General features: G+C 39.5%; 1 protein-coding gene across 1 annotated transcript; it reads left to right on the forward strand.

Moving 5' to 3' along the window:
- Positions 1 to 220: 220 nt before the first annotated feature.
- TSEN15 (tRNA splicing endonuclease subunit 15) lies at positions 221 to 34123 on the forward strand. Its single transcript, XM_004424933.3, has 5 exons — positions 221 to 362; positions 2791 to 2872; positions 3151 to 3286; positions 32053 to 32194; positions 32713 to 34123. The coding sequence occupies exons 1-5, from the start codon at positions 237 to 239 to the stop codon at positions 32731 to 32733; spliced, it is 507 nt and encodes a 168-aa protein (XP_004424990.1). The 5' UTR covers positions 221 to 236; the 3' UTR covers positions 32734 to 34123.
- The last annotated feature ends 37966 nt before the right edge of the window (positions 34124 to 72089 follow it).

Genomic DNA, 72089 nt, shown 5'->3' on the forward strand with positions numbered 1-72089 from the left:
CCTTCTTCACGCTAGTATCTGCGCAGATTTGAATAAACACAGAGGAAAACTAAAGTGCGTTGCAGCAGGTTCTTGCTACGTTTGTCAGAAGGAGGGGCGGATCCAACTTTCCTGCCACTACCTGAGCCCTCCCGCGCAGAGGCGGCGGGCGGTGGGGAAGCGGAACCAGACGTGCGCGCTCTGCTTCTGGCCGGGCGCGGGCCGCGGTGCACCATGGGCGCGCGGCTGAGTCCGGCATGGAGGACCGCGGCGACTCCGAGCCGACCCCGGGCTGCAGCGGTCTCGGCTCGGCCGGCGTGGGCGGCGGCGGAGGCGCCCACGCATGGGCCCCCGAGGACGCCTGGATGGGCACCCATCCTAAGGTTAGGAGGCTCGAGAGGAGGAGGGCGCCGGTCCAGGCCCTCACCCTGGGCGGGACCCCCGGGCCGCGCTCCCCGCTCGGCCCTGGCCTCCCTGCCCGGCCGGATCCCTGAGGATGCGCGCTGCCAGCTGCGGGCACTACTGTTGTTTGTTTAAATGAGTTGAACTATTGCTCTGATCTCACCCCCATCCGTACCCCCACTCCCCCCAAGCCAGTCCTAACCGGAGGGCAAGACGTTCAACCCAGCGCCTCCAAGCCGGGGGCCAGTAATAACCACTCCTAATACCTGATTTTTGCTGTCCGGGGCTCGTTCTGGAGTTGGTCTCGTTTAAAGCTCACAGTAACCACCAAAACACTTTGTGGATCATGGATAAGGTCTAAGTAGAAGTCTATAATGATAAAGGTTTAGGTACAGTCACGTTCACACTTAGCCTTGGGCCCAGAGCGTGCGTCGTGATTTTGCCCAAGTGCAGATTCCTAATTTTAAGAAATTTCTTGGAAAGTTTAAATAGGTTCTTCCCCAAAGCAGAACTACGCACATTGTGGGTGTATTTTTCGGTATTAGCAGCAAAGGAGATAAAGATAGTTCCTTGCTTGCTTCTACTTGGCAAATTGCTGCCATGTACCAGTAATGTCCCAAGCAATGAACGGACATGGGGGGTTTGTAGGAATTTCAGGGACTGGTTTAGTAACTTTAGTAGAATTGCAGTCTTCTGCTGGAGAGCAATATTTCATAGATAATTATCTAAAAACAGTCAAGGAAAATTTTGAAGATATAATTATGTCTGAAAAGATTTAACCTTTTTTCATCTCTTCTTGATCTGTCTCCTTATTCCCCTTCAAGGTGAGAAAAACAAACAATAACATGGTGATGTTTTTCAGTGCCATGAAAAGAAAAACCATAGCATGGAGAGGCAGCTTAGTGGTTAAGAGGGAACTCAAAGTCAAACTGCCTGAGTTTGAATCCTGGTTCTGTCACCAGATTTTGTGAATTTTTTTTTTTGCAAGTTGTTTAATTTCATTATTACTCGATAAAACAGGGATAATAATAATACTTTATAGGCTTGTTACACGATTAAAACAGTTAATATTTGTAAAGCTCTTGACATAGAGTAAGCACTGTATAAGTATTTAATAAGTGAAACACCACTAACAAGTTTTCAAAAGCTCATCGATTTGGTGGTTCTATTCAGTTTTCATACAGGCAGATTTTTTTCTCTTTCAAATTAGTGGCTGTGTAGACCCTGCCCATCAAGTGTTTTGATTTTTCTTCTTGAAGGATCTAATTGGTTAAAAAAAAGAAAAGATACTGAGTATTTGATTTTCCAGTTCTGCATTGTTATTATTCAGTTTGAAAATTACTTAGGTCCATCCAGTATCATGGTCTCAGATTTATCATCTTCAGACACCACTTTTCATTATGTTATTCTCAAACTTAGAAATCCTCAGTGTTTCCTTATGAGTAAAATTCATACTTTTAGCTTGGCCATCAAAACCTTGCAACCTGGTCACCAATTACCTTTTCAGTGTCATTTTCAAACACGTTTGAGATTTGAGGAGGACAACTAGTAACACCCCTGTTCTCCTTGTGATGAAGCTGATGGGAGAATGTCACTTTACATCTGCACCCATTCAGGTCTGCTGACACCTCCCCTCTGCATTAGCCCTGCTTACCCACCTTGTCACTGACTTAGCTGGAAAACCTCAGGCTTCTCCTGCAGGGGTAGGCCCCTGAAGATTGTTCCCCCACTGCTGACCAGCAAGTCTGAAAGAAGCCGCAGCTTGCTTGGTCCTTTCTTTAAAATCCAACGGTGAAATAACTCCCTACTCTTAAGTGAGAAGGGGTGGGGAGAGAGGCCAGGAGTGGTATTCTAACACTTCTTCACAGGCAAGTATGAGACCAGGGAAATAGAGGTTCCCACTAACATTCCCCAACAAAAATACTATTAAAAATGGCTCTACTTCTGGCAGATAGGTTTCTTTATAGGCTCTTGAATATGTGTGGCTTATTCCCACCTTTGTGTGATTACTCACACTGTTACTCTGCCTTCTCTGTTTGCTCAAATCATACATGTCCTTCAGGGCTCAACCTGTATCCCGCCTCTGCCATGAAATATTCCCCAACCAAGCCACCTGAGTCGAGCTCCTCTGACCTGTTGTGTCCTATTTTTTTATTCCACTTACTTGGTTTTTAATCTCTCACTGTAATGTATTGTTATTTTTGTAACAATTGCAAGTGTGCATGTTTTTACCCTAACAATTGCAAATTTTTTAGAGACAGGGATCAGGTCTTACTTGCCTTATAACTCCCACTATACCCAGAAGAGAGTCTTATACATTATATATATTTAATGAATAGTTGTTGATTGAGTGAAAAAAAATATTGAGATTCTTCCTTCTCTATTTGACAATTACATTTTGATTTTCAGTATTTAGAAATGATGGAGTTAGATATAGGAGATGCCACCCAAGTTTATATAGCATTCTTGGTTTACCTGGACCTCATGGAGAGTAAGTTATTTGTTTATATTGTTTTGTTATTGGGGCTCTGATGGGGGGGATGGGGAGTTGGATTGGTATATAGCACTTACGCATTTGCTGTTAATTTTGTCAATTTTGTAGTTTCTTCATTTACATTGGGAATTACTGGGTAACAGAAAATATTAGAAAAGTAACGAGAAGATAGCATTATGAATGATGTTTGCTCAGCTGAGTATTAGGTATAAATTTGGAATTTTTATCTTTCATTTTTGATAAACCTTATTGTCCATTCAATGATGCACTTGCAGGTAAAAGTTGGCATGAAGTAAACTGTGTGGGATTGCCGGATCTCCAGCTCATCTGCCTTGTCGGTACTGAGATAGAAGGAGAAGGGTTACAGACTGTGGTGCCCACACCCATCAGTGCTTCCCTCAGCCATAACAGGTGGGCAGGTGGTTTTGGTCTTTGTTTAACAGGTTGGTTCCTTTCCTGAATAAAGCACTAGGAATCATGACGTAGTAATATATTTTTAAAGGAATTTAAGGCACAGAGATCATAGTTTTACTCTTGATTATTTGAGGAATAAGTTAAATATAAGCGTTTAACAGGTATTTGTTTAGCACTTACTTTATGGTCAGTACTTCTGCAGAGAATGAATATTTAATAGAAATACCATCCTAAGGAAACAGGAAAATTTACGTTCTTGGTAAGGAGGCGGGACCATTCCACTTAAAACAACAGATGTTATAAGATGCATCTTATGCATACAGATGTTATAAGATGCACCATAATAAGTGATACAAATCATACTTGCTATAGGAATTGGTGAAGAGAGTGATTAACATGCAAGTTGAAATGCATCATGCACCTTTTTAAAAAATCTTAGGTGCACAACATTGGATTAAACATATCTTTGTCTTATAACACCTTTTCTGAATCAACATCTGAAAACAAAACTAGATTCGTGACAGTCACTTATATCTAACTCTATGGATTCCTTCCTTTCTCTCCTTCCACTGACCTGAAGTAACTGTTATTCTGAATCCCATGTTCATTGGGAATTGTTTTAACTTTATAAAAAGGCATGTAGGGAGTGACGTCAGCGTCATGGTGGAGTGAGCTTTCCCGTAGACTCTTCCCCTGATAAGATACAACAAAAGGAACAGTCATAGACCAACAATGGACTACGAAAAGTAAGATTGGAAAGATCCACACTGCCGCACATCTGAGAGTGGAACGTGCTGGGCCTCTGGAGGAAGTGGGGAGAGGTAAGGAGAACTCGTCTCCCTCCCCATCAGATCAGCGATTCCAGTCCACGTGGCTCCCAGTGAAGGGGGAGGGGCGGCCCTCTGCGGGGAAACCGTAGCTCTTCAGGCTCTCTCAGCCAGTGGGAAACTCCCACAAAGAGGACTCAGAACTGCTACAGGGGTACCATCAACATCTGAGCACCTCAGGAGAGCAGATAACGAGGGGCGAGCAAGAAGCCCCCCATGCCAGGGACCCAGCGGGGAAAAGAGAGAGCCCCCCACCTCCCCGCATGCCAGACACTGCAGCTCAGCTGACCAGACCAGACCAAGTGGCTGGCGGATTGCAGCGAACAGCCAGGGCAGAGCACTGGGGGCTCAGATTACACAGCCCCTAACGCCCACACGATGGTGGCGGTGGAAATTGCAACCAGATATTTCCAGGATGAGGAAAAATAAAGCTAATACAGGAACCACAATGCAAAAGTACATGAAATCACCAGACCAGAAGGAAAATGACAAACACCCAGAAACCAACCCAAGACACAGAAATCCATAACCTAAATGACAGAAATTTCAAAATAGCTATCATAAAAAAACTCAGTGAAATACGAGATAACACAGACAAACAATTCAGTGAGATTAGGAGTTTCTTCACAAGAGAGATTGAAATCATAAAGAGAAACCAATCAGTACTGATGGAGGTGAAGAACATGATGGAGGAGATAAAGGAGAATCTGGAATCTTTAAAGAACAGAGCTGACAATATGGAGGAAAGAATTAGCATTATAGAGGATAGGAATACAGATATGCTCCAGATGGAAGAGGAGAGAGAACTAAGACTAAAAAGAAATGAAGAAAGTCTCCCAGAAATATCTGACCCTATTAGGAAATGTAACATAAGAATTATAGGTATTCCTCACAGAGAAGAGAGGGAAAGAGGAACAGAGAGCCTATTCAAGGAAGTAATAGCTGAGAACTTCCCAAATCTGGGGAAGGAGCAGGAAATACCAGTAAGTGAAGCCAATAGGTCACCTAAATATGTCAGTAGGCAAAGGCCCACACCATGACATGTAGTGGTAAGGCTGGCCAAAGTCAATGACAAACAATATTAAGGGCAGCTAGACAAAAACAAAAAATAACGTACAAAGGAACTCCCATCAGGCTCTCAGCCGATTTCTCAACAGAAACTTTACAGGCTGGGAGAGACTGGAATGATATATTCCAGACTGGAGTGAAAATACTGAAAGACAAAAACTTTCAGCCAAGAATACTCTATCCAGCAAAAATTTCCTTCAAATGTGGTGGAGAAATAGTAACTTTCCCCGATAAACAAAAGCTAAGGGAGTTCGTGGCCACGAGACCCCCACTACAAGAAATACTCAAGAAGGCCCTCAGCCCTGAAAAAAAGAAAAGAAAGGGAATACAAAGCTTGGAGCAAGGAAAAAAATAAGTAGGCAAAATTAGAAAAATAGTAGATCTTTACCGGAATAGGTTAGCAACCACTTAAATACCAAAATCAAAGATCAAAGGGAGGAAGTCACCAAAAATAAATATAACCTCATTACTGTAAACACACACCCACAACACAAGATAGAATAGGGTATAACAAGAATGACTTAGAAGGGGAAGAGGAAAGTGATTGAATTGACTTAGTATAAGGAAATAAGAGGCCATCAGATAATGGACTATCTCATACACAAGATTTTTTATACAAACCTCAAGGTAACCACTAAACAAATAATCAAAACAAAATCACATATGATAAACAAAGAGAAAACTAGAAGAATCATAAGACAGAACAACCAAACTGAATTGGCAGTCCGAAACAAATGGGACAAGAAACAAAGGAAATGCAAAAGAACTGGAAAATAAGTGACAAAACAGTAACATTAAACCCTCATATATTAATAATTACCCTAAATGTAAGTGGATTGAACTCTCCAATCAAAAGATACAGAGTGGCAGGGTGGATTAAAAAGCAAGACCCAACAATATGCTGCCTCCAGGAAACACATCTCAGCTCTAAAGACAAGCACAGGCTCAGAGTGAAAGGATGGAAGACAATACTCCAAGCTAATGGCAAACAAAAGAAAGCAGGTGTTGCCATACTCATATCAGACAAAGTAGACTTCAAGATAAAACAGGTTAACAAAGACAAAGAAGGGAAATATATAATGATAAAAGGGACACTCCACCAAGAAGACTTATCACTTATAAATATATATGCACCCAACATAGGAGCACCAAAGTACGTAAAGCAACTATTAACAAACCTAAAAGGAGACATTAACAACCACACAATAATAGTAGGGGATCTTAATACCCCACTTACATCAATGGATAGATCATCCAGACAAAAAGTCAATAAAGAAATAGTGGACTTAAATAAAAAACCAGACGAGATGGACCTAGTAGACATATACAGAGCACTCCATCCAAAAACATCGGACTACACATTCTTCTCAAGCGTGCATGGAACATTCTCAAGGATAGACCATATGTTGGGAAACAAAGCAAGCCTCAATAAATTTAAGAAGATTGAAATCATAACAAGCATCTTTTCAGACCATAATGCTATGAAACTGGAAATGAACCATGAAAAAAACTGGGAAAGTGACAAAAATGTGGAGATTAAACAACGTGCTACTGAACAACCAATGGATCATTGATGAAATTAAAGGAGAAATCAGAAACTATCTGGACACAGACGAAAATGAAAATATGCCATACCAAATCATATGGGATGCAGCAAAAGTGGTCCTGAGAGGGAAACTCATAGCAATACAAGCCCACCTTAACAAACAAGAAAAAGCCCAAATAAGCAACCTGAAATTACACCTAACAGAACTAGAAAAAGAAGAACAAACAGAACCCAAAGTCAGCAGAAGGAGAGAAATAGTAAAAATCAGAGCATAAATAAATGAAATTGAGACCAAAAAAACAGTAGAAAGGATTAATGAAACAAAGAGTTGGTTCTTTGAGAAGATAAACAAAATTGACAAACCCTTAGCCAGACTTACTAAGAAAAAAAGAGAAAAGACTCAAGTAAAATTAGAAAGAGGGAAAATTACAACAGATACCGTGGAAATACAAAGGATTATAAGAGAATACTATGAGAAATTATATGCCAACAAATTGGACAATCTAGAAGAAATGCATAAATTCTTAGACTCATACAACCTCCCAAAACTGAACCAAGAAGAAATGGAGAATCTGAATAGACCAATCACAAGTAAAGAGATTGAAATAGTAATCAAAAACCTCTCAAAAAATAATAGTCCAGGACCAGATGGCATCTCCGGTGAATTTTACCAAACATTCAAAGAAGATTTAATACCCATCCTTCTCAAATTATTCCAAAAAATAGAGGAAGATGGAACACTTCCTAACGCATTCTACAAGGCCAACATCACCCTGATACCAAAGCCAGACAAAGACAATACAAAGAAGGAAAATTACAGGCCAATATCGCTGATGAACATAGATGCAAAAATCCTCAACAAAATATTGGCAAACCGAATACAGCAATACATTAAGAAGATCATACACGATGATCAAGTGGGATTTATACCAGGGACGCAGGGATGGTTCAACATCCGCAAATCAATCAATGTGATACACCACATCAACAAAACAAAGAATAAAAACCACATGGTCATCTCCATAGGCACAGAGAATGCATTTGACAAGATACAACATCCATTTATGATAAAAACTCTCAACAAAATGGGTATAGAAGGAAAGTACCTTAACATAATAAAGGCTATTTATGACAAACCCACAGCCAACATCATACTCAACGGGGAAAGACTGAAAGCCATTCCTCTGAGAACAGGAATGAGGCAGGGCTGCCAACTCTCACCACTCCTATTCAACATAGTACTGGAGGTTTTGGCCAGAGCAATTAGGCAAGAAAAAGGAATAAAAGGAATCCAAATAGGCAACGAAGAAGTGAAACTCTCACTATTTGCAGATGACATGATTTTATATATAGAAAACCCTAAAGAATCTGTTGGAAAACTATTAGAAATAATCAACAACTACAGCAAAGTTGCAGGGTACAAAATCAATCTACAAAAATCAGTTGTATTTCTGTATGCTAATAACAAACTAACAGAAGGAGAGCTCAAAAAGACAATACCGTTTACAATTGCATCAAAAAGAATAAAATATCTAGGAATAAATCTTACCAAGGAGGTGAAAGACCTATACAATGAAAACTACAAGACATTATTGAAAGAAATCGATGATGACATAAAGAAATGGAAAGACATACCATGCACATGGATTGGAAGAATAAACATAGTTAAAATGTCTATAATACCTAAAGCAATCTACAGATTCAGTGCAATCCCAATCAGAATCACAATGACATTCTTCACGGAAATAGAAAAAAGAATACTGAAATTCATATGGGGCAACAAAAGACCCTGAATAGCGAAGGCAATCCTAAGAAAAAAGAACAAAGCTGGAGGCATCACAATCCCTGACTTCAAAACATACTACAAAGCAATAGTAATCAAAACAGCATGGTACTGGTACAAAAACAGGCACACAGATCAATGGAATAGAATTGAAAGCCCAGAAATAAAACCACACATATACGGACAGCTAATTTTCGACAAAGGAGCTAAGAACATACAATGGAGAAAGGAAAGTCTCTTCAGTAAATGGTCTTGGGAAAACTGGGCAGCCACATGCAAAAGAATGAAAGTGGACCATGTGCTATCACCATTCACAAAAATTAACTCAAAATGGATCAAAGACCTGAAGGTGAGACCTGAAACTATAAAACTCATAGAAGAAAATATAAGCAACACCCTATTTGACGTTGGTCATAAAGGAATCTTTTTGGATGACATGCCTACCAAGACTAGGGAAACTAAAGAAAAAATAAGCAAGTGGGACTTCATCAGATTAAAGAGCTTATACAAGACAAACGAAACCAGAATCAAGATGAACAGACAGCCCACCAGCTGGGAGAAAATATTTGCAAAACATGTATCTGACAAGGGGTTAATCTCCATAATATATAAAGAACTCACACAACTGAACAACAACAACAAAAACAACCCGATCAAAAAATGGGCAGAGGAAATGAACAGACACTTCTCCAAAGAAGATATACAGATGGCCAATAGGCACATGAAAAGATGTTCAACATCACTAATCATCAGGGAAATGCAAGTCAAAACAACACTAAGATATCACCTCACACCCGTTAGAATGGCTATAATCACCAAGACAAAAAACAACAAATGTTGGAAAGGATGTGGAGAAACGGGAACCCTTATACACAGCTGGTGGGAATGCAAACTGGTGCAGCCTCTAGGGAAAACGGTATGGAGATTCCTCAAAGAATTAAAAATAGAAATACCCTATGATCCAGCTGTCCCACTACTGGGAATCTATCCAACGAACCTGAAATCAACAATCCAAAGAGGCTTATGCACCCCTATGTTCATTGCAGCATTATTCACTATAGCCAAGAAGTGGAAACCACCTAAGTGTCTCTTGACTGATGACTGGATCAAGAAGATGTGGTATATATATACAATGGAATACTACTCAGCCATAAAAAAAAAATTGTCCCATTTGCAGCAACGTGGATGGGCCAGGAGGGTATTATGTTAAGTGAAATAAGCCAGAAAGAGAAAGACAAACACTGTATGATCTCACTCATATGTGGAATATAAACCAACATATGGACAGAGAAAACTGTGTTGTGGTTACCAGGGGCAGTGGGGGTAGGGAGTGGGCACAAGGGCTGAAGGGAGACATATATATGTTGATGGACAAACAAAAATGTACAACCCAAAATTTCACAATGTTATAAACTATTAAAACATCAATTAAAAAAAAAGGCCTGTAGTCTTTTGAGGCTCACTTTATACACTTAGTATTATATTGCTAAAATTTATCCATTGTTGTGTATTTTTTTGGCTGCCATATAATATTCCATTGTGTGATTGTACCACAGATTTCACATCTACTCTCTTGGTGATGGAGTCTTGTTAAAGTTCAACTTTAGGGGGTAATTTCAAACTGTTTTCCAAAGTGGTTGTCTTAGTTTACTTTCTATCTGCAATGTAAATATGATCTTTGGGAGCTGTATTGTCTCTGACATTTAGTATCATCAGACTTAGATTTTTGCCAGTTGAATGGGTTATCTCATTGTGGTCTTAATTTGCATTTCTCTGATCACTGATAATATTGAACATTTCTTTTATATTTATTATTTCCTCTCTTGATAAATGCCTATTCGTATCCTTTGCCTATTGGATTGTTTGTAGTTTTCTCCTTGACTTGTAGGAGTTCTTGGTATATTCTTGATAATAATCCTTTTGGTTGTGTTTCCCAGTTTTTAAATCTGTCTTTCAGGTATCTTTCGATGAGTAACAGTTCTTAATTTGAATATAATCACATTTACTCATCTTTTATAATCAAGATCTTTGTGTCTAGTTTAAGAAATATTTCCTATCTAAAGGTCTAAAAAAAGTTCACTTATATTTTTACAAAGAGTTTTAAAGTTTGGTTTTTTTAATAGTGAGAGGAAGATTAAGGACCTTGTTTTCATATGGATAACTAACCATTTTTTTCTTCCCCCATTTGCTGAATAGTCCCTCCTTTCCTCGTTATCTGATTATCATCTCATTTTTCCAATGCTCCATCTATGCACTGATTTGCTTCTGGGTTCTCTTTATATTCCGTTAGTCAATACGTCTATCCTTGTGTCTTACCACATTTTGTTAACTGCTTGCTGCGTAAGAAGCCCTAGTATCTGGTTAGCAAGTCTCCCTCTCTGCTTTTCTTCTTTAGAAGCTGTGGCAGGCAGCCTCTAAGATGGCTTCTTGAAATCCAGCCTTCTGGTAGTCACACCCTTAAGTAATTCCCTGCCCTTGAGTGTGGTCTGGACCTCGTGATTTGCTTTTAATAAATAAAATTTGGGGAAAATGATGGGGATGTTACTGCTAAGATTAGATTACAAAAGACTATGGCTTCTGTCTTGGGCACTCACTCTCATTTGCTCGTTCTGAGGGAAGCTGGCTGCCCTGTGGACTGCCCTACAGAAAGGCTGAGCATAGAGGAGTGAAGGTAATTATTGATGGAGCAAGATTCTTGAGAGATGGGGAAGGATGGATTCAAGAGAATAGTTGAAGATATTAACAGAGGAGGAATACCTCAGCCTCTGAGACTGTGGGACAGGAAGAAAGGACAGATGAGAACATAGCTGTATTTGGGTGGGTATATAAGTAGGGGAGAGGGGAGAGCACCTTAAATTCCAACATGAAGGGCTTTGATGAATACCTGTTTTTTTCTATTTCACTATGATTGAGTGATTTAGTAGGAAGAGCACTGGACTGAAGCCATAAGACCCGGATTCTGGTCGTGGCTGACACTTAACATTTTGTTTGATGATTGGTGACACACCTAATTTCTCTAGGTTTCAGTTTCTTTGACTTTTATTGAGGGATTTAGATTATTAGTAGATAATATGTAAGATCCCTTCCAGAAGCTACCATAATTGGTTATTTTCATTGTGTGTATTCCATAAACCTGTATTAAACTAATTTTTAGATTTCTATTAAATATTTTTTGTATGTGTGATTGGTTATGAGAATTAATTTTTGATATATCAGGCTATTCATACCCTTCTTTGAGAGGCTCCTTAATGTGAAATTTTTCTTTGTTTGAGAATCACAAATAATCATTAGAGTTGACATCAAATTTGATCACTGATACCTTACTTTTTAACAGCATGATTTCCAAGCTTTCCTATGTCTAAGAGACTTAGTAATTCATTCCTCAAAACTCTCCCTTTGTGTCTTTTAATTACTGTAACAAATGTCATCCTACCTAGCTAGTATTATTGTTATATTATTTGTTTGGACAAGGAACTACCATTTGGAATTAACCTGAATTTAATTCTAAAAAACAAAATCAATAATCTATTTGAATCAAAATCACTTCATAGGTCTAGAAGTACAAATTTGTGTTTAATTAATTTCTAGTTTTTCCAACTGATGATTATTGCGTTTCTAGCTTTATTACTTTAAGCTTTTCTTCTTTAAATAGAATTACTTGGAAAGATAACTTAGTAAGCCATTTTTACACTCTTGCATTTAATAACTCAGAAGGTTTGTCTTCATGTCTTGTTTTTAGATATATTCATAATTATTTTATGCAGTGGAATAATGATACAGAAAATAGCACAAATGAGGCCCAGTACACACAATTTATTATGCCTTTTATGGCATAAAATTTTCTCATCTCAAAGTATGCAAAAAACTTTAACAAATAAAGATTTGTGTGTGTGTTTTTAATCTCATTCCTTAGTATTTAACAGTGATATTTTTAGGTGGTAGGCATACTTTTTATCTATTTTTACTTCTGTATGTACTTTATATATAAAATATTGTATATCTAACAGTAATGCTGCAATTTCAGGCTTTTGTAGTTAATGTGGGAATTTTCCTTCATTAGTAACACAAAGAAGAAAATTATCGACTTTGAATCTTTGGCAGCTTTGTATAGGGAAGAAATTCATTGAGACATATCCTAAAAGTGTTTGGGTAGGAATTTATGAAAGTAGCTCACCGTTAAAAAAAAAAATTTTTTTTTTTTAATTTAAAAGAGCAAACAGCTCTTACTTTATTCAATAATAAATCAGCTACAAAAATAAATCACTCTGTCCACTTTTAAATATCATTATTTGTCAGATAATATTGCTTGATCTTTACTTAAATATTCATTGAGTGACTGTTGTGTCAGGCAGTGATCTAAGTGCTGGGGATACCATGTTGATCAAGACAACCTCTTTTTTTGTTGTTGAGGTATAATTGACATACAACATTATATTAGTTTCAGGGGTACAACATAACGATTCAATTTTTGTGTATATTGCGAAATGATCACCACAATGAGTCTAGTTAACATCTGTTACCGTACACAGTTACAGAATTTTACTTTTGCTTGTGATGAGAACTTTTAAGATCTACTCTCTTAGCCACTTTCAGATATGCAGTATAGTATTATTAACTATAGTCACCATGCTGTACATTACATACCCATGGCTTATTTTATTTTATAACTGGAGATTTGTACCGTTTGACTCCCTTAACCCATTTCACCCACTCCCCACCCCCCATCTCTGGCTACCACCAATGTGTTCTTTGTATCTATGAGTTTGGCTTTTTTTTTTTTTTTTTTTTTTAAGATTCCACACATAAGTGAGATCATGTGGTATGTGAGACATCCTCTTGAAAGTAATGTTCTAGCACAAAATGTTGGCTTGGAAAATAAATTTTATTTCATTTTTGGTAATTGTTGGATGAGATCTAGTAAAAACAGAATCGTCCTTTGTGCAGAGATTTAACTAACTGTGTAATTTGGGACCGCCTCCTCTTATTTTATTGTTACGTGATTGAATAACAAGGATAATGGGGTGCTGATAAGTACTTTATACAAGGTTGTGTCAAGACCCAGAGGAAGGACAGGAAAAGCCTCCTGAAGGCGGTAAGAGACCATACTTTAGTGGGGCAACTGCCAGTAGTTAAGCATGACTGCTTGCCTAGCATGGTATCTAGTTCAGAGTAGGTGCTTAATAATGTTGGTTAAGGCAGCTATTGAATAAATGAATGAATAGAACTCATGAGAAAAGAAGGGAAGGATGGGAAATGAGATGGGAAAGGTTATTTTGATCATGAAGGCCATCACTGTTTTTACTTTTTTGCTATCACGAATTGTACTGTAATAAATAGCCTTGTAAGTATCTCCTTGTTCTCGTGTGTAGGAGTTTCTCTACGATAGAAGCCTAGAGGTGGAATGTCTGGAAGGTGTAGCATTTACACCTTCATCTTTACTGGTTATTACTAAATTGCTCTCCAAAAGGTTATCAGTTTATGGTCCCACTAACGATATGAAAGTTTCCATAGAGTAGGAGAAGAGATTTACTAACATATAACTGACAAAGATTAATTCAGAATATATAAATAACTTCTGTGACTCAAGGAAAAAACAACCTAATGAAAAACATGGGCAAAGAATATGAACAGGCAGTTCACAGAAGAGGAACTCAAATGCTCAAAGCTATTTATAATCAGGGAAATAAAAATATAAAATGTGCTTGTTCATGGTGTGTCTTAACTATGCTAAAGCTTTTGAGACAGTTTACATTGTTATTGTTTGGCGAAGATATTAATTTACAGGAAATCTTTGAACAGGGCTACAGCTAGCTCGTAGAGTACCTTTGAGCAAATTAGAAAACGGCATTCCCTCTGGACATAAAAAAAAAATGTCTCTTCACCAGGGTTCAAGGCTTGGCAAACAGCATAAGCCAGATTTCAGACCCATTTTTACCAGGCACCCTTATGCAAGGCACAGTCTGAAAATATACATGATCACCTGCCCCTGAAGCATGTCTGTTGAGTCCTGTTTCCACAAAGAACACTAAAAATTACTGCTACGTGGATGGTGTCATTGAAGGGCTTTAAGCCGGGGAGTGACACTGTAGATTATTCCTGTGGCTAAAAGAGTATTTTGCATTTGTAGAGAATGTTACAGTATTTTAAAGTGCATTCACAAGTATACTCTTATTTTATCAGCACTAAAATCCTGAGTGGTATATAGAGTACTTGTTTTATCCTAATTTCACATGTAAAAAGCTGAGATTAAAAATATATTTTTATTTATACTCTGCTGTTTCCAATAGATAATAAAGGATTAAGTGAGTTGCATCAAGCTCTCATAGTAGATAACAAAGTCTCATAGCTATGAGTTCTTCCTATTTTACTAGTGTTTTTTAAATCTTTTATTGTCAAGTAAAACCAGATGCAGAAAATCACACAATATAAATGTATCAATTGAGGTATAAAGGAAACATCTTGAACCCTTGTAACCACCACCAAATCAAGAAATAGAACTTTTCCAGCCATCCCAGAACCCCTTCCATGTGCCCTGTTCCAAGCATAACCCTCTCTTTCCCCACATAAGTAACCATTATTCTTACTTTTATAGTAATAATTTTCTTGTACTTCTCTATCGATTAGTTGTGCCTGTTAAAAAAAAAAGTCAGGCTTATTGAGTTAAAATTTATATGCAATAAAAAGCACTCATTTTAGAGGTACAGATCTATGAGTTTTTAATAAATGTATACAGTCATATAACCCATACTGCAGTTCCCCAGAAAGTTTCCTCAAGCTCCTCTGTCACCAGTTCCTGTCGTTTTGTCTTTTCCAGGATGTCATATAAATAGAATCATAGCCTTTTGTGTCATGCTTAGCATAATGCTTTGGAGATCCTTCCATGTTGTTGCATGTATCAATAGTGTGTCCCTTTTTATTGCTAAGTAGTATTCCATTGTATGGATGTGCCACAGTTTGTTTATCCAGTCACCAATTGTTGGATATTTGGGCTGTTTCTAGTTTTTTGGTGTTTATGAATGAAACTGCTATAAACATTCTCATACAGGTATTTGTGTTGATATATGCTTTTAATTCTCTTGGGTAAATATCTGGGCATTGAATTACTAGTTCATGTGGTAAATATATTTTCAACTTTATAAGAAACTGCCAAACTATTTTCCAAAGTGGCTGGCTGTGCTATTTTCTATTCCCACAGCAATGTTTGAGAGTTCCAGTTGCTCTACATCCTCAACAACATTTTGGATTATCAGTTTATTTAATTTTAGTCCTTCAATTAGGTATGTAGCGGTATCTCATTGTAGTTTTAAATTTACATTTCCTTATTGACTAATGATGGTGAGCATCTTTTCATGTACTTATTTGCACCCATACCTCTTCTTTGGTCAAGTATCAGTTCAAATCTATTGCCTATATTTTAAAGATTGTGTTGTTTGTGTTCTTAATAAATTATGAGTTTTCTTTATGTTTCCTGTATACAATTCCTTTATCAAATATCTTTTTTGAAAATATTTTCTCCCAGTCTGTGGCTTGCCTTTTCATTTTCTTAATTTCCTTAAAAGAACAGAAGTTTTTTTTTTTTGATTGATATCTAGTTTATCAATTTTTTTCTTTTACAGTTTGTAGTTTTTGCGTTCTATGTAAGAAATGTTTACTTAACCCATAGTCCTAAAATTTTCTCCTATGTTTTCTTCTAGAAGTTTTATAGTTTTAGTTTTTACTTTTAGGTCTATGATTACTTTTGAGTTGAATTTTATACATGATGTGAGCAAAGGGTCAAGGTTCTTTTTTCTTTTTGCAAATGAATCTCCAATTGTTCCAGCACCATTTATTGAAAAGACTCCCCATTTAATTACCATGACATTTCTCTTGAAAATCAATTGACCATATGTGTGGGTGTATTTCTGGACTCTCTAGTCTCTGCTTTTGATCTGTATGTGTGTACTTATGTCAGGGCCACACTATGTTGATTGCTATAGCTTTATAGAAAGACTTGAAATCAGGTCGTGTAAGTCCTCTAACTTTCTTCTTTTTCAAAGCTTTTTTTTTTGGCTATACTAAGTCCTTTTATTTTCCATATAAATTTTAAAATCATCTTAATTTTTTTTCTGAGGAAGATTCGCCCTGAGCTAACATCTGTTGCCAATCTGCCTCTTTTTTTTTTTTTTTTCCGCTTGAGGAAGATTGTCCCTGAGCTAACATCTGTGCCAATCCTCCTCTATTTTGTATGTGGGTTGCCACCATAGCATGGCTGATGAATGGTGTAGGTCCACACCTGGGATCCAAACCTGTGAACTTGGGCTGCCAAAGTGGAGTGCGCCGAACTTAACCACAGCGCCAGCCCCCAAAATCATCTTAATTTTTATAAATAAAACACTGCTTTATTTGTCTTACAAATTTTGCTGATTAAAAAATTTTTTTTGTTATATCTTGTAAATCTCTGTTAGTCTGCAGTAGACATCAGCAAACTTTTCCCATAAAGCTCTAGATAGTAAATATTTTTGGTTTTGCAGACCATTTGGTCTCTGTCGCGACTCCTCAGCGGTGCCATGTTAGCGTGAAAGCAGCCCTAGACAGTATATACACAAAGGGGTGTGGCTGTATCCTTATAAAACTTTACTTGTAAAAACAGAGGGCAGTCTAGATTTGGCCCACAGACCAGTAGTTTAGTAACCCCTGATCTGTGGGTTCTGCTTCTCTCTCTTTTCCTTACAGGTTTTCAGTTGAAGAACCTGGGCTATTTGACCTGCATACTTTCCCATAGTCTGGGTTTGCTGATTGCTCACTCATGGTGCATTTCAATGTGTTTCCCTGTCCTCTGTATTTTCTGCAAATTAGCAGCTGGAACCAGGAGCTTGATAAGATTCTGTTTGATCCCTTTAGTAAGACTATAGCTGGTGGTCTATTCTTTCATCAGGGGGCATATGATGTCTGGTTACCTCTCTTTATGTGATCTTAGTAGCAATTGATACTTGTGCCTAGCTTTTACTGGTTGTTTTAACCTTTGTTGTTATTGTTGTTGTTCTGACTCATGATTCTGGGCTGCTTTCCTTGGACTGCAGCATAACAACAATAGGGTTTGGCTCATGTATTCCTGCCAGGACCTCTTACTGCTTACTGCTGCCCTTTGACTCTCACTCAAGAAAGCATGGTGGAATGTGGATAAGAATGATGATATATTACAGGCAATATTAATTTTATATTAAAACATAACCTGCCAGCTTTCATACTTTATTGTTAGAAACAAATTACTTGCCACTCTGCACAACCAAACTGAGCACACCAGTTGTAAATCACTCTCCCAGACTAGGCTGCTTAGCTGCTTGATTGTAGTGGTTTTTCTTTTGTAAAGCTCTGTATTCCTCAAAAACTTGAGATAACATTTTTATCACTAGGGAATCTGGGTAGTATGTAAAGCCTGAGAGCCAGAGGAGTTGGCAATTTGTTGGAGGTTCAATTTCATGTTATTTGTGAAGGGCCTATAGTGTATAAGGCATGATAGCTGTCTCCTTTATTGAACTGCCAAGTTGTGGAGTCTGTTGTTTGTAAAACTGGACCAAACTCTAACATTTACATAGGTAACTACAACTTAGTTATAAAATATTTCCCCAGTGATGACAATAAATCCCACTGTATCCCTTAAAACCACTTCAGTAGCTATCTTGCTGCTTGACTACTGAGTGGCATATATATTTGCATGGCTTATTTTTTCCATTATTTATTTTATAATATATACATGAATTTGCTGACTCCTTACAAAGGAACATTTCTAGGCAACATTTAACATTATATCTGTGTGAATTTCTAAGAATGCCTAAACAGTTTTTGTGTCCATTTCCCACTTATTTTCCCAGGCTTTGGACTTGGTGATTTTATTTAAATAGTTTCTGGCGAGAGTGCAGACAGATTCCATTAGAGTGAATGTGTATTTGAATGGCAGTAAGTAAATGCATTACTTTGAGCAAAAGTACAGTTTGTGACTGGTGTTTTCTGTAAAGTAGTTATACATAATATATGTTCATAGTTAAAACACTTTGGCATATTTTTCAAGCATCAGAAGGTCTTGTGTATACTAGTCCCTTGTGAAAATATTGATCTAATACTAATTGCTGATCTCCAATGGGAGAATAGAATTGGTGAAGTGCCCATATCTGATTATCTAGTGGGGAAGTTATGCTGATGGAGTGTGAAGTTGTTTGTGTTTCTCTAGGGAAGGACAAATCTCCTTTTTCTCTTATCTAAAAATACTGCTTAAAGCTAATGTAAAATAATTTTTTAGCATACATTTTAAAATACTGTATTAAGTTATATATTTGGATAGTATATGCATGTGGAAAGTACTCTAGATTGTTTCTTACTAAAGTGAATCTAAGAATCCATGTAGTGAGTTTGGTAAATGACTGTGGAGGTGATAAGTACTGTTTCGCCAAATCCTGCAATGGTATAAAATCATATTAATAAATCCACACAGGTCAAAGAGATAGGGTGAATTTAAAGATGAGACAACCAGAGGAATCCTAATGAAAGCCAGGCGCCTTTTTCAGTGCTGAGGTAGTAAATGAAGTCAAATTTATGTTCAGATAGCTTGATTAGCTTCTCTTTGGACCACCTTGCCACTGATACTTGTTGAGTGTCCCTCAATGTGAGAAGTATGTTACAACAAAGTTAGGATAATAGTATTACAAGTTTCTGTAATAGCGTTAGTATTACAGGTAGTTGTAAATGGGAAAATATCTTAAGTAACTTACACAAGGACCCATAGCATATTATGAGAAAAAAATATTTTTCTCTTTTTTAACTACCAGTTTTTTTTTCCTGATAGAATCTATGTCATCTTCCAATTTCAATTTCAACTTAATTTCTTCAGTAAAATATGAGAGATGCACTGAAAACTAAAGACATAGTTGCCATGTTTTAAGCTTATCTGTGTTTATACATAAGTTTAAAAAAAAGGCTGAGAGAATTGTTTTGTACAATTATAAAATCCAGAGACAGTTAAGATACAGTACTGTTTTTCAAAATGATCTATAAATCACCTTTGTTACAAAGGGTTATAGTTCCTTTCTTAGTAATGCCAATAAATCATTCATCCTTTTAAACCTGACTAAATAATAAATGGCTCTCCTGTCTCGGTGCCAGAGAAGGATAGTGGATATAGCTAATGTGAGGATGGAGCCTCTCCGATGTCCATTTTAACCTCCCCCTGCCAATTCCCACAAATTACTGGCATTTCTTTTGATTTATGGTGATTGATAACCTTTTTAAAATGGGTACCCTCAGCCATTTTATCTGAGAGAAAATTTTTCAGAATATTCTCTTTCTTTGCATCTTCCAATGTGAAGATTACTCTAGAAATTTAGAAAAAGGCTTCAACATTCCATATGCCAAATTGGTCATCTGCTAGTTCAGCAGCCATAAGGCTAAAAGTCTGAGAACTTTTGTCATTTGGTTTGATCAGGACTCTTTTGGCAAGGTTCTTGTACAATTAAGGGAATTTATGCTTTAAGAGAAGTGGAAACAATTCAGTATACATAGAAATGAATGTCAGAGCCAAAGTTAGGATTCCTAGCCTGTGATTTTTTTAATCTGTTGCTTAGCTTATTAAACCATATCAACCTATTTTCTACAAAGTTGTTTTCAGAAGAATACACTCTCCTTCCTACATTGCATCAAATGAACTACAGTTCCTTTTTCTTTGTTGGAATTAAGGTAGCTTTTAAATATAGTTTTTAAAGACTGTTAATAGTAATTTTTCTTTTTCCTAAGGACATGATTACTTGAAAAATATTTTATTAGCTGTTTATGTGTTATCACAGCAGTAACCCAGATAATAAAAATGGACCAGTTGTTTATTTTTAAATCCATTGTATCTGTGTTTTTATGGGGAGAAGAAAACTCATATTTTAAAACACTGAGATGTGTAGGGAAAATTAAAATTTTATTTATCATTCTTACACTAAAATAATATACCTTTCAGTAAAAATATTATAAATGTGTATAATTATACTTTCAGCATTAAATATAATGAATATAAATGAGTATAAATATAATTGTAGACTATCTAGAGGCAAAGTAGAAGCATGTTTTGGTTTTGGGGGAGGATAAAAAGGTAAATTGCAGATTACCCCAGTATCTTCTAGGCTGTTCATTCATTTATTAGGTGCCTGATGTTTACTGGACTCAAGAGGTAGAAAACATCACAGATCTTGCCCTTAAGGTGCTCATAGTCTAGAGCTGAGATGGACATATGTTTGTATCCAGCGTGATAAACGTGATAAGAGATATGTACAGGGCACTGAGGAAGACCGCAGAGCGGGGAGATCCAGCCTTGACTGGTGGTGTAGGAGGTGGGAAAGCTTCCTGCAGGACAGGTTGTTTGAAATATGTATAAGCATTCCATACGGATTGAGGATGGGAATGGATGTTCCTGAAAGAAGTAATAACGTGAGCAAGGTATAAGGGCTGAGAGAACCTGAAAATTTTGAGTGGTTCATTATGACTGAGTATATAGTAATGGCAGAGGGAGTGCCTGCCCAAACTGGTGAGAAAGCCCTGGATTGGGAGTGCACGTGTGTGTGATGTGAGAGAGATGGGAATGGGAGGAGGAGGAGGAAGAGAGGGAAGGAAAGACAGAGATAGAAAGAACATGAGAAAAGTAACCCTCTTCCTGGTAAGGAACAGATCAAGAGAGGCCGAATGGATTAAGGAATTCAAAGATAAGAGAAAGCTAGATCAAGAGTTTTGCTGTTTCAGGATCTTTGGGAGATACTGGTATATCCTGAAACAAAGGTGGGAAAATTATTTGAATCAGAATATTAGGAATTGTAATGCTTGTTTCCATTTTCTCTAAAGATACCAATTAAAATATATAAATCTCGGAGGATATAGGAGATGATCAGCTATTAGTGCACGAGTGTATCTTGGGGATTTGAGGAGGTTTGGTAACTCTATCACTTGCCATCATTTCTTAGCCTCCTTCACTGAACCTTTTCAAGTTTCTGGTCTCTAAATGTTAAAGTGCCCTAGGCTCAGGCCTTTGAGATTTTTCTTCTTTATACTCACTCCCAAGGCATCCTCATATGATTCTGTGGTTTTAATCATCATCAATATACTGATGACTCCCAACTTTATGTCTCTACCTCAACCTCTTCCATGAATCCAACACTCATATTCAACTGCCTACTTGACATCTCTGCTGAGATCTAAAAAGCATTTCAAATTAATATGTCCGAAAAGAACTCTTTTTTTTTTTTTAAGATTTTATTTATTTATTTATTTGCCCCCCAAAACCCCAGTGGATAGTTGTATGTCATAGCTGCACATCCTTCTAGTTGCTGTATGTGGGACGTAGCCTCAGCATGGCCGGAGAAGCAGTGTGTTGGTGCGCGCCCGGGATCCGAACCCGGGCCACCAGCAGCGGAGTGCGAGCGCTTAACCGCTAAGCCACGGGGCCAGCCCTAAAAAGAACTCTTGATTTGTCCCCTAACCTCTTCTTTCTGCAGTTTCCCCCATGTCAGTAAATGGCAGCTGTATTCATTCTGAAACTCAGGCCAAAATCCTTGGAGTCATTTTTTTATATATATAGCCTTTATTTTTTAGAACAATTTTAGATTTACAGAAAAATTGAGCAGATAGTACAGTGGTTTCCCATATAAGCTCCAGTCCAGCACCGTGTTTCCCATATGATTAATGTCTTGCATTAGTATGGTACATTTGTTACAATTAATGAACCAATATTGATACATTATTATTAACTAAAGTCCATAGCTTACCTTAGGGTTCACTCTTTTTGTTGTACAAGTCTATTGATTTTGACAAATGTATAATGTCATGTATCCACCATTACATACAGAATAGTTTCACCACCCTAAAAATCCCCTGTGCTCCATATATTCATTCCTGTGCCCCTACCCTGAATCCCTGGCAGCCACTGAACTTCTAACTTTCTCTATAGTTTTGCCTTCTCCAGAGTGTTATACAGTTGAAATCATACAGTATGTAGCCTTTTCAGATTGGCTTCTTTCACTTAGCAGTATGCATCCTCACCATCATGGTATTATTAGTTTTTTTAGTTTTAGCTACTCTAATAGGTGAGTAGTAGTGTCTCGTTGTTTCTTTAATTGGTAATTTCCTAATGACATATGATTGAACATCTTTTCCTATGCTATTGTGGCATTTGTGTATCTTCTTTGATCAGGTGTCTGTTCAGATCTTTTGCTCATTTTTTATTTGGGCTGTTTTCTTTTGTTGAGTTTTATGAGTTCTTTATGTATTTTGGATACAAGTCTATGTATTTTGGATACAAGTCCTTTATCAGATATGTGTTTGGCAAATATTTTCTCCCAGTCCGTGGCTTGCCTTTTCATTCACTTAACAATGTTTTTTGCGGAAGTTTTTAATTTTAATAGAGTCCAATTAACAATGATTTCTTTCATGGATCATGCTTTTGGTGTTGTATCTAAAAACTGATCACCAAACCCAAAGTCACCTAGATTTTCTCCTATGTCATCTTCTAAAAGTTTTATATTTTTGTGTTTTATATTTAGGTCTGTGATCCATTTTGAGATAATTTTTGTAACGGATGTAAGGTGTGTGTCTAGATTCCTGTTTTTTTTGCATGTTGATATCCAGTTGTTTCAGCACCATTTGTTGAAAAGACCATTCTTTTTCCATTGAATTGCTTTTCCTCCTTTGTCAAAAATCAATTGACTGTATTTATATGAGTGACTTCTGGGCTCTCTGTTCTAGTTCATTAACCTATTTGTTTATTCCTTCACCAATACCACATGTTCTTAAATTATGGTAGCTTTATAATGAGTCTTGACGTCTGGTGATGTCAGTCCTCTCACTTTGTTCTTCAGTATTGTCTTGGCTGTTCTAGGTCTTTTGCCTTTTCATGTAAACCTTAGAATCAGGTTGTCGGTATCGATGAAAAAAACTTGCTAGGGTTTTGATTGGGACTGCTTCGTTTATAGATCTTAACAATACTGAGCCTTCCTATTCAGGAACATGGACTATCTCTCCATTTATTTAGATCTCCTATGACTTCTTTCATAAGAGTTTTATAGCTATCCTTGTATAGATCCTGTACATATTTTTGTTAGGTTTATACCTAAGTATTTCATTTTTTTGATGCTAATGTAAGTGGTGTTGTGTTTTTTATTTTGAATGTCAGTGGTTCATTGCTGGTATATAGGACAGCAATTGACTTTTGTATGTTAACTTTGTATCCTGTAACCTTGCTATAATCTCTCATTAGTTTTAATCCACCTAGTTCTCATACCCCAAAATTAATTTATCAACAGATTCTGTCAGTTCTCTCTTAAAAGTATATCCAAAATCTGTACATTTCCCACCACTTCTGCTATACTGCCATCACTCTGGTTTAAGCTGTCATCTCACCCCCTGTACTATTATAACCCATGAAGTGGTCCTCCTTTATAACACTTACCATATTTATTGCTACTCAATATATTATATATTTGACCTTTTTTGATTGTTTACTGTCATCCTTCCCCCACTAGAAAATAACCTTCACAAAAGCAGGAACTTTATGTTCATTGCTGTTTCCCCAATGCCTAGCCTGGTACCTGCTACTTGGTGTTAAATAAGTATTTGTTGAATGACTGAATGAACTCTCTTAGACCACTCAGTTCCTGCAGTAGAGACTTGCTAAATAATATCGTAAAGAACATAAGGATATGCTACAAGCAACCTTTGAAGAGTTTCTAAAAAATTAGAATGTCTGCAAAATCTGTCTACTTGCTGCAAGATTTATCACTGTTTCCCATACGTTACACTGTAACTATAATATGCATCTGGGGATAGAGAACAATCACAAGTCTGAAGAGGTGCTTTGCCGATGCCATGAATAGCCTCCTTACCTTTTAGTTAAATTCCTTTTCATCCATATCCCTCCCCCCCTTCAACCCTTCTTTTTTCTTAGTGTCTTGGGAAAAGGACTTATATTAACGGTGGAGTAAAGGGTTACTAGAACTGAGTTCCTTCTTTAGAACATTTTTAAAGACGTTCTTAGTTATGAGATTTAATCCTGAAATGCTATATATTTTTTTTGAAGGATACTTCATTATTATTTCCCTGTAATTGAAAAATATTTCCTGTCTCCAAAAGTCTATTCTTTATTACAAATTCATTTAATGACCATTATTTTATTAGAGGACTAAAGTCTAATAACTGGTAAAATTATTTCTGTCATTTGGCTTCCCTGCATATCAGGAGTGTGTCCTCATACTACCTCTGCTGGAAATCTGTTGCTGGTCAAACCCCCAATTCTGGCAACTTCTTTCAACTGACAGAGCATTTTTTCTCTTACCCTCAAAATAAAAACTTGCAGTTTATTTTAGCAGAATGGCTTCCCACTGTGGTGAATAGCCACACAGGCACTTAATTGTTCAATAAAGGCCCCTGGGATTTTAGCTGCCTTGATTTTTTTACTAGGAAGGCATTGGCATGATTCCCAAGGAGGTGGTCGTTATCCTTGAAACTTTTCTTCAGGATTGAGCCTATGAATGAATAAGGCTTCTTTGGCATCTTTGGCACCAATTTAATTTTGCATTGTGTTTCAGCGTTACATTATGGTGTGTTGTTCCAATATCATAATGAGGCAGATCAAGGAGTTAATGTTTTTCATTGATAAGGCTACAGCATATACCAGTTTGGCCACATTGAAGAGGACAGGAGATACTGCTTTCTGTGGGTTGAAATTAATAATAATTTTAACTTGTGATGCATTGTATTTCAACACATTGGTTGAAGTTAAAAGTAATGTTGTCTTCAACTGTCTTGTCCTCTGTGCAAATCTCCATTATTTAGTCTCTATTGTAGGATCGTTACAGAGAATTGAATGCTAAGATTTATGGAAGGTATTTAAATATCTTGGAGGAAGGGCAGTGTTACCTGTGTTTGCCTCAGGCTTGTCTTCAAGTTAGCTTTATTGAACTTCAGAATCACCATTTTCAGTATGCTGAGCTCCTCTGTGAACAGTTATGAGAAAGAAGCACCTGTTATAAACGTCAAATTCTGTTACTGTTGATCAACAACTATGATTATTACTGATTTATCTCTTCTTTTGGGTGGAATTTTTCCTTTGAAATATAATGAACTTAAGAGTCTGAAATTCTTGTTATTAATATATAGGTTATGTTTTTCATATGTGGATTTCTATCAAATATGAACTATAAAGAATTTTATCATCTACATTATTATTTTAGATTTGTGTGATGAAACATTTCTACAATATTTTTCCAAAGAACTGAGCTTTTAAAAATTATACACATATGGAAACTTTGTTCTGTGGTTTCTAAATTAAGGTTTCAAACTGTAAACTTGTTGGAAGTTAAGAGAGATTATACTATTTTAGTGATGCTTTATTGTTCTCAGCATCTTTACGATCATGTGTGATTTTTAAAGTAGAATTTTGGAACCTGTTGTTGTTGTTGTTAGATTGAGAAAGAGCAATGTGTTGACTTAAAGGCAAGGTCAACGTTTTTTAGGAGTTTATCAGTAAAGTATCCCATAAAGGAAACAAACAAGAAAGGTCTGAATGGGGAACAATGATGGCATTACTTTCAACATATGTTAAAAATAGACTAGAAGAGATCCTGAACAAGAAACTTTGTAAGACTTCTCAAGTGAGCTTTGAAGAACAGAGGCAGATAAACTATTTTATTCTGTTATTACTGAGAAGATTCATTGGTAGTTTTCCCTTAACACCACCAAGTAGAATGAACAGAGCTCTGAGATGGGAACTTCCATTTCATTTTTGACAGTGAGTTACCTCAACTCCGAAGACAAAACCCTCTTTACAACTTGGAGCTAATTTTCAAATGTTAGGGTTTCCCACATGGGTGTTTTGAGTAAGTCTGAAAATATTTTGCTGTTTATATCCAAGAACTCTGGAAACAAATATGAATGAGATGGAAATTTCTATCCTAAATTTCAATATATGGGCTAAAATTCCCACACAGTTTACTTTAGGAAGAAACTACACACACACACACACCCCTATGATTTAAACAATAGCATATCTTGAGAAAGGGAAAATTTGTAAAAGTTGTCTTAATAGGTCTGTTTCCCTTCCATCTGTGTCCTATCCTTGTCATAGTCTGCCAGTTAGAGATGTTTAAAGAAACTTATTTTAACTTGTGTGTATTTCAGTGGCTTCAGAATGTCACTTCCACAACAGTGCTGGCAATGAGGTTTTTGATTAATATCTGTGGTTGCTTCGTTTAAATATCTCTTTCTAAAGTAAACCTCTGATATGAACAGGAATCTAGTTAATTGTCATGCAGTTCTACATAGGTGGAAATTATTTTTTAAGGGGAAGGGGGTGGATACAAACATTATGTCCCAATTTGTAAGGGAGCAAAGTTTGGTATAGGTGCTATATAATACTACTTGTATTCAGTGACTACTTGACAGTTTGCAAAGTCTTTTCATGTATGCCACCTCATTGATCCTTGCAATACTCGTGTGTAGACATAGAGGTTTACTGTCTTCATATTACGGCACTAGTTGTTGAAGAGACTTTCTCCATTGAATTGCCTTTGTTCTTTTATCAAAAACCAACTGACCAGGCTTATAGCATGTTAAGAAGTAATATATATGACAGTATTAACACAAAGGATGGAGGAGGGAATGGAGCTATATAGAAGGGAGGAAATGGCATCAGAGAGTAACTTGAAGAAATGAAGAGTACTAGAAATATTAAATATGTAGGTTAATATATTTTTTATCCTTTCTCTTCTTAACTTTTTAAAAAGACATAGGATTATAGAAAGCAATAATTATAACACTGTATTATTGAATTTATAATATATAGACACAATATATATATATGACAATAATAACACAAAGGAGGGAGAAAGGAATGAAGCTATATTGGAGCAGTTTCTGTATTTTGTTAGAATTGACTTATTATTAATCTGAGGTAAATTGTGATAAATTAAGATGCATATAGTAATCTCTAGAACCACCACTAAGAAACTCAAAAAAGTATAGTAAAAAAACCACAAACAAATTAAAATGGTGCACTAGAAAATATCTATTTAATACAAAAGAAGGTGGTAGCAAAGGAGAAACGGAGGAACAAAAAAGATGTGATATTTAGAAAACAGTAAAATGGCAGACATAAATCTAACAATATCAATATTAATTTTAAATGTGAATGGATTAAACACTCCAATCAAAGGGCAGAAATTCTAAGACTGGATATAAAGACAAGATTGAATTGTATGCTGCCTGTAAGAGACACACTTTACATTTAGAGACAACAATTTTGGAAACGTCTTAGCTATTTCTTCTATACTGCTGTAGTTGAAATGCATACCCCCAAAAGTCATATGTTACAATTCTAACCCTGAAGATAGGAGGTGGGGCCTTTGGGAGGTGCTTAAGTCATGAAGCTGAAGCCCTCATAAATGGGATTAGTGCCTTATGAAAGAGACCCCACAGACATCCCTTGCCCCTTTCACCATGTGAGGTCACAGTGAGAAGGTGCTAGGAACCCAGAAGAGGGCCTCCACCAGAGCAGGACCGTGCTGGAGTCTAATCTGGACTTTCCAGCCTCCAGAACTGTGAAAAATATATTTCTGTTGTTGTAAGCTACCCAGTTTGTGGTATTTTGTTATAGCAGCCTGAATGGACTGAGACATACACCACTCTCTCTTTCCTTTCCTTCTGTACTTCCATTTACACATGTTAAACTGATATTGTACCAAAGACTTCTGATATTTTGTTTTTTTTAATTCGTTTTTCTCTTTGTACTTCAATTTGTTTTCTTATGACTTGTTTTCAAGTTTACTAAATCCTTACTTTGGCCGTGTCTAGTCTACCATTAAGCCTAGTCAGTACTTTGAAAATATATATTATTTTAAAATTCTAGAACATCCATTTTCTTTATAATCTCCATTTTTCTGCTTAAATGTTTCATCTTGTCATCTATTTTGTCTATGTTATTTCCTCAATACTCTAACATAATAGTTATTTTAGAGTCTTTAGCTATTAATTCCAACATCTGAGTTTTTCAACAGCCTTAGTTTTGTGAAGGTCTTCTTGTATTGACGTTTTTGCTCTTGATTATTCGGTACATTTTCCTGCTTCTTCACATAGCTTGGAATTTTTCACTGTATACTAGACATTGTGTATGTATAAGAGATTGATGTTGATGCTGCTCCCTGACCCCAAAGAGCTCATCCTTTCCTCTATCTGGCACGTAGGGTCAGGGCCTGATTTAGTCAATCTAATCAGAAGTCAAGAGAGGTCACAGCTGAGTTGCGACTTTAGCTACCTCAGTTATCTCAGTTTCAGATGTCTTGAGAAGAGGATCAGGCCTCTCTCTTCAGCAGGGCTTTTAATGAGAGCTTGCTTGCCGTTTTCAGGTCCCTCACCAGCTTTTCATGCTGTTGCTTAAATGCAGCAGAACTCCCATGAGGGAGAACTGGTGAACTGGAGGGATTTGTGTCCCTTGAGATTCCAGTCCACCATGCCAGTTCATGTGTGGCTGTTAAAAGTATTGCTGGTTTCTTTCCCCTTGTGTCCCAGTGAAGTTGTTTGCCTGTGACTGGCTCACTCCTCTAGCCACTGTGCCCAGACTTAGCAATTGCCCTCAGGGATGGAGGTGTCTGTCTCTTGCTCTCTACTTACCTGGGAAGGGCTCATTTCTCCCTGGAATTTAGTTCCTTTAAATTTCTTTGTGTTCACGTCTCTTTTATAGCTTTAAAGAAAAATGTGATATTTTTGAGCCAATCAGGTGTTTTCTCTTTGTTATGGTAGGAATGGTGGTCTTTTGAGGTCTTCTACATCCTAATTAGAAGTGGAAACCCCTCCTGCTCTGACTTTTGAATAAATAATACTGAAAAAAAAAAAAGTACACTACCCTGGTGATGATATCTTACAATTTTTATTCTTGATCTTTTTCATAGTATAGGGTAGGATAGGGGTCAGCAAAGCTTTTCTTTAAGGGCCCGATAGTAAATATTTTAGGCTTCTTGGACGGAGTGGCAAAATCGAGGCTATTATGTAGGTACTTACATGACTATTTAAAATGTACCATTTAAAGATGTAAAGGCCATCCGTAGCTTTGTGAGCTGTAAAAAAACAGGTGACTGTAGTTTGCCAAGCCGTGGTATAGATAGAGACAAGTGATAAAACAATTTGAATGTTTTAATGAACAAAAAGCAGGCAAATATCAGATGCTTTTAAGAAATTAAATTCTAGAGTGTTCTTTGGTACACCATCTACCACTGTATCTACAATAATAAGTACCAAAAATGATGATCCTGAGCTATGAAGACAAGTTGAACTTTTGTTTAGGATAATGGAATTTCATAATAAATTTTAGAAAAATGTTTGTTACAAATACATTTTAAAGTTTATATACCTGAAGAGTTAGTTATAGCCATATGGAAACCTTCATTCGAAAGGCTTCATTCATTCTGCCCAGGTTTTCTGCTACATGCCGGGCATTAAGACTTTTTTTTCTTTTTGTGAGGAAGATCAGCCCTGAGCTAACATCTGTCAATCCTCCTCTTTTTTTGCTGAGGAAGACTGGCCCTGGGCTAACATCTGCGCCCATCTTCCTCTGCTTTATATGGGATGCTGCCACAGCATGGCTTGCCAAGCGGTGCGTCGGTGCGTGCCCGGGATCCGAGCCGGTGAACCCCGGGCCGCTGCAGCAGAGCACGCACACTTAACCGCTTGCGCCACTGGTCTGGCCCCTAAGACCATTTTTTTTTAAAAAAGCTTTTACCCTCAAAATAGGTACAATCCAGTGGAATACAGACACTTAGATGTATAAATACAAGGTAATAATTACAGTAATGTAGGTTTGCACAAGGCGCTTTCATAGGGTAAGATACGTAACTTTGCCTAGAAGTTGGGGACCGTGACAGGGAAGACTTCAGAGAAGATGATGCTTTGCTGACTCTTGAAAAGGAATTAAGATTTTGCCAGGTAGACGGATTTTATTTATCCAATAAATGTTGCCTGACAGTTATGCTTAACAACTGAAGTGTTACCATATTGTTGACAACTCTTTCAAGGTCATTTTAGAAATGGTTTGACTGTGAGGAAACAAACTTAGAAACTCATTCTCTCCTGATACATTGCCTGCCTGTATAGTCGAGGTAGTGGGTCAGCAGTCTTTTGTGTCTGTTTTAACAAACCATTATCACTCTGTAACATATTATGCAGTGATTAAGTGATATTTAGCAAGAACAATTTAATTTCAGTTTTTCCAGAAGTTTATTGCTGTTTTAAATCACTTTAAAATCTCCAGTCTCTACTACAGATTAAAAAAAAGCATTATAATTATTGTAATAAGAATATTTTAAAGCAGAGACTTTTCTTTTTATACTCTTTATAGATTCAGTAGCTAATAGGATGGGTGAAGAGTGACCATAAGAATTTTTATTTAGAGATGGGAAGAGAACTTAAGGAGACAAATTACACTTTTGCTGAAGAGAATACAGTGTTGAGTTATTTACATATTCAGTTGTAGCATATTAACATGCTAGTAAATCTTTTTCCAATTTCTGGAGAATTGGTTAGCTTAATGAAAAAATATCTGATCATTTTTTATTTGCCTTTTTAAGAAAGCTCCTCTGGAGGTTATATTTTACTGAATTATTGAACACAGGTTTTATTGAGTAGGTAATGAAGATTTTTAGTTTGTGGTAAACAAAAGCTAATGGTGCTTTGAAGACCTAGATATAAGATTTGGTAGATTATTTTCCACAGCAAGCACTCTGAAATCCTTTAATACATTGATGCTTGATATATAATTTTACAAAAAAAAGTTTTATTTCTCTCTATACTTTTCTCTTAGCTTTTATTATCAGAATACATATTGAGAACCATAAAAATATCTATATTCATATCTAATAATTCTGATGCATGGAAAGACCCAACAGAAATATTTAAAAAGAAACAACTACCTGCAGAAAGATGATCATCACAGCTTATCTTGATTAGTGCCCTTCTCCCCCAAAAAACCTGAAAGAACTTTATAGCCATAGGGGAATGATCGGGTAAATTATGAATCAATAGAATATTATATAGCTATTTAAAGGTAATAATTATGAACACCGTGTAGAAACATGGGGGAAATGTTTATCATCTATTTAGGGAAAAAAAACCTGAATATGAAATTGTTCCACTATAGGATACCAAGTTGGAAAATTGGAAAATGAATACCCAGGATCCTTAGCCAATTTAGATGCACTAAACACTATTAGTGTCCCCTTCTGTAGATTCCTAAATACAGTTTGATTTTCTCAGGTGATCAGGAGAGAAGGGTGAACACAGAAGAGAAGGACTGAAAGTCAGTAGTAGCCCGTACTTGCAGGATTTTCTGTAGGAAAAGACAACTTTAAATGTTTATATTTGAGCCTTCAGACATTTCCTTAGTCAGCATTATGGATATGATGTAATTGCCTGCCTCCTTCCCAATATTTTACAGTTTTTGATCTTATTATTAATTGAGTGACTGTGAATCCTAAATGTATTGTGACTTTATTTTCAGGATAAGGGAGATCTTGAAGGCATCTCGAAAATTGCAAGGTGATCCAGATTTGCCGATGTCTTTTACTTTGGCCATAGTGGAGTCTGATTCCACAATAGTCTATTATAAACTTACTGATGGATTTATGCTGCCAGATCCTCAGGTCAGTTTTGAGACAACTATCAGTAAACAGTGAAAAAAGAGGAAAATTATGACATGATTTTAAGTGTGAATCAAGCCATTCATAGAACGGCTTCCTTTTTAATATGAAAATTCAAGAAAAAAATGACTTGATTTTCATACCTCAGAAAACTGGCTATATTTTGTTCAAAGGAACATGGTCCTAGTTGTTTTCACAGAGATAATTTGATTTCCTTACTCTATGGAGAATTTCAGAGTTTCCCAGAGTACTTCATGAAGTCGTGATGCATTTAATTATTTGATGAGTAACTGAGGTGGAATGTAAAGGCTAATAATAGTTTTAACCAAAAGAACACTTCTTTAGGAAATGTTAAGTTGGTTGACATTTTAATAAAATAAAGGTGTTAGATATGATTTCTTTACATACTTTGTTGGCATAATTGGGATAATTACATTAAATATCTTTCTAATTTTGCTTTTAAATTACATAATTTATTGGGGAAAAGGTCCATCATGATATATTTCTTTTTTATGTTACAGAATATTTCTCTTAGAAGATGACATCTATACTCTCCGGTGCTGACTTTATTCATTCAAGATTGGATTTGAGACCATCAGCCTGCTTCATCTATCATCTCAGAGATAGTCAGGGTTGACTTAGCTGGTCCCATTCCATAAGTTTTCTTTTTGAAGAATAAAACTTTCCCAGATAGAATTTTTTTTTGTTCAAAAATGTAGGGTAGTTGCTCTAGAACTTTCTTATCTGGAGACAGTTTAATTACAGTTGTATACAAGTTTATGCCTAGGATGTGTTCAAAGGGGTGGAACACATGTGTTTCTTCTGTCACCCCCCACTCATAGCTGCCTCATTGTTCACTACTGCCACTGCTAGATTGTTGAGCCTGCCACCTCCTTCCCGTACTCAACCCTCCCAGTGCATTATGGCCACTACAGTTATCCTGGAATGGCACTGCATACACCTTGACACTTGGAGAGTTTACTTCAGTCTGCTTTTTCATCCCCTGTAGAAAGTAAAAGTTTTCTTTCAATTGGTTTTCATGTTGCAATTACTGGTACTTCCCTTTTTGATTAACTTTAAGTCAAAACTAAAAATATACTCATCCAGAATGTAAAATTACATGTCTAGATTAATAGGGACCAGAGAAGTGCTACCTACAGGACTATTGGACCAAACTTTCCATTCTTATTACCACCACCCTTATTATATTATAACTTCAATGTTACAGGAGAGAGAGTAGGGGGACAGTGAGAGCCTTAAAAACATCTTTATTAAGTAGACCCAGTTATTCCACTTTTGTTAATACCTCCCAATTAAGTTGCCTAAACTACAAAAAATTATATGCACGAAGATGTTCGAAATGACATTACTCATAATAGCCCAAATTATAAATCACTTAAAAGTTTAAGGCAGGGATCAGCAAACTTTTTCTGTAAAGGGCCAGAAAGGAAATATGTTAGGCCTTGCAGGATCTCATCTCTCTCACAACTTCTCAATTCTGCAGTTTGCAGTACAAAAAGAACCATAGACAATATGTAAAGAAATGGGCATGGCTGCGTTCCAATAAAACTTTACATACAAATGCAGAGCCATAGTTTGCCAACCCCTGGTCAAGGGAAATAGTCAATAAACATATATAGCCAATGAATGGTACATTACGTACTCACTAAAAATTAGTAATGAATATAATGAAAAACATGAGAAAATATTTAGGGGAAAAAAGGAAGATACAAAAGTGTATGAATGGGTATGATTATAGCTGTAAATAACACACCAAACGTAATAAAAAGATGACAAAAGAAACTACTGTGGTTATAATAGGATGGCAGGGCAGTAAATGGATGACTTTGTCTTTCTTCAATATTTCAATTTTTCTTTATTTGTATTACTTTTATAATAAAAGTGTTTTAAAATAAAGTGTCTTGAAATCTATATTAGCTATCTATTGTTGCATAATAGTATTACCACAAACTTAGCAGCTTAAAACAGCACACATTTAATATCTCAAAGTTGGGTCCTTTGTAAGGCTGCAGTCTCATCTGAGACTTGACTGAGGGAGGGTTATTTCTTCGCTCCTGTGGTAGTTAGCAGCTTTCAGTTCCCAGTGAGCTGTTGGACTGAGGGTCTCAGTTCCTGGTGGGCTGTTGGCAAGAGATCACCCTCAGCTCTTTGCCGCATGGACCTTGCTGGCACAACTGGTTGCTTCCTCAAAGCCAGCAAGGGAGAGAGTCTCAGCAAGATGGACCTTATAATCTTATGCAATGTAACTACGTAGTTGTAATTGTGTCATCCTGTCACCTTTGCCATATTCTATTGTTTAGGAGCAAATCATGGCTAATTACTCTAGAAAACAAAAATAACAAGAATGGAAACATGGCAAAAAATAGGAACATTGCAAAATGGTATAAAGCATCATTCTTGGTCTGTTGTAGTTCCTGACTTCTTGATGTTTGAATTTCACTTTTATCCTTGATGGGCAAGTCTCAGCAACTCCTTCAGACTCGCTCTGCTTCCCCAGAAGGCCTGAAGATGCATCAGTTCAGAATAATGTGTGTTTCTGTGACTCCAGTTAGTAATTTTTAGATCTAAGAATCCTAAAACAGTTTATGATCAATTCTTAGGGTCTCTGCCATTTGATTCCTTTTGAAACTTTGCATCACAGTAGTAGGAAAACAGTCCATGTTTTCAGAAAGAAATGTGGGGCTTAATGAATGTTAGATTTGTCTGTCAGATCTGGTGACCAGTGGGCCCCTAGGTAACTACAAGACCAAAAGTGTCTTTTGGGGTTAACTGTGAAAGGAGCTTTCTCACAGAAATCTTTAAAACTAGGCCTCAAGCCCACTGTATATCCTGGGATGTTTACTCTATTTCAGAATGTTCCCTGTGTACTTGACCAAAGTTGTTCTGTCCAAAGTCAGGCTCATGTGAATAATGGTCCAGAACAGTTTGGAAAGGGAGACAACCCAGCTGTGTCTGTCTCATTTTAGTGAAAAACTAGGTAAAGTGAGCTCTTGTGTGATCAAGTAAGTTTGTAACTGCATTCACATTTGTCTCCCTTGTTAAACTATATGGGGTCCTTAAGAACAGAACAGGAATTGTGTCTTTTTTTTTATACATCTGTGTATCCCACCATATGCCACAGTGACGGCATGTACTAGGCTCTCAATAAATTATTTGGTGAATGAATGCTGATTGTAGGCTTGTTTAATCATAGCGTTGCTTACTTTCTGCCTCAACACAAACGAAAATGATCCATTTGGACACTAGAGGGCACTGCTAAACAAAATTTTCAGACTCTAGGAGTCAATTGGCTTGAAAAGTGGTGCTCTTGAAAATTTATTTGCAATCTGTGGGAAATAGCATAAATAAAAATATAAATAAGTTTTGTGTGCTCACACCCCCTTTTTCTTTCTGGCGTGCCTCTAAAATTACACTCTCTGCTGACATTAAATATGTGACTTGATTCATGCTTTGCTCAAAATGTAGACCTATATTTAAACATAAAAGCTTGTTTGGGGCAAGGGTGGGTGGAGTGGGCGTTTTTTTCTTGATTATGGTTTTGTTCATATCCATATGACATGATGCATTTCATTTTTTCCTTGCAAAAGCCTAATTTATTAAATAAGTTGCAGGATCCCATCACATAGCAAGAAACCTCAGCTTTGAAACACTCACTGAAGTGGCTAAATACAGTGGTGAAAGACATAAATTGCTACTGTAAGACGTATAAACTTTTCCTTAAAAGGGAAGTCCTCTGCAGGAGAGTGGGAAAGGACCTGTGATGATTTCTCTCTATTGCTGGCTTTGCCTTTGTTTTCTGAGTTCCGAGTCAGCCCGCCCTCTGTGCTGGGATGGCTCCGTGGAACACTGGGTGATCCGGGACCAGTGACTCCACACTAACTTATTTTGCTTCCCTTGCCTGGGCCTTTCTAGAAGAATGTGTTCCTAAGCACCATAGGTCTCTGTGAGGAACACGATGGCAGAGGATCTTTGCAATTCTAACTTACAATTAGAATAATAATCTACAAAGTTCATGTAACCTGCATTTTTTTTTTAACTGAAACAGCTTTACACTTTTATATGCCTGGAACCAAATGACTTAACCAAAACTTTATGGTGTTTCATCTTCTCTTTCTGAGCATTTCTGTTCTGAATTCCTCTCTGAGGTCACTTTTTCCATTGCAGCCCCCAGCAGGAGGCCTTTCACTGCAGCACAGCCATTCCTGCAGAAATTTATAGTTCTTCTATACAGGAGCTCTTTATTCATCTGCCGAACTTGACCGTGAGTGTTTACATGCGCGGAATAATGTCGTATCCTCTGAACAATTAGTACAATTTTTCCCTTCTTTCAGACCAGTATCTGTTCTCTTCCTTGCCACCCCCACTCCTGCAGCCTATTCCTAATAATAATCTTTGAACAAGAACTGCTTGTGCTCATTAAGGAAAGAGGATGGGAAGATCACGTGACTTTTTGGGTGGGTGTGCTTTAAAAAATGTTTAGATGATTCTGAAAAATTAGAAACCAATTAACCAAAATCAAACAAAGATTGGGTTTTTAGGTTTCAGGGTACTGAATGGAGGTAATATTAGGAAAGATTTAATTAAAGTTCATTCATTTATTAATTTATCTTTGACATTATCTGGGCTCCTTCTGTGTGCTTAGATGACTGTGGTAAGTGCTAAGGGATACAAAGATTAATGAGATATAACTTGTGCCCTCAAGGAACTGAGATAGCCAATTACAACTCTCCTTCGTCGAAAATCTAAAAGAGTACGTCAGTGTGAGTGAGGAATATCCGTCATGCAGTGTAGGAAGTTTATGCAGTTTACTTAACAGTGAAGAGGTTCAACAACTTTTGGTAAATTAAACAGTTTTCAAACTATCATTATATGTATATTATTTGTCCTAAAGGACTGAACATTGGATAGGTTACAAAGAAATATCATGCAATGCACCTCTCAAGGACTTGTTGTCTGGCTAGAGAGGAGAAAAATCTGTGTATGAGATAATTTGAGAGCACTACAAGGCAGTATTATATATAAATGCTAAATTATAATTGTGTAGCACTTTATTCACTACCAAGTGCTTCAGTACTCTGTTTTGATTCTCACAACAGAGCTGATGTTATTTACTTGTTATTAACTTCCTATCCTCATTAATAGATGGAGAAACCAGGGCACCAAGTCGTTAAGCAAAGGCTTCATGGAGTAGCAAGTGAGTGGGTGATGAGGACTAGAACCAGGTCTCCTAACACCTAGCCCACTGTTCTTTTCAGAGTACCAAGCTGCCTACTTGTATGGTGCAGAGAACTCTATTAATGTGTCAAAGAGTCTTTGGGAAGAAAAAAATAACTCTACTCAGTCCTGGAGGGAGTGAGGAAGTGATTTAGGGATCAGTTATATTATCCTCTTGTACTCTTGAACAAATGTATCAAAATGTCAAGCTGTTTGTGGATAATTTGGAAAATCATATTCATAGGCAATATATTTACAAAGTTTTATTCCAAAGAATAAATACTTTCATGTCCATGCCCTTATGTAAGCAAATCTAAAACAATATTTAATGTTAAATGAGAAAGAGCTCAGAAAGGTCCTCTGCACGTTGGAGCTAAATTTTGTGCTGGCACAGAGTAGACTCAGGGAACTTTTAAGTGGTGATTTCACCTTGAATGAGGAAGGGTCTTGCGCCCTAAATATCCCCCAGACCTGCTTGAAATCCTACCCTAATTCTACTTAATCATGGAGCTTTGATCCAGTTTAATTTGACAAGCATTTTCTAGCACCCCATCCCACAAAGCTAAGATTTGGGGGAACAATAAGCCCAAATATTTTATTATTAGACTCAACAGATAAAGTTAATCAGTTAAATTGTTATAAGGATTTCTAAATGTTTATTCTCAATTTCCATACTTACCTTGTTGCGGACCAGTGATATTTTGTGGATTGACACCTGTGTGTGGACCACACTTTGAGTGGCATGTATTAGAGCTCAGATGAGAAGTGATAAGAGCCTGAACCCCAACAGCAGCCCAGGTATGTTGGTCAGGATGCGCTAGACTATGGGCATCATGCTGTTGGTTCGCAACTTTGGGAATTTCCCAGTGAAGTCTGAAACTGGCCCCCCATACACGGAGGGCAAGGAGAGACAGAAGAGGCAGACCACTCCAGACTGGTAGGTGGCAGTTTTAATAAGCGAAGGAACTTACATACAAGGCTTGTCTTGGGCAGCCGCAAGATGAGTAGATCTCCGCACTCGCCCACCAGATTCTTAAGAGTTTATATAGAAGCATTAATGGGGTTCAGTCACATATTCAGTCCAGGTGGTCTCAACACCTTACTCTCTCAAGACTATGTCCTTGAAACAGCTCCCACTGTGGGAACAGTGTGCAGAGCGTACATTCCAAGGGCGAGAGGGAGTGAGGAGCCTCCTATTGCTGGAGTCCATCCAGCTCATGGGTCACCTGGTGGTCACATCCTCTCAATAACCTCCTCCAACAGATGCAGTAACAACCAGTGAATTAGTTTAACAAATGTTTCTTTCTTACTCACATTACAAGTCTGTTGTACGTAGACTTGGAGTTCTTACTCTGGGAATCAGGTCAACAGAGCCTCCGCCATCTGGAATGTTGTTGGTTCCAGTGGCAGGAAAAAGAAAGTGCTGTAGTGTCTGTCGCATACTGCAATCAAATGCTTCCACCAGAAGCAACGTCTCTCACCCCTGCTCACATTTTATTGGCCAAAGCCAGTCACATGGCTGGCCGTGATCAACTCCCAGAAGGAGAGGAAGTGAAATTCTACCATTTTCCTGGACTGAGGAGAAGGCATAGTCGGAGAACAGCATTTCCAGGTAATGCAAAGGAGGGGAGGGATTGCACGGAGGTAAATTTAATAACCGATTGGCTGTGGAGACAGAGAAGGAGGAGGACTTAAACCTCAAACTATTCTGAGTCACTTGAATGTGAATGAGTTTCAGGTTGCAAAGGGAAGATAGTGAGAGGACTCTGCAGGAAGGACAGGGCGCTAGGCACCACCAGAGTGGGAAAAGGGCTGAGCTGGGAGCCTGGGCAGGAGACGAGAGTTTAGAAGACAAGCTTTTCCACTCAGGTTCTCTATTTAGTATCTGAGCTCAGAAGGGAGATCTTTTACGTAGAGTCACTGGAGTCACTGTAGACCTTCCTCTTCTCCCTCTTCTGATGCATCGTGGGCTGTTACACAGAATATGTTGTCCTAGTCTTGTCTTTACTTCCTAAGAATGGGAAAAAGAAAGCATTTGCACCTACAGGGATTTAGTTGGACCCTGTGAGAATAGTTCTGAAGGAAGCTGGTTAAACATGGACGCTTGGATGGGGCTGGATTTGTGAGGAAACTGGGGGCTTCTTTTCTGGGATGGATGATTATCTAGTGGGATCATGAACCTGGAGTATTTGTATAGATCTAAGGGGCTTTCAGGGTACATTAGCATGGGATAGGGAGAGAAATTTGGGGGGTAGACATCAGTCCTCAGGGGTTCTCATCCGTCCACACTGGCATTGACTGAATTGAGCATCATCCTGCAGTGCCTATGTTCCACTTAAGTCACCACCGTGTCCTCCTAATTCTAATCTTTCAGATCTGAGTCTCTCTCAGCTATTCCTCTTGGATACTTGCAAACTATTTGGTTCTGTCCCTGAGCTCCATGAGCAGGTAGGGGAACTTTCAGGCTGTCTCAGGTCCTCTCTATCTGGATATACTTTCCCAGCCAGATGTTCTTCTCCGTTGTCTCCATGAAATGCTGGATGAATGACTGTAAGAGCCTGGGGTCTGTGAGGCTTTACCTGAGCCTGGAGGCAGCAGCAGGAGGTTGGGGACTGGGTGCTGGCCACAGATTCCCCTCACGTGGATGAAGGGATTTCCCCAATTTCCCCTGGAGTATCTATTGTCTCTCCTTTGCACCAGGAACTCAGTCAGGTGGGGTCAGGGCAGAGGGGATGGAAACAGGCCTCTGCTTAGTGACCCGTTCAAGGGTCTAACTCTTCTGCTTTTGCCCTTTCCTGGCCAGTTTTTTTTTTTCCCCTAGTTTTATCTTATCTTAGGGGTAGAAAAAAAACTATGACGATTTCCAGACCTATTTCCTTCCAAACATATTGTTTTTGCCAAGATTTCAGGTTTTGAAATTCAAAAGACAAGAATTTGCCTCTTTTATTCTGCAGTATAATCCCATCCCTGAGGCAGTGTGCCAAGAAAGCCTGTATGGGAAAAGGTTCACAGGTAACGAGAATTACTGAGAGGGGAAAACATATTAGTTAGTATATCAAAATATTATCCTGCTACATTCACAAACGGAAAGTGTTATCATTAACGTGCATATTTATACTCACAAGAACTATTTAATTTTCTTAGTGTACATCTTAGTTTACTCATCAGACTGCATCCTACCTGTTGGTAATATCATACTTGGCACAGAGTAGGAGTTCAAGAAATATTTTATTTGATCACGTTCAGCTGTTGATAAATGGACCACTGCTCACCCAGTCCTGTCCCTGCCATTCTAAGAACAGTGCAGTGATTAGCTGCCTCTCTACCCTGTCAACACCATATAGAAAGAGGAGCCCCACATTCTTTGGGCCATAACTCTCATCCCATGCTGTAAACTCTTAGAAACACGCTAATGCTGTGACATCCATTATGTTCGATCCTTAGCCTTAGTAGTTTTGAGAAATCAAGACAGGGATTTCAAAACAAAATATATTTGCCTGAAAAGTTTACTTAATATTTTATTATACATCCTTTCCTATGCTAAACCTGTGCATAGGAATTTGGGGGTGGGTGGGGAATTTAGACATGTGAACACTGCTAAATTTGAAAACTCTACTTAGAAATGGTAATTCTCTACTCATATTATAACATTATGGTGATTATACTTTTGTTGATGACTACAGATGGAGACATTGTGGTTTTAGAAGTGGGTAAAAAATTGGTCATCTCTTCTCTCATCCCAAGTAAAAACATTAGAAAATTTGGTTCCTGTAAATATAATCATGTAGGTGTGCTTTTTTTGGACTGTACATTCTCATCACAATCCTTTAGGTTTGAATGAGTGTAATTCACCAACTTGGGGCCTTAAAACTCCAATTCTGTGAAATGAAGGTGTTGGTACACTATCTGAGATCCATTCTATCTCTAAGTTTTGGCAAGCCAATAATTGAAGGCTCTTGTTGCATAAATCCTCCCTTTTCATCAACATTCTCATCTCTCTCTTCCCATCACCATTTTTTTTAGAGTCCTTCCAATCATGGACTTTGATAATCCACCATTAGAAATGTGTTCCTTTGAATTTTTGAAGCTCAGGAGACTTGAAAGGCAGAGCTTTGACTTCAGACCATCCAGCGTGACGTGGGAGAGTTATGGAATCTCCCTGAGCCTCAGTTTCTCCTCTGTAAAATGAGGGACAAAATATATCCTTCTAGGTTGTGTTTTCCTCACATCATGAAATGACTGTGTGGGGATAAATGATGCCTGGCACATAATAAGCTATCAGTGTTCCCTTTTGTTTGCGTCTCCAAGCACTTCCTATTAATGTACAAGTTGCCACCTTAGGAGGGAATGCATGATAACTAGCTGAGAGCCAGGCTTCCAAGGAATGGGACCTAGATGTGCAGTAGAGAGGGAAGATGGTGCCGGAAGAAGTGGGAGGAGACCAAAGACAGACTTTGCCCCTTGAAAATTGTATCAGGCCTAATGCTGCTGCTGCTGGTGCTGCTGATGATGATAATTTATTTTGGTCCCCATTTTGGGGAAACGTTTGAACTCAGATAAATTGCAGAGGAATAAGATAACTACTAGAAGTGTAATTGGAGGCTTACAGCAAGGAAGGGAAATTTCCACCATAGGGAAGCTGTATTGGGACAATTCACTGGGATTGAAAACAACTAAGTTAAATTTAGCTCAGCACAGCACAAAAGCACATTGAATATTCCCTCTAAAGAGAAGCTGGACTGTTCAGGGTGGGTTTAAATCATAGGACCTGGCATGGAGCCTTCTGTTGATGGTGGGGATTGGACCTCTTCTTGAAGGAATGAATAAGTAAAGAAAGATGAAATAATAACGAACAACTTGTATTTGAATAGCATGCTTACATTAGGGTAAGAGATGTCAAGACTTGTTCTCCTCTGTGTCCCCAGAGCTTAGAACAGTGCCTGACACATAGTGGGTATTCCATAAATATTTGTGGGAGGAAATAAACAAATGAATACATATAAAATAATGGCAAGTGGTGATAAATGCTATGAAGAAAGTAAACCAGGGTATGGGGATAGAGCATGGCAAGAATGCAGCTTTAGTTAGGGTGGTCGGGAATGCCGTTTCTCTCCAGGTGACATTGGAGCAGAGACCAGAATGCAGTGAACGAGTGAGTCATGCAGATAACTGGAAGAATAGCCTTGCAGGCAAAGGGAATAGCAAATGCAAATGTCCTGAGGTGAGATCATGATGGGATCTTAGATTCTGCAGTTCCAACAAGCTCTTAGATGACGCGGATGTAGCCTGTCCATGGACCACACTTTGAGTAGCAAGGGTTTGGTCTAGAGCTTGACCGTGGAGTCAGTAGTGAAGTGAGGAGGTCAAGGAACTGAGAGGCAAGGTCATTGCATGAGAAAAAAAAGGATGAAAAAGAAAATGGAAACAATCTTAACTATGTAAAAAATATATGCAAATTGGATATTAAAGATATCAATAGTGTTTTCCTCAGTGAGTTTGCATTTCAGGTGATTTAAATTCTCATCTTTTTAGATTGTTCCAAAATTTCTACCATGTGTATTTGTCATGTTTATATTCAGAAAAAAATTTATTTTTAAAAAGTTAATTTAAAAGCAGGAAGTATGTTTTAAGTTAAGATGCTGAGTTCAAAATGTATTTAAAAATTCTAAATAAAAATAATATTCTATAGACATGGGAATTGGCTGGGGTTTGTTAGGAAAGGCTTCATAGAGGGGATGATTTTGAAGTGAATCTTGATATCTAAGTAGGTGAAACCTAAGTTTGAACTCTAATCAACTCTCCTCTTCTCTTCCTGTCCTCAGGTGGAAATGGGGAGGGGATGTAGGGCATGAGTGGTGCATTAGTTAACTATTGCTATGTAACAAATTATCCACAACTCAGCTACTTAAAACAACAAACATTATCTCACAGTTTCTGTGGTTCAGACATTTGAGAGCAGCTTAGCTGGGTGGCTGTGGCTCAGATTTTCTCATGAAGTTACAGTGAAGACATTGGCTGGAGCTGCAGTCATCTGAAGCCTTGACTGGGGCAGAACAACCACTTCTACACTCACATGGCTGTTGGCGTGAGGCCTCAGTACCTCGTCATGTGGAACTCTCCATGGGGCTGCTTGAATCTCCTCATGATACGGCAGCTGGCTTCACTCAGAGTGAATGATGAGAGAGAGAGAGGAGGGAAGCCCTAACGCCTTTTATGACACCCACTGATACTTCTGCTTTATTCTATTTATTAGAAGCAAGTCACTAAGTCAGTCATACTCCAGGGGAGGGGAATTAAAGTCTACCTTTTAAAAGGAGGAGTGTCAAAGGATTTTTGGATATATTTTTAAACCATCACAAGTGGAATGGAGTGTGATAGTTCAAGGGCAGTCTAACTTTCACTTTAAGTGGGCTGTATAAGATTATAAAATACCATGGCTTGCTTTGTTAGTCATTTGGCATGCCTGGTGTTTAGCAGAGTACAAGGTGGGAAAGATAAAGGGTAGGAAGATGTGGTGAGGAAAACATCTAGAACATAATGAGAGCCACATACATAATTTTAAGTTTTTTAGTAACCTTATTAAGATGTGGCTTTTAGATGTGACATTAGGATGTAAAAGGAAACAGGCACAATTAATTTGAATAATATATTTTTAACTCAATATATGCAAAATATTTTCATTTCAGCATGTAATCAATATAAAAATTATTAATGAGATATTTTACATTCTTTTTTCTTTGCACTAACTCTTTGAAATCTGGTGTGTATTTTATACTTATAGCACCCCTCAGTTTGGACTAGCACTGTTCAAGTGCTCAACAGCCCCTTGTGGCTCGTGGTCACCATATTGGACAGCTCAAACTAGAGAGCTAGGCCAGGAGCAGATCGCTGAGAACCTTGAGTGGAATCCATTATGCAAATAGTGGGCCCAATAATGGGCTTAAGCTGAAGAAAAACATGGTCAGACCTCCGTTTGAGAAATCACTCTGTCTGCCCTGTGTTTAGAAGTTGGAGGGATGGAGTGGGCATGACCAGACTTAGAGAGACTGTTGGAACATTCTGTGTCAGAGTTTGGACTACGTTGTTTACACTAACAATGGAGAAGAGGGGATAGAAGAGATAGTTAGGAGGGGATTTGTTCTTGGCCTGATGACTGTTTGGATGTTGCGACGTAGGTGGTCAGAAGAGAGACAAGCCTAGAATAATTCCAAGGCTTCTGCCTTGGGTGATTGAGAGGATACAACAAGGAGATACAGGACACAGAACAGATTTTGTTTTGGGAGGGTGGCCAGGGAAGATTACAAATGTAGATTTGGAAAAATTTTGATTGAGGTAATTGTGGAGAATCAAGGTAGAGATATCTAGGATAGCTGGAGGGGTAGATCTAGTGTAGTAGAAAAAATTAACTTCAAGAAGAACCATCTCAAAGCTTTTTCCTTCACTGTAGCATCACTATGAAACTACAGAGCACTGTGGAAAATTCCAGTCTTCTCAATTGCTTGTTGTGGAGGCAGAATTAGCTGAGAAGGAAGGAGCAGAGCCACCTCAGGAATAAACGTCTGAGCAGTGGACACCAGCCTGGAAGGCCTGTTTTCCTGGTCCAATGATCTGGTCACTTGGGAGCAGGAGAGATGCCATGGGAGCCATACCGAGTGGTCAACTTAGAGAGAGGCAGGAGCCCTCAGCCTGAACATTGTGCTGTCTCGTTGAAGGAGAATAGAAGAGAGAAGATGTATCAGGATAAGGCATCAGAAGTTAAGAATTCTTGTCCTGGAATGTGAGTCTTGACCTCATATGTTGTCTCCACCTCTGGTAAAACGTATCCTGTCAGTGAAGAGTGTCCGACCTCTTCCTCTTCGTTAATAGAGGTGATGCGTTAATGCAGGGATTGCAAAGCAAAATGTCTACAACGGCCAGGTAGATAATATACAGGAGTGAAGTGAGCACAGAGAGAGTGCAACATGTTCAGCCAAAGGGAGCAGCTGCCACTCAGCTCCAGGAGATTTTTGTGAAGTGGCAACACGGGCCTGGTTGCCAGATACTCTGATTTTTGTGTGTGTGAAATTTTTTTGTGACGTTTTCCTACTTGTAAATGTTGGATAAATTTTATTTAAATACTGCAAACTAAACAAAACACGTCCATGGGCTCTAATCATCCCACAGACCACCAGTTTTTTGACATTAGTCGGAATGCTTTATTTATGTCATCATATATGTCGTGCTTAATTGTGTTTTCCTACTTATGTTTCCTACTGTAACCACCAATGTTCACATGGGCTGTTTTTGTTTGTTTGTTCATTTTTAGTCTCTAAGAGAAAATGTAATGGGTCAGACTCTATTTGTTGATTAATCTCATTTCTGGAAGGTGGACAGAGCTATGTGAGGTATGAGACCCTTCACTCTTTTAGGATCCAAAACATCAGACCACACAGACAATGGCATATTCCCCTGGCAGATCTGGGCCTCACAGTTGGGGTGGGAGGGCAGCAGCCAAGATGCAGTTAGCCATGTTTTGGTGATGACTCCTCTAATAAGCTGCCAGGTTATTTAAAGTAGATCTCGTATTTAATAGCGGAATGAAACATTAAAGTCATTCATGAGGGTATTAGATCTCATGATAAAAAAATAGTTGCTTTTTCCAATGCTCAAGGCAAAACATTTTTCAAAAAATTGAAGGAGGAATGAGGTAAGAGAGAAAATGAAAGAAGAAAACTAGCAAGGGAAAAAGAGGAGAGAAAAACATGGGATAAAATGGACATCATTTTACCCACGGATATTATGAAGCTATATGCCTTAGGTTTGTGGAAGAGAAGTGATGCTTCTCTCATCACACTTCTTATTCCTCTTCCTTCTTTCCTGTCCTAGGGGCAGAGTTGCTATAGGTTGCCGAGATTCTAAGATACCAGACCGTGTTTGCCAGTAGGTCCATTAAAAGATCATGGACTGTCCATTAAAAGATTGTGCACAATGTACACACAAAGACTTGTACATGAGTGTTCACAGCGGTTTTATTCATAATAGCCACGAACTGGAAAGAACTTGAATGTCCATCAATAGGTGAATGGATACAGGAACAGTCGTGTATCCATACGGTGGATTAGTACTTAGCAATAAGAATGAAAAAACTGATAGACACGACAATGTGGATGACTCACAAAACGTTCTGTTGAACAAGAGAAGTCAGAGCCCAAAGAGTTCACACATATGATTCAATTTATATGAAATCTAGAAGAGGCAAATCTAATCCATAGTGACAGAAAACAGATGAGTGGTTACTTGGGGCTCCGGGTGGGGGGCATGGAATACAAAAAAGCACAAAGGAATTTTCAGAGAGGGAGATGGAAATGATTTATATCTTGATTATCATGGAGATTACATGTGTGGTTATAGTTTCAAAACTCATCAAACCTACACATAAAATGGGTGCATATTATTTTATGTAAATTATACATCAGTACGGTTGATGTAAATAATAAAGTCACGTACAAAGGTATAGTCGTCTCTGATGCTCTCCTGTACCTCTTTCACCTGTGCAGCAGAAGCAGTCAATCAATCTAGTTCTCCTTTCTGCTTCCAGGTGGCCTAAATGGGGAGAAAATCAGGGCCTTCCTGCTTAGGACATGCCCAGCTAACCTTCTGCTCTTATCTTGCATCATCGAGCATTTTCATCTGTTTGGTTTTCTATCTTCATTTATGGCAGATGAGTTGTGGTGAAATCTTGAAGTTGGTTTGGGCTTATGAGGACAAAAAGTGTTCCCTTTGTGAGCCTTTGGGCTCGCTCAGGTGCTCTAGCCTAGCTTACAAAGGCTATGCACTGGGGGCAGGGGCCCAACTTCAGTTAAGAATGGGACATCTAATTTGCTTTCTCTTACCATTGTTCTGTAGGTATATAGCTCCCTTAAAGACATTTTGGAGAGGGGGTGGCTGAAGTTTAGAACATGAGTGGGTATTCCTTGGACCCTCAGGTCCAAGGTCCAGCTAAACATCATATTTATTTGTAAGTCTTTCATAGACACACCTTGTTCATTCAGGCCTCAGTGCCTTTGCATGTACTATTGCTTCAACCAGGAATGTTATTCTCTAGTCTTAATACCTCTCTAGCTTGTCAGATACTTACTTTTCAAAAATCCATCTTGAGTCGTTGTCCCTAATCCTTCCCACCCACCAGTCTCAAAGCAGATCTATGTATTTCTTGCTGCATGGTATTTTTGCTGCAAAAGAAGAGAAAGAGACTTGAGTGTCACACAAGTCTGTGTTCATATGTTGACCTGCCACTTACTATGTGACTTTGAGCAAGTTATTTATCCTCTCTGAGCCCCAGTATATATACATATATATGGTCACCAAGGCTTAGAGATTGATATATATTTATGTATTTTATCATTTCTAAAATGGTGACAATTCCTATTTTTTAGGGTTGTTGTATATATTATATGAGATAATAAAAATACACAATTTGCAAAATAAAGATGCATAATATATTCTAGCTATGATTATTATTAGACTCTGGTGGCAGAAACAGCTACCAGCCTGTTCTTGTGTCTAGGTGTGGACACATGACATGGAGACAATGGAAGGTGAGTGCTGTGGGTCCCTCCCGGGGCAAAGGTTTTAGAAGAGAGTGTACCTTCTCCACCATCGCTTTCCCCTTCCACTGACTAGAAGCAGAAGACAGAAACCCTGGGAGATGGTGGGACTGCAAGATGGATGGAGCCTGGGTCCCATAAATCACCACCTGGAAGAAAGTAGTCTGTCATCCAGCAATCCTTGCATTGTACTATATGAGGAAGAAACAAGCTTATTTTGTGTTAGGTCCCTGAAATTCTGGGGTTTATTTATTATAGCAGCGAGTGTTAGTTACCCTAGAGAATTTAGAAATTGGCACTTTGAAGCAGGGATTAATGTAAGAAAAACCTAAAATACGTTGCAATGACTCAGCAGTTGGACGGTGGGTGGCATAGACACGGATATCGAAGGCTGGGAAGATGGAGACCTGGGGAAGTGATGGCAAAGCATTTGGTAAATCTGCCGCTGGTGATCATTTAAAAGGCGGACCAAGTGCCTGACAAGCCTTTGTCTCCAGGGAAGAGGTTGGTTATCACCTCTTGCGGTTAGCGAGGTATGACGAGACAGGAAGATGCTCAGGCAAGAATTGGGTTGTATGAGAGCAGAAGTGAAAGGGACTAGATAGAGTACAAAAATTTGATGCTTCACAGGACTGGAAAAGAAACTACTTATTGACCCCAACCAACAGAAGATATGACCGGAAAAGGCTTTGAGCAACAGAGATGCATTTAAAAATCTCAATTTAGGGGCTGACCCGGTGGCGTAGCGATTAAGTGCGCGCGCTCTGCTTTGGCGGCCCAGGGTCCGCAGGTTTGGTCCCAGGCGAGGACATATGCACCGCATATCAAGCCATGCTGTGGTGGCATCCATATAAAGTAGAGGAAGATGGGCACAGATGTTAGCCCAGGGCCAATCTTCCTCAGCAAAAAAGAGGATTGGCAACAGATGTTAGCTAAGGGCTAATCTTCCTCACCAAAAAAAAGTGAAAGGAAAGAAAAAATATATACCATGCAAAAACTAATCATAACATTTCATAATGATAATGGGGATAATTCATCCAAAAAAAAAAATCTCAATTTAGTATTTGCCATGCTAGCTTCCATAAAGGTTATAAAATAACTAGGGACTGTTCTCTGCCCTCAAAGAGTTTATGATTTCCTAAAAAATATAAGATATGTACAAATAACTGTAGTGGAAGGCAGTTAATGATTGAAATATATGTTGCTGCAACTAATGGAGGAATTACAACCTTCTGGGGGAGCCCAGAGTGGAGTTCTCAAGGGGGCTGGGGAGCTTGGACTTTGGTTACCCATCAAGCCCTTAGACCCATGAATGAATGAGCCTCGGTCATCTTTCAAACTCACCTTCCTCTTTTTGAAATGCCAGGGTTCACATTTGGCCTGTGAGGACTAGCTGTTACCTGGTGCATTGCGAGCATCCCTCTGCCAGCCAGCGACTTCCCTATCGACATCCTTCTGACTTACAAGTGGTTCAGACTGACACCTGTTTAGGTTCCCTCCTTAGGGCCTCATTTCTGTAAAGGTAGAAGAGGACCCTGCTACCCTCATCCTTCTTCCACTGCCCTGAGAGTGGGACATGCCCTGACCTTAAAGCACTGTGTATTTGCCGAGATTGTTTGTTTTTATTGTCTCTTGTTTTTTTAATAGTCGTTCTTTGGGCAAAGAATGAGAACTTGCAGCTTCTTATGGTTTCCTGGCATGAGCCTAGGACCTTTTTAGCTTGTTTTTATTGCCTCTTTGGCTGCGGGGAGCATTTATCTAAATATAGAATGGTATAACACTATGGACAGGACTGGAATACGATAAAATTTTCTTTCCACTCAATGCCCTTGCATCTTCTAGTGAACACTAGGTACTGTTCTTTTCTCAGAGTGCCCAGAGTGGGCAGCAAAAAGAGTAATATTGAGTCGCAGAGCTTTCCAAAGCTGCAGTCAGTCACTGCAAGGCCGTCTCAGGTAGCGAGGCCAGGGTAGTCCATGCTCTGGACGCTGGCTCTCCTGTGACCTTGGGTGAACCACACAGGGATGGTCAGCAGCACACACCTGCCCTTTGGAGCACAGGCGTCGGCAGACCCAGACTGGATCTCCTGCCCTGCCACTTATTAAAGGGTGACCTTGGGTAAGTTACTTAACCTCATCTATAAACTGGGTGGTGCTAATAAAACCTATCTCTTAGGGGCTCTTATGGGGGTTAAATGAGGTGAATATATGTAAATTATTCAGCACATTTTCAAGAAATTGAAATAGCTATTATTTTTTGCAGGCTGATATTTGATAGCATTAGTGTTTCAATGTGACCGTACTCTTTAATTTTGTTTCTGGGGCAAATTATTTATACAAATTTATTTATGGTATTAACAAAAAGCAGCTCTCACCTACCTTATGAATCAGATCCAAGTTCCTTATTACCTTCATTCATTCTGGTGAGAGGGTCTCATTGCTGCAGGTGGTGCTGTGTAGTGGTTAGAGCAAGGGCTCGGGCACTAGTCTTTGGGGCTCAAATCCTGGTGTGTGATCTTGAGCAAGTTGCTTAGCTTCTTTGGGACACAATCCTTTATCTGCAATTCCAAAATGAGACTTTTCATGAGCTTTATCCCACTTTCTTCCTATTTTTGGTGCAGAAATATTGTAATTGAGTCTAGGAGACTCCCCTAGACCCTGATGGGGGTTCTGTGAAATATCTTACATGCACCCTGTTATCTTTATTAAATCTGAATTCTGAATTTAAACTCATCTGGCTCCAAGGATTTTGGGTAAGGGACCTGTGATACACCCTCATAGGGTTCTTTTGAGTTACATTGACTTTATGTAAGCCTCTTAGAACCTTATTAGCTATTATTGTCATCCTGGAACAATCCTTTTAGACAGCAGTTATTATCCCATTTTACAGATGAGGAAAATAAGGCACAGAGAAGTTAAATAGCCACATAGCTCATATATGGTAGAGCTGGAATCCAAACAAGGCATTTCTGACTCCAAATCCCTTATATTATATTGAAACAGATTAATTCCCAGGGCCCTGGAAGAACCAATCCCAATTAAGATTTGACTCAGGGAAGTTAGGGTCTACAGTTAAGGAAACACCATCAGCTGGGGCTCCCCTCTCCAGACATGGGCAGACCAGCTCTGGTGTGGCCTGCCCACTCTCTTTCAATGGCCATGAAGAGGAGGGAAGAGTGGGGTCCTGGTAAGGCTCCCCACAGGGGGCTGCCAGCCACGTGGCATGATGAGAGAGCCAGGCCTGCACACTGTCCAGCTGCACTCCTCTGCCCATTTCTCTGATGGCCACTCTGTCTCAGTTTGGGTCCCTCCAGAAGGCGACACTGAGAAAAGGATTTTAGTGTAAGTAGTTGATTTGTAAAACAGAGGAAACACCATTTGCCATTTGGCAGTGGGGAAGTGATCTACGGAAGCGGAGACAGCCAAGAGTAGGTATGTTATTATGCCATTTTCCACAGTGAGTGACTGAAATGGGGTAATGGGGTAATGACCATGGGGTAATGTGAGGTCACAGTATAAAATACTCAAATGATCCCACCCAAGGGATGAGGGAGTTGAGGTATTTATACCCCATCTCTGGAGAGTTATTGGTTGAGGGCTATTCCCAGGGTCTCCTTGGCAGGCAACCAGAAGCAGCATGGCCTTCTTCATTCTGAAATGTGAGGTTGAAGAGATATGAGTGAAGCATTGACAGGGGCTGTTACATACACTTTAGCACAGTTCTGTGTAGTAGCAAGAACAGCCTTATTTGTGAAAAGCCCAGGATGAATGATGTCTCACTCACTGTAGGTTTGATGTCCACTGACAGACCTGTCTACTCTCAAAAAATTCCCATTGTTCTGCCTGCCATGGTGCCTGAAATTTGTCCCATAAGTCACCAGTCTCCAGAGGCGACCAATAAAATGTCAGTACGTTACCCAGGAGAAGTAACAAGTGAGCTATGACCTTTCCTTTCCTAGCTGAGAGACTTGCCTCAAGGGAATGGGACTTGGAACAAAGACGTTTTAATGGAAGAAATATCAAGAAAGTTCTGGACAAGGGTGAGGGTAAGGGAAGAATAATGAGGGGTGAGAATCTGGGGTGCTGGCTGCCAGGTTGGAGGTGGACATGAAGGAGGTGGCCTCTGAGGAGACTGGCACCAAAGGGGGACACAAAAGAGTCTCTCAGAGAAGGGAGGGGCCCAAAGGGACATTTCCCAAATTTATCCCCTCAGGACCTAGAAAGGAAGACTTCTTTCACTGCTGCTGAGACTGTAAGCTCCTGGAAGACAGTGACCACATCTTCTTGTCTTTGTACCCCCAGAGCTCAGCACAATGACCAGTGACTCGTCTAACTGAACAGAACTGCCCTGAAGTCAGTGCTCTGCTCTCATTTTCACCCGCCAGTTCCTTTCTGACTTTTCTGTTGGCAACCCTACATTCATACCAATGAGCTCTCCATGTCTCCACCTCTCCTTCTATAAAAAAAGCACCACCAATGACAACTTACTTATTGGCAGTGAGACTTTGGGAAAATTACTTAGCTCTCAGTTTACTCAGCAATAAAAAGTACAGAATGCCCCTGACTTCCTGAGCTTTAGTGAGGTGTTATTCTGAACTGAACTGTGTCCCCTCAAAATTCATATGTTGAAGCTCTAACCGCTAATGTGACCATATTTGGAGCTAGGGCCCATATGGAGTTAATCAAGTTAAAATGAGATCATAGGGCAAGGCCTTAATTGGATAGGACTAATGTCCTTATAAGAAAAGGAAGGGACATCAGAGATATCTCTCTCTCTCCTCGTGTGCACAGAGGAAAAGCCATGTGAGGATACAGTGAGAAGGTGGCCATCTACAAGCCAGGAAGAGAGGCCTCAGCAGAAACCAAATTTTCTGGCACCTTGATCTGGGACTTCTGGCCTCCAGAACTGTGAGAAAATTAATTTTTGTTGTTTAAGCCAACCAGGCTGTGGATTTTGTTATGAAAGCCCTAGCAGAGTAATACAGAGGTAACTCATATAAAGGGCTTTGCTACGGCACCTGACACAAGGTGGAGATGCATTAAGTGTAGCTATTGCCATTATTATTGCCTCTAATAAAATACTTGCCTTTCTGGGAGAGAAAGATTATTCTGGAAATCCTGATACCAAACAGTCGGCAAATCCACTTTAAGCTTCTCATGAGAAATTGAGGACATCAGAAAGAAAGCAAACCACACTCACTGAAATTTTCCAATCCTATTTCTGTATATAAGTTATAATGATTTGTGTCAAATAATATGACTGCGTCTTTCCTCTGAGGAACTTAATGTGTTTGTGCCAACTTCTTATCCATCAGGCAAATGTTTGCATCCTGAGGATGAGCTGAGGGAATGTTTTAGATGGCCGGGTGCCTAAGGCCAAGACGGTACGCAGAGGGGCACCAATAAAATACGAGAATCATATTTGTTCCACCCTCTCTGTAGTTTAGGCTACAGACACTGGAAGTGCAGTCTGGAAGTAGGCCAGGCTCGTCGCTTTTAGGAGTTGCAGAGTTGGGCTTACAGTACAAGACAGATTTCACTTCAAGTTGGCTTTGACAATGGCTGTTCCGTCTCTTTCACAACCACAGTTAACTCTTGACTCATGGGCGCATTAGGGAGAGGGACCTCCCAAAACTCTATTCTTTCACCACAACTCTGAGGTTCTGGTTTCATAATGCTGTTTACATTCTTGGGAACACCTCTATCAGGCCCCTCCAAGTGGATTTCCGGGTGCAGACCTCCTAGGGACAGATGGGGGCAGGGGCAGAAGAGACCTCTCAAGCAATTGCAATTCTTTTTGCCTTCATTTTCAATCCAAATGAATGCAGTGGAGATGGTACTACAATCTATTTGGGAAACAGAACCATCTGGGATCACCGGTCAGAGTTCTAAGTAGTGTGGAAAGAGAAAAAAAACATGTGCTGACTTCTGATAAATGGGAAGGGGGTTATATTGGCTTAATTGAAACCAGTTGAAGGAGTTCTTTTGTCTGTTTTTTCTCTCAAGTTTTTCTTTAAATCAGTGTTGTCCAACGATTCCCAGAGACTACATAGGGCACAGTTGAAATTTCTATTGTCCTTTCCTGTTACTGTCTCTCCACCCACCCTGGCTTCACAGGGTACTGTAGCCTACAGGATCCCTTGCCCTTTATTCCTCTGTCACAGATGGATGAAGTGCTCAAATATGAATCATCACAACCTCTTCTTTCTGTATCTCCCAGATGCTAAGTATTTATTCTCTGATTCAACGTTGATTCAATGAAGTCATTAAATTCAAACATTTACTCAACACTCACCACGTGCCAGGCCCTCTTGAAGGCACTGGGGATGCTAAGGCAAATGAGATACAGATCCTGCCTTCAAAGAGCTCCAGTTTAGTGGGAGAGCAGAGAAATAGTTACTAACACTTGGCCACAGAGGAGGACAGAGCATGGAGAAAGGCTTTGAAGAGAGCATGAAGGGATATGGAGGTGACCTTCCAGAAGGGAAGAAAAAGAAAGGAGCATTAGTGGGAGGGAACATGTAATGGAGAAAAAGAGGCAGCCAGCTGGGTTTTTTTGAGAGAATCCATCTTTTTGATGTACAGCTGAAGGTAGCTGGTCAGTGTAGATTGCAGACAACTTTAGCTTGGACACCAGGAAGTAGCCTGTGTAGGTGAAAGCCTGAATGGCAGAACCTGTCTCATCTTGAGCTGCACTACATAATCATTTGGCAAAAAAAACAAAGAAAGAGAAGGAGGGAACGAAGAAAGGAAGGACAGGAGCCACTTTATATGCTTGAGAAAATATCATATATGAACCCATCTGCCTTCATTCCATAATCCCAACCTCTCTTCCCAGGAGAATTTGAGGTCCACCAGAGTTGATCGTTAGCTTTCATCAAATACAACCAATAAACACCAAATTCATTGCTTCCCTTGTTTCTCAGAAGATTGAGGAATAGACTGACCTTGCACCAAACCCATGAGAAGTGCATTGACTTTGGAAAAGCAATGAAAACATATCTTTTATTACATAGGGTGATATTAAGATGGATAAAATTAAATGAATTTTATTATCTGGTTTAACATTATAGTTAATTAGCATGTCAGTTTGAATTTGTTGTGTTGGTGGCCAAAATCTGTTATGAACAAGTTGGAATGCTATTCAGATTGTGTCATTCTAAAAAAAAGTTTCCAGAAAGGTGTCCTAGCATATACCTATACAAGTGTCATACTGCTCACAAAGAACAGGGAGGTGAGGGGCAAGAGAAAGATCTACTAGCTACTAAGTTAAAGCTCAATTTAAGGATTGCTGTAAGCTTTTCACAGGAATTGGGGCCAGTAGTAAAGCTTGTGTGATGGCCATTTGGGGAGGCAGACAGGGCAATGGGAGCATCTGCACCCCTCCAGAGCTCCATTCTCCTGATTTTCTCTTTCCCTCCCATTAACTCATTGGGCTTAACTAATGGGATTTGCTTTTGATTTTATCTGCATAGCTATTTTGTGCATATCTGGAGACCCAGATAGTGGTGGTAAAGAAGATGACTCAAACGTGCTCAGTCCAGAGATCAGATGACTGAAATCATGTCTTATTCACCTTTGCATCCTGAGTACCCAGAGCAGATGCTCAATATGTTCGTTGTATAAGTTAATGGGCTTCCTTGCTCTACCTAGTATTACCAATAGAGAACCTATTTCTTCAACAAATATTTATTAATTACCTACTCCTTGCCAGGTGCTGTGTCAGGTAGTAGAGATATAAAAGTGAACAAGAGAGACATAACTGTGTCTTTCTGGAACTTGTTGCTCCTAAAGAATTACAAGAAGTTGTGATAACATCACAATACAGTAAGTGGAGTACTGATGGGGTCAATACCAGGGGGAATACATCTGTTGGGGAGGTGGATCAAGGCATGCTTCCTGGTATAAGTGACTCAGATGAAGTTAGTCAGAGTTCTCAGCTCTAATGGGATTTATAAGCTATTTGGAGAAAGAACACTGTCACACATGCAAAAGTAAGAAACAGCATGATGTAAGATACTCTAGGATCAGTGTTAGATCATGGATTACAGATGGTAGAAAAGGCGAAATCAGAGGGCAAAAGTAGGCATGGAAGTTATCCAGGAGGAAGGGGTATTTGGCTGTCCTTGAAAGATGGGTACAACAGCAGAATAGAACAAGGGGAGAAAAGGCAGAGATGAGAATTGCACACAATTGAGGAAGTGAGGCCTAGATGAGTGGCAGCAGGAAATAGAGGCTGAATTATGCAGGACCTGAAAGTCAGGCAGAAATAGAGTATAAGCATGGTCATATTATAGTTATTATTTTTAATAATGTGATAAAAGCTACTATCTGTCTAGTCCCAGTCTGGGACTGGGCAGGAAATGTTTAGCAATAGGCCTGCAATCCATTCTCTCTTTACCAGAGGGAAGCCCATGAGAAAGAAAGAAGGAAGGTAACTCAATCAAATCTTCATGTAAACGTGATAACCATAGACCTCCAACACACTATCATAAACACACTAATGATATTTGCTAGCACAGGGTCCTTATCTACGACATGCTTTTAGAAGGAGGTACCTCGTCTGCCTGGGTTGCTCATTTGTAACAAATCTAGAATATATAGAGGTACTGAGCATGGGTCCTGGGAGAAGGTTAAGTAAGTTATGTAACTATCTGAGTATAATATGAGAATACTTATGATGGCTCTTTTGTGTGTAGGTGATGTGGCCACACACATGGTTAAAGGTTTTCTATGTTACTTTGGGCAAGAGAGTATCTTGATGTGGCACGAAAGGACCTGGGGAACTGCATTAGTCCTGGACCACTCGCTGCTTTACCTGAGCCTTGTGATTACTTGTGTCATTGAAGTTATTAGTAAAACTTGATACTGGGTAAGAGCTCTATTCTTATGAGCCTGCTTTAACAATCTGATCCTTTGTGTTTTTTTAAGTACTTTTCATATATTGTCTCACACCAACCCCCTAAGGTAAGTGCTCAGAGAAATTAGTTAATTTGTCCAATATCACACAGTGAGGAAGCAGCGGGCTCCAAATTTAAACCTAGATCTGACTGCATAGTCCATGCTGTTCCCGCTGCTCTCCGTTGTTCTCCTTTTAAAACCTGAACAAAACAGAACAGGTCACGGGGCTCCAGGAAGGCCCTACAGGACTGTCAGGAACCACCACAAGCTCTGTCAGAGTCACTTCCCCAAAGTAGTTTTAATGAGAAAAATCTTTCTAGTAAAAAACCTGATTTATTTGAGACCCAAAAAGTAGTGATTGTGTCACATTTTCCATGGAGATTCATTTTCACCAGAGGCAAACACTTACATCTCCACTGGGACTCTGCAACTCATGGAGAGCTTGTGTGCTCTCAGGGGAATAATCCCACATTCTTTGAGTGCTGAGAGAATAGCCAAAAGGCTCTGCCCTTGATCAGAATCAGATGATATGAATTGATCTAATTCCATTTTTAGCTCATTTGGCCCTTGTGGGAAGGCTTGCTAATCCCTGATGGGTTGGATCAACGATATTTCACATGGGCTTCAGTTTATGAGGACATTTGTATGTGTTCATTCACAGGTCTGAGTGTTTTTTTTTTAATGGTCCTTTGCAAAGCATTAGAATCAGCTTGGTGTCCGGGAACTCGAGGTTCCTTTTCTAAAAAAGACTAGTGTGTGAATGTGGGGAAGGGGGAAGGCCTTATCAAGGAGTCCATCTCTATCTGGAGAAGTAAGTGGTTTAATTCTTTTTTTTTTTTTGTGAGGAAGATCAGCCCTGAGCTAACATCCATGCTAATCCTCCTCTTTTTGCTGAGGAAGACCAGCTCTGAGCTACCATCTATTGCCAATCCTGCTCCTTTTTCTTTTCCCCAAAGCCCCAGTAGATAGTTGTATGTCATAGTTGCACATCCTTCTAGTTGCTGTATGTGGGACGCGGCCTCAGCATGGCGGGAGAAGCAGTGCGTCGGTGCACGCCCGGGATCGGAACCCGGGCAGCCAGTAGCGGAGCGCACGCACTTAAACCACTAAGCCACGGGGCCGGCCCTAAGTGGTTTAATTCTAATTGCCTTAGGTCAAGGACTCCCACTCTTAGGGGACAGCTGCCTAGCGCAGCACCTTGGTTCCTGTTAAAAGCGTCACAGGACACTCGTAGCTGGGAAGTGACAGATTGCCCTGTGCCTGGACCTCTCTCTCTGGGCTGCCAGCATCATTAATGGACAGATGGAGCTGTCTTTCCTTCCTTGGCTGTGTCTGTTTAATCAACTTTGCAGGTAGCTATCACACCACCAGCTAACAAAAGTGCTTAATAAATACCTAAATTGCAACACCCCCAGAAAGATGTTCACCTTGATAGAAAAATCTGACAGATCTTTGCACCAGCATCTTTATTGCAGCAATCAGAGCAGAGCCACACAGACCTGGTATCTATCTACAGCAATACATTGAGGGGCACTTTAACCTGAGTCTTTATAAGAAAAGCAAAAAGCTCAGTTGAGAATTACTGAAACCTACCGAGCTGAGTTGAGAGAAGAGTGGTCTGATGCACACCCTAGGTTTCTCTTTTCCTGGATCACACTGATCCTCTTCTTGGCCTGGGATACTGTTAGTGCCCACTCTGGTCTCCATTGGGTTATTGCTTTCTTGCTTCTGGACACTTACCATCTTCAGAGAGTCCCTAGTCTTTGTTTATGCTCTTACCCAATGTTCCCTTTATATACAGCCTTTCTCAGCTACAAAGGAGAATTTAATTCTTTCCAATACATGGCAAAATACCGGCTATTTACTCTCTTCACGCTCAGCTTAGTTGCTGATGATCCTGAGTCTATCCAAACCCAGCACTAGGTGTTCTTTTTGTCTTGGTGCCCTGATCTTTGTATTCTTTCTTTTGCCTGACCTATGATGAAGAAAAGGATAATAAACACCTTTTTTTTTTGAAGGGGAAGAGGAGACTCCAGCTGAATATGGATTCCCTGCAATGTGCCATAGGGCTGTCTTTGTAACACCCTTGTCCATTGGAATCACCATGGCTGCAAGTAAACAGAATACCAAACTAATAGTGGCTAAAACAGGGAGGACTCTGTTTTCTGAGGGTGACGGATACAGCAACAGGTTGTCGGAATTCCAGATTGACTTATCTGTCAGTCTTTAGTCTCTACCTTGTGGATACAAGATAGCCATCTCAGCCCCAAGCATTATGTTTTCATACAACATCATCCAAAGGAGGACAGGGAGAAAGTTCAACCTATAAGAGTTCTCTCTCTTTTTTTTTAAACAAGGAGGAAAAGTTTCCCCAAAATATAACCCCTAGGAGGATTCCTCTTAGTACCATGGGCCAGGATAGGATCACATACCTATGCTCTACCTACAATGAGGCTGGGAAAGTGAGTAACTGGCCTCTCTAGTGGAAGTGGACTTTGTGTGCAAGGAAGAAGGAGGGGAGAAGCTGTTGGGTAGTCGACCACTGTTACGGACTGAATGTTTGTGTCCCCTCTCAAATTCGTATGTTGAAACTCTACCCCTCAATGTGATGGTATTAGGAGATCGAGCCTTTGGGAGGTAGCTAGGATTAGATGAGGTCATGAAGGTGGAGCCCTTTTGAATGGGATAGTGCCCTTATGAGTGTCATGAGAGAACTTGCCTCCTCTCTCTGCTCTTCCCACCATGTGAGGATACAAGGAGTAGTCTGCAACCCGGAAGGGGAACTGACCATGCTGACATCCTGATCTCAGATATCTAGCCTCCAGAACTGTGAGAAATACATCTCTGTTGTTTATAAGCCACCAGTCTATGGGATTCTGTTACAGCAACCACAACAGACTAAGACAACCACAACCATTAAATACTCTTTTAAAGTGTAACAGCCCGGGGACAGATTATATTGAATCATTTCATTCTTGCTGTCACAGGGGCCACACATACAGTTAATATGGAGTCATAAAGAAGAGACCTCAAAAGTTCAATGTGAATCCATCTTCTGTCTTCTTGGGACAGATAGTTGTTTACCTCAAACTTTTTTTAAATTTGTGGTAAAATATACATAATACAAAATTTACCATTTTAATCATTTTTAAGTGTACAGCTCAGTGGCATTATGTACATTCACATCATTGTGCAACCATCACTATCATTAATCTCCAGAACAATTTCATCTTCCAAAACTGAAACTCTATACCCCTGAAAAAATAAATCCCCATTCCACCCTCGCCCCCAGGCAACCATCTCTCTACTTTCTGTTTCTCTGAATTTGTCTACTCTAGGTCCTCATATAAGTGGAATCATATATTTGTCCTTGAAGCTTATTTTAAAAATATTTGGTAACCCTTAACATGCCCTTCCTCCTCCTCCTCCTCCTCTCCTCTTCTCAAAACCCTTTCCATCCTTCAAGGCTCAACACCAAGATTTTCCAGTTGCTTCAGCCCATGGGGATCTCTCCCTATTCTGGACTCAGAGTACTCCACTCTCCCACTCACTTGGCCCTTGCATACACTGTCTCAGGCCATATCTTGAGTTATTATTCTATATTAACTGTCATTTTGTGAGGCATTGTCTTATCTCTCCAACTAGATTGTGGCCTCCTGAGGAGCAGAGACGGTATGTACCTTACTACTCTTTCTATCCTTCACAACCCAAACCTTTGACACAATGGTCACTCAGTGAATACCTGTCAAATTCCCTGCTCTCTTTGGGAAAGCTGCATAAACCATCAGTGTGATTAAGAAGTTCTCGCTTAAGCCTGATCACGCTCCCTCTGGTTGAAACTTAAGTCCTTTTTTCTTGTTTTATCTTCCCTGAAATTGAGAACAAATGCCTGTGTCCTTGTTAAACCTGTATCTATACTTGAGGTAGGTTAACGTGTCACCCTTAGCTTCTCCTTCTCCAGGCTAAGCCAAGATAATGAGGCAGAACCACTATATTTACATAACACCTTTTCCTGAGAAACCCATAGCATTTTTCTCACATTAAGATCAGTTTTTTTCAGAAGTTAGAAGTCAACAGAAGTTTCACAAGCTGGGAAGGAATTCCTCTTTTGTAGAAAAAGTCAAATTTGGGAAGTCCTGAGCCTTTGGCAGGGCTTTATTTTTTACAAAAACTCCCTCACCTCATCATGGTTAAATATCTACTGAAACCCTGAGGATATCACACACACACGCACGCACACACAAACACTCAGACACACACACACGCACACCCGGCACCCTTTACGCAGCCTTGATCACAGCTATGCACATTATTGGATCATTTCTAGAATCAGAACAGCAGTTTACCAGAAAATAACCTAAGTCCAAGGATCGTGACTTTGTATACAAAATCTTTGACGTAGCAAGGGCTGAATGTGGCTTAGCCCCTGAGTATTGCTGATTAAGTGACTAGTAAAAGATTTTAGCAACTAGGATTTTCTAATGACAAAATGTTGCTGTTATGTAATTGGTACTAGCCAATTTAACTGAAGTAATTCTAAGGAATGGTGATTATAGATATAGAAAAAACTCAATTTTTCTTCCCCAGCCGATAGTGAAGGCATGGAGCTCGAACTATTGGGGAGAGCAAGAGGCTGGGGCTGTATGCTTGTGATGAAGACCCTCAGGTCCCCTTCTCAGATGATGTGTCTGCAGAGTCATCTGGAGGGGCAGATGTGACAGAGATTCATCTGCTCACTTAAAATATCGTGACATATCAAGAAAGTAGATTTGAACCCCAGAAAGTTTTTGAGCTAATTGAATGGGTTAATTAATATTTGGTTTGTTGAACTGGCTTGTTGAGGGGTGTCAAGGGTAACCTCTTCCTTCCTCTGAAGAACCATAGAAACAATAACCGGGTGGGTGAATGGAGGGTGACACCCAGGGCACGTGGGAGGGAACCTCTGTATAGCTATTTCATGAGCCTTCTCTTTGGTTTGATGGTGTTTTTAGAGGTCTGGGAAAAATTAAGAAATGTTGGGCCTGCTTCAGATAGGTTTATAAAACACTCATATAGTGGTGTAATAGTGTTTAATGAAGAAATTTTATATTTAATGTACAAGAGTTTTAACAGCAGTCCTAAACATAAAGTTGGGAGGAGCTAGTAAATAAACACTTTGACAGCAATTAGAAGAAAGAGCGCCCTGGGACACACGGCATTTGGAAGGGAAGTACTTGATCCTTGAGTTTTGGTTAGTGCAAAAGAGAGCTTGTGGGGACCAAAAAAAAAAAAAATCTTCCCTATGAAAACAAGGGGCAGAAGGGACATTTAGAGTAGGTTAAAAATAAGAATGTTAAGTAAAATAACATTTTCTCTTTGATAACAAGTAGACAGTTATGGTCTTTTTATTCCATTTCCAAGTTCTAGAACCAATGCAGCCTCCCTGGGGAACTGCAGACAAGCCAGGCACTTTCATAATAGTCACACATTTATTCACTCATTTAGTCATCATTCATTAATCATCTCTCAAAAATCATGTACTAGGGACCCATTATATTTCAGGCACTGGAGCTATGATGATGAATGGAAGTTCTTCATCTGAAGGAACTCCAGTCTGCTGGGAAGAGGCATATAAACGAGATGGTTAGGGTAAACATAGTGTTACCCTAGACTTAACAATAGAGAGATGTGGGCACACAGGAAAAAGAACCCTGACTTGCCTGGGGTTGCTGGGAAAGATTTCACAGAAAGTGATATTTGAAGTGGGTTTTGAAGGATGAATAAGAGTTCATCAGGTTAAGAGATTGAGAGAGAAAATCCCACTGAGGGAAGGGCCTGTGCAGAAGCACTGAGGTGTGACTGGGTATGTGGAGAAGAGGAAAGAGTGGTAAGGCAACGTGGTAGAATACCGGGTACAAAATGTGCAGGGGAGAGGATGAGGAAGAGCAGAAACTGAAACCATGTGCACGAGGAGGCCATCCACCCTCCATGCACCTGTGAGACCCAAATCGGGGGCCAGAAGGGTCAGGTGCAACACCTGGGCTCCAGCTGCTTCTGCCATCACACACACAAATACACACACACACACACACACACACGGGAACTGCTGTTTCAGTTAACCCCCTCTGAAGAGCAGAGTTGACTCTCTCTGCTGTGTCCCCCAGAGTCCAGCATTCTGGGAATGCTGTAAGGTACTTTGGTAAAGAGGACCCAACATTGGTTTTGAAGCATGGGAATGACATACACACATTACCTCTAGCTTGTAAGTTCACTGAGTCAGGAGTAAGTCTGACTTGTGCCCTGCTCGGTCTCCTGTGAAGACCTGGCATGTAGAAGGTCCTCCTTAAACATTTGCTGTACGAATAGAAGAACTAAATGAATGAGGCAGAGTGGAGAATGGACTAGCATGGAAGGAGGCTACCGTCAGCCCACTTAACAGGCTGTTACAAGAATCCAGGTGAGCGATCACAGTGGGGTTGGAGAGGAAGGGCCAGGATTTAGACCAGCACTCTCCAACAGAACTTTCTGCAGAGATGGAAATGTTCCATTCGGCACTATTACACTAGCCGCTGGCGGCATGCAGCTCTTGAGTAGTTGAAATGTGGCTAGTGAGACTGGGGAACTGTTACTTTTAATTTTAATTAATTTAAATGTAAACAGTTGCATGTGGCTATTTGCTACTGTATTGAACAGCACAGTCCTAGAGTTTTCTGTGGAAGAATCAAAAGAATTTGTAACAAATCGGATTTATTCATAATTCAATCAACAAATATTTCTTCACTGTTTACTAGATTCTGAAGGACAAAAGGGGGCCAGTCCGTGGCAGTAGTGTATGCAGTGCCAAGGTGTTCAGACTTTGTAATAAAGAGTGGAGGAAGCTGGACAAACTATTTTAGCAGGATTGCTCAGGGAAATCCTCTCTGAGAGGTGATAAACTGAGAGCTGGATGATGAGAAAGTTATGAGGATTAAGAAAAACAAGGGGCCGGCCCAGTGGTGTAGTGCTTAAGTTTGCTCGGTGGCCCAGGGTTTGCGGGTTTAGATCCTGGGCGTGGACCTACACACCGCTTATCAAGCCACGCTGTGGCAGGCGTCCCACATATAAAGTAGAGGAAGATGGGCACAGATGTTAGCCCAGGGCCAGTCTTCCTCATCAAAAAGAGGAGGATTGGCAACAGATGTTAGCTCAGGGCTAATCTTCCTCACCAAAAAAAAAAAAAGAAAAAAGAAAAAAGAACCAGAACCGTCATTGATGAAAGAAAACAATAAAATTAAGCATAAAGACACTTAGAGCAAGAAGGGAACTGCACCATGTGCAAGTCTAACTCCCTTATTTCCTGTCTCCAGAAATGAAACTGAAGCCCAGAGAGGGAAAGAAACTTACCTAAGGCCACACAGCTAATTAATAATGAGTCTGCAGGAACAGACTCCCTCTCCTGACTTCCGGCTCCACTCCCTACTGGGTAAGTCTGTCTTAGCATCTTGAATCTCATTTTCCTTTTTAGTAAAAACAGTTATTGTGAGAAATGAAAAATGTAACAGACAAGGTGATAAACTTGATAGCTATTTTTATTATTGGATTTGTTTTATTCTTACAGTGTTCCCCTCAAGTAATTATGTTGTTAATAATAACTATGTTATTATATCAGTAATACAAAAAATTTAGTAATTTAATAAATGAGCTTTCACCTCCTGATTTTTTTAGTTATTGTTGTTTGGGGTGAATCTCAGCATTGGGCCTGTGCAGTCAACATCAGGTACCACCTGCCGTTTGCCTAGAGGCAACTGCTCAATTACAGACACTGTCAGGAAAGAAACCACCAGCCTCCACACTGCTGGCCTGGCAAACCCCACCTTGTTAAGTGGTGGCAAGTATCGCAGTCCTGAGATGCTTCTGAGGAGGGAAAAAGGAGGCTGTGGTTTTCCCAACAGACACAGTTGTCATCAAGCTCTTTCTGGAAAGCTGCTGTAGACAGGGGCTGAGAAGAAGATGAAGGCTTTAACAGGGTGTGAAAGTTGGAATGATGAGAAGGGTGCACTAAGATCATATGGCAGGGGAAAGGGTTTTCTGCCTTTAGATTAGGCCTTCATTTGGTTAGTCATCGTTTTATATCGTCCTCCCTCCCCCATCACACCTCTGCCCATTTGAGCTTATATTTTTGTAAATATTCAGATAAGACAAACAATATGATAAATAAGGTCATAGCTTTGCCAGAGTGACAGTGTTGAAATACACATTTTGGCTTTCCTTGACTTTTCTGGGTCATTTGACTTTTCTGACCACATATTTGGGGTTCAACCCAGGGCTCTATCCATTCTGTTGTGTTGCATCTGAGTTTGGTGACTATGGAGCCACTTGTGCAATTATCAGTAACCAATAGTTTGATATGACTATTGCATGATCACCAGAGTGACGCTGACCATGAGACGTTGAACAACTGCAGGTTGCATGTGAGTGACCTGAGAGCCACATCTGAGCTCACTGCCCACTGCCTCACTGCTCCAACCCCACCTGACTGGGGCCAGGACCCTCCCCCCAGACTGTAACGCCATCACCTCCCATCATTTCTGAGTAGCAAAGACCCATCAGGATAATGCCTGTGCACCTTCCAGCCCTCAGTGCTCCCAATGTACCTTACAGTGGACACAGTGACAAACTTGGAGCCACAGAGGCAGAGGGTCCAAATCCTTGGCCTGAATCTAGCAGGTCTGGATTCCAGACCTCTCTCTACCACTTAGTTCAGTTTAGGCCAATTACTTAATTTCTCTGAGCCCCCATTTCCTCAAATGTGAAGCTGGAATAATGTCTACCTCATAGGATTCTAAGAATCAAAAAAATTTATTATTGCATATGAAAATACTTTGAAAAATGGAAAGGACTACTCACATGAGCACAAAGTATTATTCAATAGTCTACACTACACGGTATTTTTGTGGAAAAAATAAAACCTGATGAATATTAAATCATATTTGTATCACTTCATCCATCCATCCATCCATCCATCCATCCATCCATCCATCCATCCTTCCTTCCTTCCATCTATCCATTTATTCAACAAAGTTTTGTGAGACAACCAGTCTGGGCCAGGTTCTGTGTCAGTACTAGGTAGGTTTATGATCATGAACAGCCAAAGTGTTATTCCTCATAGAGCTTACAGTCTTTTTAGGGGAGGGAAACACCGTAAACCAATAATCATGCAAAAACACTTATGATTACAAAATGTGCTAGGTGCTATGAAGGAAAATGTGCATGTGGATAATAGTGGAGGTGCATAAATATGAGACTTAGTTGAGTTGACTGACGTGGGGCAAGGACCTTCCAGGCAGCAGGAAGTATGTAGGAGAAGGCCTCAAGATAGGAGAGTGCTTGGCAAATTCAAGGATCCAAAAGGCCAGTGTGGCTGGAACACAAGAAAGGAGAGGAATTGTGTTGCCAGATTTGGGCAGGCAGAGCAAGAATCACAATCAACTCCTAGGATTCTGTTATGAGAGAGCCTGGGAAGTTTGAGGCTAGTGAAGGAAGTATAAATAGAAGTTGCAAGACTGAGAGAATGAACTTACTAGAGAAATGTGGTAATCTAATTGTGTGGTCCCTTTGAGTTGAAATAGGATAAATTCATAAAGATTCTAATCTCTCGGGTTGTGAGATTTTTTTATAGCAGTGTTCAGCATTTAGATACAGACATAAAATTTAATTTTGACATTGTTAGTTGTAACTTTCCACTTCATACTGCTCTATATAAACATTTATATATTTGTAGTCCATAAACTTGTTATTTTTAATAGCTATGTAGTATTCCATCGTGGTTTCCATCACGATATTTTTGGCCCTTCTACACACTGGTGTGGTTTTTGGTTCTTTATAGTTTTTTTTTTTTTTCCTTAAAAATAGTGCTGCTGGGAATATTTTTGTTTTCCTCGGAGTTACTTTTTTTGGTTGCATTCCCCTTGTGGGTCACTTCTCTGTGTGTCAGATGACCACTCTGATGCTCACTGTCTTCTGTTGTGTCATGGTTCATTCGCCCTGCCTGGATGGGAGCAAATTCCCATGGTACCAGCTGCTTCAGGGAGTTGGATGAGGAGGGGCAGTGGCAGGAAGAAGATAGCTCTCATTAGAAGTACAGAGACATACAGTATTGTGTTAATACGCTTTATCCTCTAGGATGTTGCCTCTGTTGGGGGTTTGCTCTGCACTCAGAACCTCTATGGCCCTTAGCCTGACAGGCAGCTCTTTCTCCTCCCTCACTTTGCAGTGTCACCCAAGGGCCAATTAAGTTCCTGGTGAGTGTTGTATGTGGAAGAAATAGCGTAAGGTATTGGCAATGAAATGTTAGCAGGAAGTGATTGTGAGAAGAGGCATAAAATCTCTGTGACTGTAATTCACTGAAAGTTATAATTATATTTTCTAAGGCAAATTGTTTCAAGGGTATCAACATTTTTATTTATTCCTTTATATAATATTTCGTTCTGAGTTTCTAGATGTTGTTGAGAAATTAGTCAGGGACCAACTCACCAGGTCAAGCAGATATCAGGGAAGTTCATCCAACAAACATCTTTTCCTTGCCTGGTCATGGCTCACCCGCTCATCTGATCCAGTGTATCTCTTCAGCATTTATTGTTAATATTGGTCAAAAAGTTAATGGAACAAAACTCAGTAACTGAACTCATTTGACTTGGGACAAGAGTAGAGTTTAAGTTCAGTTCTCTGGGAAAAAAATTCCATTCCCTGTGTCAAACATAATATATATAATAATTTAGTCTAAAGTTCTTAAACACTGGGGAATAAGTTTCAAAAGGTTTCTCTATTTTATCAAAGCCAAAAATGGCAGAAATGGAACATAATAACCATTTTGTCCTCTTACCCAAAAAGAATAGGTAAAAGGAGAGACAGGCTCCTGATAGAATCTTAGCCATTTTGGTCAGAACCACCCTCACTGACTGTCAGCGATGTGCATAGTTAGAGATAATGACAAGGATATCAACATGCCACACCTATGGAGTGTTCACTGTGTGCTAAGCATAGTGCTTTACATTACATCTTGTCTCACCAGTGTGAGGTGAGTTTTCTCAAGGTCACACAGCTAGTGAGTGATGGACTCAAGATTCAAAGTGTGGTCCCAAGCTAGTGCTCCTCACTTCTTCTCTACCCTGGGGATACAATGGCTGCAGGCAGTGTGCGGAAGCAGGACAAGCCCACGCCCAGGGGTCAGAGCATGGAGACTCATGGGTCACGCTAGCCTCCAACCTGTTCGGTGAATTTAGGTAAGTCACATAAACTCCTTGAGGTTTTGCTTTCTATAAAGCAGAAGGGACTCCTGGTTTTTCTAACGCCCATTGTGAGGGCATGCTAGGTAATAGCTGTGAAAGTTCTTTGACAACCATCCATAAAGTCTTACAGAAATAGAAGGACTTATTATTTTATATTGTGATCGCTATGATGATGTGCAAGATTCTTATCCTTAAAATATGAGACACGCAATAGCTGCTCTTGGGTAAGGTTGCTCAGAGGGGTCAAATTTGAGTGTCACAACCAGAGAGGGTGTAGTTCAAAAAGAATCATCTGATATGCTGACATGCCAGGAAATCAGAAAATTCACAGTCAGGAGGCGGAGGTATCATGCATGTTGTGTATATGACTTGATAGATGTGGTGACAGATGTATTCAAAGCATCACCAGGATCCCTAAACAGATCTCCTTCTAGGAAGGAGATAAACTCCTCAAGGAGTTTATGTGACTTACCTAACTGATGGCTATGGGAGGTTCCCTCCAGCAACTGTAGGCTGGAATTGATCATAACGGTTCAGGAGGTAGATTTCTAGAACGAGATTGAGGTGTGGAGCAGGAATCAGGTGTTCTTCGGGGTGATCTTGTTGACATTATCCCGACAGAGGCTCCTCCGTGCCTTGTGCAATCAGCACATCTCAGGTCTTGGGATGGAATACTTACCATAACTGATCTAGGCAGCAGGATACTGACGCCAAGGCAGAAATTTCATCTATACTTCATATAAAGCCAGTAGTCTAGTGGGTCTCAAACTCCAGGGAGACTAAAATCTCTTAGAAAATCTGTTCAAAGGCAAATTTCTGGGCTCCATTCCCAGAGATCACTAGTCCATTGGTCTAGAGTGGGGCCCAGGACTCTGCATTCAAACTCTTTAAGTGACTTTGATGCAGATAGTGTACAATTTCCATTTTCAGGGGAAAAGAACTGTAGTAGAAGAGAAGGACTCGGAATGAGAGCTATTATGATAAAAATTCAAAAACTAACATTTATTGAGCACTTACTATGAACCAGGCACTCTATATACACAAATTACTATAATACATAAAGGGCTATGTAAAAATTAACTCATTTAATCCACATCACGATCCCATGAGATATATAATATTATTTCCTCCATTTTACAAATGGGGTAATGGAGGCACAATTGCTTAAGAAGATGCTGGCACCTATAATATCATGTCCTGGTTTCATAGCAAAATGTAAAAATGTTAGTACACCTGAAGAACTTTCTAGGAAAAGGATAGATTGCTCAAATCCCACCCAGAGGGAGAGCCATTATTCCTATTGCTGTAGCAATATAGCTTGATTCTAATATTAAAAATTCATGCCAGCCTGGTAACTTAGGGTAGGAATGGAGCTTGGGGGAAATTGCTTACCCTAGAGTCTATTTCACGGTGTGCAGACATTGAGATGGGGGACCGTGAAGCTCCAATAGTTCCAGCTTTGTTCAGAGGCCCCCGGCCTCTAATGCAGAAGTTGCCGGTCTCCCAATCATGGTTCTCTTTGGCGGGCTCTTGTTGAAATGCTGCAGGCCTCATACTCGCCTATCAGGTTTACAGAAGGAGGAGTTTTTAAGCTTCTACTAATTAAAAGTATAATGTTAACCATCTATGGCCAGTTAGCTCATTTAATTAGAGCTCATTGAGAATAAGGGTGGGGGCCGGCCGGTGCTGCAGCGGTTAAGTGCGTGCGCTCCGCTTCGGCGGCCCAGGGTTCGCAGGCTCGGATCCTGGGCAAGCACCGATGCACCGCTTGTCAAGCCATGCTGTGGCAGCGTCCCATATAAAGTAGAGGAAGATCGGCACGGATGTTAGCCCAGGGCCAATCTTCCTCAGCAAAAAAGAGGAGGATTGGCATTGGATGTTAGCTCAGGGCTAGTCTTCCTCACACACACACAAAAATAAATAAAAATGGCCTTTCCCTTTAAAAAAGAAAAAAGAGAATAAGGGTGAACTCACTGAACCCTACATCTATTCTCTGTTACAAAAGAATTTATTGGAATTTCTCCGTTTTCCTCTGCTAAGAGTAAAGAGGCAGGAGACTTGGGAGACTCCTTAACTGGGCAGTTACTAGGATAGCTAGGCCAGCCCAAGAGGAGATAGAACTTGAATGGTTGGTTAGAGATGCTCTTTCTTGACTTAATGATCCACATACTATAATTTAAGAACCTTGAAGTTCGCTGATCACTGATGAAAATTTTGAAGCTGCAGAGTTCCAGACCTATATTTCTAAGTAGCCGACTGCTAAAATGTTCCATTTGATTGTTCTGCCAGCACCCCTTCCCCAAAACATATCCCAAACCGAATCCATCATGTTCCCCACCAAGTCTCTCTTCTCCAAATGAAACTGTTTCTGTTCACCATCACAGCGTTCTCCCAGTCTAGGCTCAGAACCACAGCCATCTTTGAATGTCACAGCCATCTTTGAATGTACCCTCCCTAGATAGTCAGCTGTGAAAGAAGTTCACAAATTCTCTCAGCTCTGCTTTTACTCTTCCAAAACTCTCATCACTGGCAGTACCACAGTTCAGATCCCTTTTCACCTCGTGTCTGGACCACACCCTGGAATCTTCCTGACTAATGTCTTCCTCCTTTGTTCATCCTGTGGCTTCTTCCTACAGTGGCTCTGGGATATTGAAACCATATCATTCTTTAGCTCAAAATCTCTCCATGATTTTCATTGCCTACTAAAAGGTTCTGTGCCCAATTCAGTGTTTGAGGGGGAGTTTCCACCCACATCACCAAGCAATTCTCGGACACCAGCTGGGCGTCCTACAATTCAACTCAATTCTGACACTATCTACCCACAGATAGCATCAGATTCCACAGGTTAAGGGCTCCGTCCCACAAAACTGCCCTCTACTTCAGTTGCCAATTGCAAATCTAGGTTGTCACCTGTGTTTCTGACCGACTGGACATAAATCAGTTCCTACAACCCCCCCCCTTGAGCTCGATTCATTTGCGAAAGCATCTCACAGGACTCAGGAAACCAGTTTACTCACTAGATTACTGGTTTATATTACAAAGGATATTAAAGGATATGAATCAACAGCCAAATGGAGAGATATGTAGGGTGAGGTCCCGAACAAAGGAGCTTCTATCCTTGTGGAGTTTGGGCTGGGCTTGATGGCACCTGGAAGCGTTCTGTTTCACCAACCCTGGAAGCTCTCCAAACCCCGTCCTTTTGGGTTTTTATGGAGGCTTTATTACATAGGCATGATTGGTTAAATCCTTGGCCATTGGCAATGGAACTCAATCTCCAGCCTCTCTTCCCTCCCAGGAGGTTGGGGGGGCACTGAAACTTCCAACCCTCTAATCACACAGTTGGTTCCCCCGGCAACCAGTTCCCATCTTTTGGTTATCTAGAGCTTTCCAAAAGTCACTCTATTAACATAACAAAAGACACACGTTTATCACTTCCATCACTTAGGAATATCCAAGCGTTTTAGGAGCTCTGTGCCAGAAACAAAGGCAGAGTGTATATTTCTTACTATAAATCACAATATCACACCTACTAAATAAAGTTCAAATTTACAAAATTCAAAGTCAGATATATAAGACCTTCCATAATGTTGTTCCATATTATTTGTCTAGCCTTGCTTCCTGGTAATTCTTTAAAAATATTTTGCTATTCACAGGATTGACTTATCCATTGGGCACAGGAGGCACAATGTCTAGAGCCCACAATTCTTTTTGGGATCCATAAAATGTTTTCATTTCTTTTAAAATCAGAAGAAAAAAATGAATATTATCCAGCTTAGATTATATTCATATTTATACCCACACAGTTATAAAACATAATTTTAAATATTTTTTACGGAGGAAGGAGCCAGTGAAAGCAAAAGTACCAAAGGCCCGTCAAAGTCATAATGTAGCCCCGGCTGTCATTCATTCAACCAATAAACATTAACTAAGC

Source organism: Ceratotherium simum, chromosome 2, assembly GCF_057802395.1.
Source record: "Ceratotherium simum simum isolate JZ-2026a chromosome 2, ASM5780239v1, whole genome shotgun sequence".
NCBI classification, from domain to species: Eukaryota; Metazoa; Chordata; class Mammalia; order Perissodactyla; family Rhinocerotidae; genus Ceratotherium; species Ceratotherium simum.

What these genes read in the sequence shown, in the direction of transcription:
- TSEN15 (XM_004424933.3), top strand. Translation starts at nt 237, where the DNA reads ATGGAGGACCGCGGCGACTCCGAGCCGACCCCGGGCTGCAGCGGTCTC. An exon ending in GGATGGGCACCCATCCTAAG is followed by an intron (nt 363 to 2,790) that starts GTTAGGAGGCTC and finishes TTTGATTTTCAG; the next exon opens with TATTTAGAAATGATGGAGTT. An exon ending in TTATGCTGCCAGATCCTCAG is followed by an intron (nt 32,195 to 32,712) that starts GTCAGTTTTGAG and finishes TTTATGTTACAG; the next exon opens with AATATTTCTCTTAGAAGATG.